Below are 63,928 nucleotides of genomic sequence, written 5' to 3'. Positions count from 1 at the left end.
AAATTCCAGGCTGGCCTGGGATACATACTGAGACCCTGTCTCAAACAAAAAGAAAGTTCACAGACATAGGGTCCTTTGGAATGTGACCTCTAGGTTCATGTCCACTTTATGACACTTTAAATTGGATGGGGACTATGATGGAAAGAATGAGACTTTGCCGGGCGGTGGTGGCGCACGCCTTTAATCCCAGCACTTGGGAGGCAGGGCCAGACAGATCTCTGTGAGTTCAAGGCCAGAACTACAGAGTGAGATCTGGTCTACAGAATGAGATCCAGGACATGCACCAAAACTACACAGAGAAACCCTGTCTCGAAAAAAACTTAAAAGAGAGAGAGAGAGAGAGAGAGAGAGAGAGAGAGAGAGAAAGAGACTTCATCTAGAGTTTCTGGCATCTCAGTGCCAAACACAGGGTCTAAGTGGGCTTGTGAATGGATGAATTCTTGCAACGTCTCAAGAAAGAGAAGCGAGTGTCCCCATTAAGCAAATTCAGAACCACCTCACTTCTTAGCACACCGCAGTGCAGATCCATTCCTAGCCGCTTCAGGCATTTTCTCTTTTCCCTTCTTTGCTAGCCACGCAGATGCTGGGTTTCTGTCTCAATGCGTTTGCTCTCTTCCCTTTATTTTCCTTCCTTCCTGACCACACCACAGGCAGAGCCATGTGCCTACTTTGTGGTGCAGGCACTGGGCAGTCAGTGGGTGTGGCTCCCAGCCCTTCATCTGAACCTTTGAATCCTCCCAAACCATGGTTTGGTTCATCCATTTCCAGAGAGAAAATGAAATACAGAGAAGAAAATGCTGAAGATACTCTAGGTTGTATTGATTATCTTTTATCAACTTGACACACAAAGTAGAGTCATTCTCAAAGAAAAGTCATTCTCAAAGAAGGAACCTTAACTGAAGAGCTGCATCCATCAGATTGGCCTGTGGGCAAATCTGTGGGGGTATTTTCTTGAATAATTACTGATGTGAGAATGCCCAGGGCACTGTGGGTGGTACCACCCTTGGACAAGTGGTTTGGGGGTGTATAAGAAAGTAAGTTGAGCAAGCATGGGAAGAGAGCACGTAAGCGGCTTCCTCTGTGGCCTCAGTTTCAGTTCAGGAGTCCAAGTTCCTGTCTGGGTTACTTCTCTGACTTCCCTCAGTGGTAGACTGTGATGTGGAAGCAAAAGTCAACAAACCCTTTCCTCTCCAAGTCAAATTTGGTCAGTGTTTTATCATAGCAACAGAAAGGAACCACTACACAGGTGTTAAGTAGCAACTTCCTTCAAGATAAAACCTTCCATCTTCAAGAGAGGCTCCTTAAGACACTGGATATTTTAAAGGTGAAACATTCCATCCTGCAGGGAAGCTAGTTAAGCTCAGGAAACAACTCAAAAGTTTCAGGAAGTCCCTGAAACTGACTAGATACATCATCTACCTCCCTTCCTAAGCAGATATAATCAGTAAAGACTGCTGAAAGACACTCTAAGACAAACTGGGCTGCCTGGAATAGGCAACAACCTGAGCCTGAAAGAGATCATCTCCAATATCTCGATCTGCCTTTAAGTTGTGCAGTGAGCTCCAGCTTTCCTGAGCTGTCACCCATGTTGGGGGCAGGCTTCTGGTGACGCAGCTGTCATTGAGTCATTTTTCCTGCAGTAAATAACCTCAATAAAACTCATTGGTGGGGCTGGAGAGATGGCTCAGAGGTTAAGAACATTGGCTGTTTTTCCAGAGGTCCTGAGTTCAATTCCCAGCACCCACATGGTGGCTCACAACCATCTGTAATGAGATCTGGCTTCCTCTACTGGCCTGCAGGGATACATGCAAATAGAACACTGTATATGTAAAATAAATAAATCTTAAAAAAAAAAAACCAACTCATTAGTTCTCCAAATTGGACTTTGGCTGTATCTTTACTACTCTGATCTGTTGTCAGTTCCCTTTCTGGAGTGAGTAAACATTTGTTCAAGAGGAGTGCCACACAACACCATGATAGGACTGGTTCCTTCCCTTAGGGTAACTTCCTCCAAATCACAGTCTCTTCTACTTTCAAGACCTACACACACACACACACACACACACACACACACACACACACACACATGCACCCACCGCACATACACACACTCACAGATACATACACATCTACACAAATATAAATTTAAGTCTAGAGCCTGCATATGAAAGAAAACATATGGTATTTCTGGCTTATTTCCTTTCCTGCAAAGTCATGATTTCAACTTTCTTTGCAGCTGAATAGAACCCTGTCATGTTTACGTGTCATATAAACTCACCCTGTTTATTGTATACAGCTGAACAGGCAGGGGGGTGTTTATTATATTCAGCTGAATGAGGAGATGGGTTTATTATATACAACTGAATATTGAGGTGGGCATATTATATACAGCTGAATAAGGAGGGAGTTTATTATACACAGTTGAATGAGGATGTGGGTTTATTATAAACAGCTGAATGAGGAGGGAGTTAGCTAATCTTGGCAGGAGGTTTCTGTAGAGACGCAATCTCAGGATGCAGTCATTTGGGATGATGAAGCTTGGTTGATACTTTCTGCACACACTGTCAACATCCATACTCAGACCAGGAGCCCTTGCCAGTCCCATGGGTCTAAAATATTGGGATCCTTGACATGGCCATGCTCATGTCAATAATACACTCACTTGTAGCTTGAGTTTTCTTGCCGGGCCTACAGTCAGGACAAATCTTTGTCACCCGCCAGTCCCACAGCCGCTCAGACCCAAGCAAGTAAACACAGAGACTTATATTGCTTACAAACTGTATGGCCGTGGCAGGCTTCTTGCTAACTGCTCTTATTGCTTAAATTAATCCATTTCCATAAATCTATACCTTGCCACGTGGCTAGTGGCTTACCGGCGTCTTCACATGCTACTGGTCATGGCGGCGGCTGCAGTGTCTCTCCGCGTCAGCCTTCCACTTCCCAGAATTCTCCTCTCTCCTTGTCCCACCTACTTCCTGCCTGGCCACTGGCCAATCAGTGTTTTATTTATTGACCAATCATAGCAATACAGACATACAGACCGTCCCACAGCACTCACTAGAGAATTGATCTGTTCCATACAATATGATATTTGTTGAAGATGCCAAAAGCATACACTGGAAAAAAAAAGATAGCATCTTCAACAAATGGTACTGGGAAACCTGGATGCCTACATGTAGAAGAATGAAATTAGACCTGTGTCTATCACCCCATAAAAAATTAACTCCAAATATATCAAATATCTCAAAGTGAATCTTGAAACTGCAAGATGAAAACATAGGCAATACCCTACAGGATATGGACATAGGAAAGGACTTTCTGAATAAGACTCCATTTGCCTAGACTTAAGGCCAACAATTGACAAATGGTTCCTGGAAAATGAAAAGCTTCTGTATATCAAGGAAATAATCAACTGAGGGAAGAGGAAACCCAGAGAGTAGGATAGAATCTTTGCCAGCTATACATCTGACAAAGTATTAATATCCAGAATTTATAAAAAAAATTTCTAAGAGTGAAGAAAACAAATGATCTAATTAAAAACAGGCTATAAATCTCAACATAGAGTCCCCAATATAAATAATAAAAATAGCTAAGCAATATCTCAAAAATGTTTACCATCCTTAGCAATTAGCACAGTGTATATTATGCCAACCAGAATGGCTAAGGTCAACAAAACAACTAACAACAGGTACTGATGAAGATGTGAGAAAAGGGGAACCCTCACTCACTCTTTGTGGGATTGCAAACTGGTACAACCACTCCAGAATTCAGTGTGGAGAACCCTTGAAAAAACTAAAACTAAACCAAACTAAACATATGACTCATCTGTACCACTTCTTGGCATATGCCCAAAGGACTCGATGTCATACTCCATAGATACCTGATCATCAATATTTATTGCCAGTCTATTCACAATAGCTAAGAAATGGAAACAACATAAATGTCATTCTGATAAATGAATAAAGAATATGACACACACACACACACACACACACACACACACACACACTGGAATACTGTTCAGCTGAAAAGAAAAATGAAATCCTGGAATTCTCAGGTAAATTGATGGGAATTAGGAAAGATTATACTGGGTGAGGTAGTCCAGAACTAGAAAGACAAATGCTACATGTTCTCTCTCATGAAGTTCTTGGCTCCAAATCCTCAGATGTGAGTATACAACATGGAGTACATGCAGAAACTGGGAAAATAAAAGGACTTTGGAAGAAGGAAAGGGGAGGAACACCAGAGAAGGGAATAGCAGGATAGAAGTGAAATGAAGAGAGAAATGGGAAAATGGAGGGGTTTTATTGTCAGAGTTTTATTGCTATGAAGAGACACTATGACCACAGCAACTCTTATAAAGGAAACCATTTAACTGGGGCTGGCTTACAGTTCAGAGTTTAGTCCATTATTGTCCATTATTGTTATAGTGGGAAGCACAGCAGCAACATGCAGGCAGTCATGGTTCTGGAGAGGTAGCTGGAAGTTCTATATCTGGATCTTCAGGCAGCAGGAAGAGAAAAGGAGACACTGGGCCTGGCTTGAGCATCTGAAACCTCAACACCCACCCTCAGTGACACACTTCCTGTAATAAGGCCACACCTCCTAATAGTGCCACTCCCTTTGGTCCTTTGGGGGCCATTTTCATTCAAACCACCACAGGGGCTTTAAATGAGGAAGGTTAAGGAGATCAGTTCCAATACAAGTCATAAGAAATCTCCTTTTGAGTTGTGGGTCAAAAGATTTCAAGAGAATCCCCAAACAATACAGGCTATTTTTGTTCCCCTTGGTCATCTCTCAGAAGTTGAAGGCAAGTTCTATTGCGAAAGGCACCACACATTTTAGACACAGGACTGTAGCTAGAGTTTTCCTGCCTTGCCCACAGTCAGGACAAATCTTAGTCACCCGCCAGTCCCATAGCTGCTCAGACCCGACCAAGTAAACACAGAGACTTATATTGCTTACAAACTGTATGGCCGTGGCAGGCTTCTTGCTAACTGTTCTTATAGCTTAAATTAATCCATTTCTATAAATCTATACCTTGCCACATGGCTTGTGGCTTACCGGAGTCTACACATGCTGCTTGTCCTGGTGGTGGCTGGCAGTGTCTCTCTGCCTCAGCCTTCCGCTTCCCAGAATTCTCCTTTCTCCTTGTCCCACCTACTTCCTGCCTGGCCACTGGCCAATCAGTGTTTTATTTATTGACCAATCAGAGCAATTTGACATACAGACCATCCCACAGCACAGGACTTGGAAGAATGAAACTGGATTTGAATCAAAGGCCTGATGACTAGCTTTTCTCGTAGCAGAAGGTGCTATGTAAGCCAAGGGAGGATAGCATTCAACAGTCTTAATGAGATGTGATGCCTATGAACCACAACAATGGTCAGCATGGCAAGTGTCTTAGTTAGGGTTTCTGTTGCTGTTCAGCAACTCTTATAAGGAAAACATTTAATTGAGGTGGTTCGCTTAAGAGTTTCAGAGGTTCAGCCCATTATCATTATGGTGGGGAGCAAGGCATTATGGTCTGTGCAGGCAGACGTAGTGCTAGAGGAATAGCTGGGAGTCCTAAATCTTGCAAGCAACAAGAAGTCAACTGAGACATTGCTGGTATTCTGAGCATAGGAAATCTCAAAGCCCATCCTCACAGTGACACAGTTCCTCCAAGAAGGCCATTCCCACTCCAACAAAGCCATACCTCCTAATAGTGCCACTCCTGATGAGATTATGGGGGCCAATTACATTCAAACTACCACAGGAAAATATCCCTAAAAGTGCAATAGTGGTACTTATGTCTGGGTGGTAACCACTGCTGCCTAATTGGACTTAAGACCTACTGAACAGGAAAGAAGTCATATCTGGTACTACTGTAAACCTTCCCAACCACTGGTAGCTAGTGAGATCACAGATCTTATAGGAGAATCTACTACTGCCACATTCCTAAACTGGTATAATTCCTAACTGCATTCTGTTTACTTACCCTTATACTCACAGATGCATGAATCTCTTATCTGTAACCAAAGAAGCTGGTTTTGCAACAGATGAAGACCATTACAGAAAGCTTTAATTAATCAAAATGCAGAGAACTGTGGGGTGATGTATCTATAATATATCCCCTCATTCTAAAGTTCAGGGAAAATTGTGGAAGAGGGGGTGGAGGATTGTAAGATACTGAGGATCAGGATTCTGCTGTAAGATTGAGTCTTCAAGATACAACCCATGAGATCTCAACAATATGGCTGCTTAAACAAGACCTGGGTGATGACAACACTGGTTGCCATGCCAACATGGATGAAAGAAATCTCCTGGGGTCTCAAACTGCTGAGAAAAGGAGGAGGAGTTTGCCCCAGAGACATCCTAAAAATGGTTTTCTAATCCCATATGGTCAGTTCTAAAAATATACAAGGGATACTAAACAGACTCCGTGGTTGAATTTATATATTTATGTGCTTATATATAATATATATGTAACAGTCATAATTAAAGAATAGGAGGCCATGTATTTGAAAGGGAGTGGTGTGGGTATGGGAGAGATTGGAGGGAGGACAGGAGGGAAAAATGATATAATTATATTTTAATTAAATTAAATTACTACTACTACTAATAATAATAATTTAAAGATAGCTTTGCTGGACGTAGCAATGTTGGTTGGCACTTACTTTCAGGCCTTGAAATATATTGTTCCATGCTTTTCTGGTTTTTAGGGCTGCTGGTGATAGATCTGTTATTATTCTGTTTGCCACTATAGGTGAATTGGTGTTTTTCCCTTATACCTATTGTTTCTTTTCTTTGTATTTTTAACATATTCATTATAATGTGCCATGGAAGGGTACTGTCAGTTTGGGTTCTAAGTGCCTCTTGCACTTATATATTATATTTATATATATTTATATATATATTTATATTATATATATTATATATATATTATATATAATTTTAACATATAATATATAATATATCATTTAACATATAATATATAAAATTATATATCATATACATAATTTTAGTAGATTTGGAAATTTTTCCATTGTAATTTCATTAAAAAGATTTCCTTTTGCTTTTAGTCACTAGCTTAATTTTTTCTTCTATCTCATGGATTCTTAAGTTTGGTCTCTTGTTCATATCCCAAAGTTATTGGATTCTGTGGTCATGATTATTTACTTACTTTATGTTATAATATTTTGTGTGTGGCATATGTGTATATGTGTGTGTGTGAGTGCACATGTGCATCTTTTTATGTGTATAACCCGATCTTGATGCTAAGTGTCTCCCTCTATTGCTCTTCACCTTAATTTTTGAGAAAAGGTCTCTCACTGAACCTGGAGCTCTCCGAGTGACTAGGCTGGCTGGATAGCAAGCTACAGGGATCCACCGATCTCTGCTCACTGACACTAGGGTTACAGATGCACACTGCTGAGCTTGACTTTTACATGGGGATCAGAAGTCAGGTCCTCATGATTGCATGGCAGTCTGTGGGTGGCTCTGTGTCTTGCTCGGGGATCATCCGTGCATTGATCTATGAGGGTAGAGGGAACAGAAGCAGGGAACAGGGTTCGAATGGCTGTGAAAATGATGGAGACAATCCTCTAGGAGATGACCTCAGTGAATCAGCTCAGCTTTATTCCAGAGTACAGGAAATACATAGGATTGGGAAGCCATGGGACAAGCCCTAATTTGCATTAAGTGGCACGCTCCTATCATGAGCCTTCATATGTGGCATCAGGATCCTATAGCAAAGCTCCTAGTACAAGTCTTAGTTAACACATGTGCAGCATGTGGAAGGCTTCTAGCAGGAAACTGTGCCCAGGGTCACCCTAGAGATACATCAGGCATTCAGGCTTAGAGACAGTTTTCAGATAAGGTCAGTCCTCTGGGCCCAGGATATTCTCCAGATAAGGGCAGGTAGAGAGCAGGAAGTCTTGCTGGAGAGGGAGTCCCTCACATTGCTGAGCTTTGGAGGGAGCTGCCAGGCCATGATAGACTGCAACCTCTGACCATCAAGGCCTCCCAAGAGCAGGCTCTTAACGCATAGAGTCATTGCCCCAGCCCCTTATTTACATATATTTCCTCATAGATGTTTGAATGTAGTGGTTCCTCACGTTTGTCCCCCATCTTTTTTTTTTTTTTTTGGTTTTTCGAGACAGGGTTTCTCTGTGTAGCTTTGCGCCTTTCCTGGGACTCACTTGGTAGCCCAGGCTGGCCTTGAACTCACAGAGATCCGCCTGGCTCTGCCTCCCAAGTGTCCCCCATCTTTGATGTTCTTTCTTCTTATTAATCAAGTCAACTGGTGACATTTTCCACTATCCTTTTATTTTAAGTTACAGACAGTCGTGAGCTGCCATATGGGAGCTGGAATCAAACCTGGGTTCTCTAAAAGAACAGGCAGCACTCTTAACCATTGAGCCAAGTCTCTGGCCCTGGGTCTTTGTTTTTAAACAACAAAAAGCTTGAGGGGAAAAGGTAAACATGGGGTACAAAAGAACAAGAAAGAAAAAAGGTAGTGCAATAATGAAAAAGATGTCTAAACAAAGTCAAAGAATATACAAAGATGAATAAAAAAGAAAAAAATTAAACTAACGCTAAAATGATAATTAAAAGAAACAAAAATGCTGAAGGGCAAGGAGGGATACATTTGGATGAAGTTTTGGTGCATTCTGGTCCTTGAAAATCGGAGACTGCATGGCTGCCTGGGGGAGGCTCAGCTGAACCCCCTGGACTCCTGTCATTCCTATGCTTTAAGCTGGCTTGAGCTTCTATTGGTCGAGACCGTGTCTGCCAGCTCTGCCTTCCTTTTAGTGGATTACCTTCCTTGTGCATCAGAGGCCACTCCAGCCCCACTTAAGCGTGGCGGTCTGTGGGCCGGGCAGGTTTGCCCTTCAGAGTCTTCGTGGCTGTTTTAGCTAGGATGTGTCCCCAGTTGCTACTGGGGGAGTAGAAGCAACCGCAGCACTGATATCTAGAGTCTGGTGACACTTTGTCCTCATACTTGTAAGATGTCCTAAGTATTAATCATCCTGCTGGAGGGATGCAGCTCAGTGTCACCTAGAGCACTGAAGAGCCAGTCATCAAGATTCACAGTAGTGAGTGGCAGATAGGCAGCGCCAGAGGTGGTCTCAGTCCTTGAGTTTCGGCTCCAGACTACAATCACCAGGCTTAATCTTAGTGGATGAGATCCGCCCCCAGAAGCCAACGGGGGGGGGGGGCGCGGGGACGACGACGACATGTCTGTCAGCACTTCATGGCCTGACTCCAGACTCCTGCCACTTGGCACTTGTCATTCTGCACAGCTGTCTCCCAGGGCTCCTCTTCCTGGGGTGGAAACAAATTCAAGTCGGGTTCCCCATCTTGTGGTTGCCCCGTTCTATTTCCCGCACTGGTAATCGGCAGCAGTGGGCTCTCATGCTGAGTTGCAGCCCTTCGCTAGTCACCCAATCCTGAGAGTGAACAGCCAGCGCTCTACAGGAGGTCCAATTGTTAAGCTTTGACTTAGGTTGGCAAGGTGGAGTAAATGCATGGCAACATCTGGCATTTTCAGTTTACATGAAGTTTAGCAGGATGTAGCCTGTTTACAGTTGCAGCTCTTGCACCCTCTCTGAAAAGCATTCACTTCTGCAGAGACCCACAGAAGTTTCCTAGTGAGAACTTACTCAGGGTCCAAGAATCTGCGCTTGCTTTACCTAGGAGGGATGGGTAAGTGGATGATTGGACCATGGGCATGGTCACCAGGGGTTTGGAAGGGTCTACACTTGGCTGTGTGGTGTGCTTTGGTCTTTTGCCCCACCCCTTGGCATTGCTATAAAAAGCCCCTTTGAAGAGGCAGAAGGGGCTGGTGGATTTTTGTTTGTTTGTTTTTCAAGACAGGGTTTTTCCATGGTAGTTCTGGTGCCTGCCATGGATCTGCAACACTCTGTAGATGTAATTCTTAACAGTTTTATTAAATAAGAAGCACAGAGCCAAATGCAGAGTTAAAAGCTCAAGAGGTCAGAGCAGCAGCCAAGAGCTAAGACCAAGACTGCCTTCTTACCCCTCACTATCGCTGTCGTTCTTCTCCTCAAAATGAGGCCTACTTCCTGTGTGTCTGTCTTTTTATTGACTTTCTGTTCTGCCTTCTCATTGGTTGTAAACCCAACCACACGAGCTCCTCGTCACTGCCTGTCTATACAGACCTCCAGGTCTCCATGGTTGTTATTGAGATTAAAGGCATGTGCTCCATGCTGGTGGTGTCCTTGAACACACAGAGATCTGCCTGTCATGTGATTGGGATTAAGGGCGTGCGCTACCACTGCCAGACTTCTGCTATGGCTTGCTATTAGCTCTGACCTCCCCAGGCACTTTTATTTATTAACATACAAATAAAATCACATTTCAGCACAAATAAAATATCGTCATAACACTCCAATCACACCTTTGTCTTCAAAGTGCCATTCACACTCTCTTCTTTCTGACCACATGTCCCTCTCCATCGATGACACCAGTCACTGGAGTCAGGCCTGCCCTAGTCCAGTACAACCTCGTTTTCATTTGCTTCCATAATATGAAGCCTCCCACTTTCAAATATTGTCAAATTCACAGTTCTGGGATGAGGACTCAAAGGCATCTTCTGAGGAATACAGTTCTACCCACTTCAGATAGCAAGCTTGCCGGTCTCTGGTACATTCAAGCACTGCTCTTTCTGCTTTAAACCTTGCTTCCTTATTGCATCTCTTCCTTGGAGTAAACATTTAACCCAGTAATAAGCATTTCAAACACCCCACGGATGTTATCTGTTCTCCAGCCTTCATCTGAAAGCGTTGGGCCTTTGACTGCAAAACATTCTTTCCTGCTCTGCGACATCAGCCCTGAAATCTCCTCAAAACCTTCTTAAAGATTTATTTTTATTTTGAGAATGGATGTTTTACCTGCATGTAATGTCTATGTGCCATGTGCATGCCTGGTGTCTGCAGAGGTTAGAAGAAGGTGCCAGATTCCCCTGGGGTTGGAGTTATGGGTGGTTTCAAACCGCCATTTGGGTACTGAGAACTGAACCAGGATCCTCTGCAAAAATTGCAAATGCTCTTAACTGCTGAGCGATAGCTCCCAGTCTTGAAATCTCAATAAGGAGAAACTTGCTCTTCAAAAGGGCCTGTGGTAGTTAAGTCCTTGTAGAGCCTCTGGGCCCTGTAGGAGGTTCCAGAGGGCTTCTTCATGCACAGGTTCTTCATGCACAGGTCGATTGACATTACTCTGTGTGGACCTTTGCTTTCTGAATCCCATGTTATGCAGATACCAGTTAAGGAGTCAAGATTCCACAGATATAGGGGGAAAGGACGGGAGCAGAACTAATTAAAAGTTCTAGTAGGTTCCACTAAACCATTACTCATGCTTGCCCAACGTGCCTTAAAAGCAGAACTAGAAAAATGATCAACCCTGCGCTTCCATCCTACGATGATTCATCTTGGCTTTCAGCTTGATTTGACCAGTGACCAACTAAGAGATAAGCTTCTGGGCAGACTCATGGGGTGCTTCCTGATGATGAGCAGAGGGGAAAGACGTTCTGCCAGAGCAGGCAGCACCTTCCCATGGTAGCAGCAGTACAGAGAGGTCTAAGGGAACATCTGGACCACTGTTACTCATCTGCCTGTGCTCCTTGGTGAGTGCATTGATCCTGCTGCCATCTGCTGACAAGGAACTCAGCTTCTTTAGGCTTTCAAAATCAAATGAAGACCAGCATCTCTCTGGGAACCCTCCAGGCCTTCAGTGTCAGATCCAGCCTCAGGGACCGAACATCTTCTGGGTTTTCAGCCTCTCCAATGTGCAGACAGCTATTGTTGGACTATACAGCCCCTACCATGTGTGGTGGTTTGAAAAAAAAAAAAAAGGCCCCCAAAGGGAGTGGCACTATTAGGAGGTGTGGCCTTGTTGAAGTAGGTGTGGCCTTGTTGGAGGAAGTGTGTCATTGTGGGGATGGGCTTTGAGGTCTCTTTTGCTCAAGCTTTCCTCAGTGTGACAGTCAGTCAACTTCTTCTTGCCTGCAAGATGTAGCACTCAGCTCCAGCACCACGTCCGCCTGCATACCGCCATGCTCCCATCATGATGATAATGGACTGAACCTCTGAAACTGTTAAATGTCTTCTTTATTAAGAGTTGCCATGGTCATTGTGTCTTTTCACAGTAATAAAAACCATAACGAAGACACCATGTAAGCCAATCTACTATCCCCTACTTTGTAATATATTTCATCACATTCTTTTTTTGTTTCTCTCGAGAACCATAATGCGTATCTTAAGGACGTCTCATGACTGGCACTTACAATACCTCCACTCCACTTGAAGAAACCAAGATAGTGGGAAGTTTTGTTTTTAAAATAATGGGTTTCATGGCTAAATTTTCATTTGTGTACATCATTGTTTTGTCTACAGCTGCCCTTCTTCGTTACACCCTTTCCTCTCCTTCCCACTCCTGGGTCCGCTAATCTGATGAGATTCGATTGCTCTCCTGCTTGTGTTACCCTTCACTACTGCAGCATGGGATCCCCTCCCTGTTGCCCCTCAGGGAAAGGAACCCGGTGACTGCCCTCCTTCACTTAGTCTACTCTCTGTCCTCACTTCCAACTATTAGATCCTCCTCCTGAGAAGTCGGACTTAAGACTTACTGGCGGATGAACCATGTTAACATTGAAGTTATCAAACGGGATATATTATAGCAATGTAAGCTCTTCTTTAGAGTACAGTCCTCCCCAGGACATGTCAGTCTCCATGTCTGATAACACATACAACTTGTCAACTAGCTAGCCCATGGTACAAACACAGAGAAGAGACAAGAAGTATGTTTCTGGAGTGTGCACATGGCTTTGGACATTCATGACTTTGTACACAGAATGCCACCAAAATGGCCACCAAGTTAACTGACTTTTACACTTCTGTTTTCCAGAGAGAGGACCATTTCAGAGGAGGGACTCTGACAAAGGGGTTACGCTGAAGTTAAAAAAAGAAAAAAAAACTGCTGCAGCAAACTATTATGCTAAACAAGGTTTACCCAAAGCTATGGCTAGAACCAAGTAACCATCAAAGGATGAACCTCTGCTGGGATTCAGTAAGACATTATAAAACACACTTTTAGATTCTTGACTCCAAGGAGGAAGACTGGGGAAATCAACTTTCTTAGATAACCTCATGTGCTCCCAAGAGCATGGCATGGTAGCACCAAATGATTTCAGGTAGGTGTTAAGTCAATTTCTCTATGAAATTCCTCACGGATTCAGCCAAATGAATTCCCATCTGTTGTGTGACACTCTTCCTGAGCAACATGAATCAATGTCTCTGCCTCCCAGATCGGGAGCCAGGATCAGACAAAAGTAGTGAAGAGCACCAGGGTCTGACTCGGAGACCCGATGGGTTTCGCTGGGTTACTTAGAGGAGCATGTCTGACTCAGAGGCAGCTGCGTTGGCAAAAGCCCACGCCAGTGTGGACAACTCACGAAAGCTGCAGCCCTGGCACTTTCTGCACAATGTGCAGACAGTTCAAAAGTTTGTTTCTTCTCCTTAGCAGCTGGGAAACAGCCTTTGCAGCTAACCGGCAATCATAGTGTGGGTGATTCCTGTAATAAACCCCAAAATGCAAACTACTACAGTACTTCCTTGAGTATTTTCTAAGAAGCCAGAATTCTTCCAACCTTAATTTTTTTTTTTAAGGCAAGATCTCCCACTGTAGTGGTGACCTTCCTGTCTAAGCCTCCCAAGTGTGGAGAGTACTACTCTTTATTTTTTGTGACCCTAGTATCTCCCCTGCTGGGTATTGTTCCTATTCTCAGAAAAGTGGGCTTCTAGAGAGTGATTTCTATCTGTAAACTGATGACACTCCTCATGCTTCAGACTGATGCTTTACCCCATGGTTTTCAGGAATTCAGGAATGTTACTCTACCAGGCCCCATGACCACAGAGTTACCAGGAAAATTCCCAAGTTCTTTAAAACTTTCTGGGGTGACCCAAGATATGGGAAAGCCACAGCCTTGATGGGAATGGAGGCCTCACAACAGGGGTATGATGCAGCACCATCCATCTACTACAATCTCTGGCTAAGGTCTCTGGCCTCATGTAGCATAAGCAGCCTTATATATTACCTAGACACGGACTAGACATTTCTAAACCTTCTAAACCCACAAAAGGATCGGAGTGCAGGTGAAGTGAAAACAGCCAATAAAAGACACAGGTGGTTCAGTCCTAAATCTGGACTAGTGATAAAGATGAAACTCTCAAAGACACGTAAAGAAACCTTAAATCTTTATTCATGAAGTTGACAGTTTGCAAGGTAAGTATCTGCATTGAAATATCAAAAATGTTTCTACCGCCCAACTGAATACTATATTTTAGCTGTAGGAGGCATGTAGATGAATTTCTGTATCTGGGCTTCAGTCGAGATCTCTCATTGGCCAGGTCTTGTAATTTAACAAGTCCCCATAGCGCCAAAAACACCTTGTCACTTGTCACAACACAATGCCACAGTCACAAGGATAAACTGATATTTTTAAATGTTTGTTTCCATAACACTGGAAGCGAATGAAGCTTACCCGATTACCCTCAAGAGTTTCACTGGCCTTGTTACAGAGCATGGCAATGTGTCCAAATTGAACCATTCCCTATATACAAAATCTGGTTTCTAATGATCTTACCCAAGATGATCCATTCTGAGTCCTAGCACCCCCGTGAAGAGGGAAGTCCTATGAAACTCAGCTAAAGGGCTACCATCAAAGAGGGACTTTCTGTGAGGGCTGGGAGATGCCACCAGACTGGCCAATCTACACACTGAGGAGGGGGCACTGAATCCTTGCTTATGTGTCTTACAGCTAGAGGGGTAAAGTCCTCAGCCTTCCAACCAGCCCTCTATAGGCTGGGGAAGCTTAATGTGCTATGTGAACATGCTTGAAGGAAGGATGGTGGCTGGCCCTCCATTCTGTCCACAGGAAATGCTCTCTATATACAGTGGGAAATATGCTTCCCCATCAATTCTTCTATATATGAAAACATTTACCTAGGACCTGCTCTTGGATATATTTAGCTAGTCCTCCACCCAAATAAGCTGGACACATGAGGAAGGGATCCTTCATGGGAGGTTGGTATGCTTTCTAGGAAAAAAAATAACATACACAGACATATGACCCTCATGGAGTTTATGCTGTTGGAAAGAAACAGTTTCCAAAATACTAATGTAAAACCTTGCCCGAGATACCTCTGAAGCTTCAGCATTAAATTTCTTTCCAGCTTTTGCGGTCCAGACTGAAGTAGGAGAAAGCAAAGGTTGGCAGGGTGGCCTGGAGTTTGACCTTGAAGGGTGAGATTGATGCTGGGTGATACATGCAAACAAAGTCTGTTGAGCACTGGAAATAACTCAGGTTCCTAGCACCCAACATGGTTACAGACGAGATTGGTGTTACTAACGAGTGTTTGCCCCAGATGAAGGAGCTGATGGGACGAAGAGCCCACATATCAAAGCTAAAACAAGCAGAAGTGGCTGGTGTGTTAGAGGTGGCTGACAGTTTTCCTTCACCATCTGTGACTTTTGTTCATGGCTATGCAGATTTTAAGTTTTAATAACTGAGGTACGATTACTGAGGTTTCAGGAAACTAGCAGTTAAAAACTCCAGAGCACAGTATCACCACTGGCCACTGCCTTGTTCTTAAGGAGGTCACCTGCAGGAAGGAAATCCTAGAATTGCAGGGTTAGGTGACTTACCACTTGACTATTGTAGGAGACAGATGAGTAACACCCTGTCCTTCATCCCTGTTGTTCTCATGCTTACCATACACACCATCGTCTTTATCTCTGTTGCTCTCCCACGGGTAAGCCAATAGATTCTGTGTGACGTTTTAATTATGTGTAGAAACTTTAAAATCAGCAACCTGATTTTTTTTTTTTTTTGCAAACAGGAAGTTAAAGAGAAAATTGACACATTTTGTGTTTCATCATTTTATTTACACAACTGAAATTTCCTTAGTCACCTTGATTACAAAAACAAATTGACACGGCATGGTTTAATAGCCTTTCTTAAATGGATCTTACAAACTTTAATAGCTGACAGATTGCTACTTAATACTCAGTAATATTTAGTATGTGGTTAATTTCTGCATATATGTAGATGAAAAATCTGTCTGATAATGCTAACAAGTATGGGTACTTGAACAAGTATGGGTACTTTTCTATCTCAGGAACAGACAAGTGGTTATTAGTGAAGTGTTAACTCCTCACAGATGGGCCAGCTATTTAGATTTGGAGCTCTCAGCCCATGAGAACCAACTTGCTGTAGCAATTTGTACTTATGGTTGTAGGCATGTTGAATAATCGGAGTTTATCCTTATTTTTGCATTTAATAAAACTATCATTAAGTACATCTGAAAAACAAAAAGAGTCCCATGACTAGAGATATTTATAAAAGAAAAAAACTTATCACAGTGTATCTGAAAAAAAGATGGCCCAAACTAAAGCCACATTACATGCCTAAATAAGCATTTTTTCATCTTTCTGTCTGGCCTGGCTGTGTGTGCACACAAAAAATACACACTCCTAAGGCCCTACTGGTATACTTATCTGAGCATTCTCAGCCACATAAAATGTCAAAATTTTACTGTGTTTGTGAAATGCCCATAAAATATAGTATTTTACTATGACTACTTAATTCCTATCACAGTGCTTTAAGTCTGAAGACCAGGCAGTGTTTTGGTAATGTGACCTTTTCCTGGGAAGTGACAGTCCAGAGAGCCAAAAGAGCTGCTGAGACTGCTAAGAGGCACCCCTGGAACCCCAGAGGGTGGAGTGTCCGTGGCTACAAACCATCAGTACAGAAAGTTAGGAACCTTACAGGTGAGTCATGGTCAGAACCAAAGAAACCAAAACACGTGCCGTAGCAGCATAAATGACAGACAGGAAGAGCTGACCCATGTCATGTGCCTTTCACACAAGCTCTATAAGAGCCAAAACCTTGTTCTCTCACCTCAGCCATTATCAGGGCAACTTCTAATACAACTAGCTGAACTGTTCTTCCCTTTGGGCGGGAGCTGACCAGACACCAATCACAATGAGACAGACCCACCTGCCCCGGATGCAGGAGACGAGTGCACTCGGTGGTGGTGGTGGGATGTACTGTAGGATGGTGTGCTGGGGGGCAGCCTTGGTGGCTCCAGGCCTCTGCTGCCAGCAATTCTGGGCCTGGAGGACACTCCACTCCAAATGCCCCCTTTCTTCATCCTGTTCTGGTGAGCTGGCGGCAGTCCCTCAGTGCTGGACGTGTGAGAAGGATGCAGAGGGGATCAATGGGAAAACTACGTCCTGTGGGGCCACTTCTTCCAAGCTGCCTTGTCCCTAGCAAGGGCAGCTCCCAATCTCTCCGTTGTGCTAAATCTAAGAGCCATTTAGCCATGACAGAAACAAAACATGTTCCTAAGAACAGGTTATATGGTTTTAAATAAAAAACACAACAAAAAAAATATATATTCAAGATGTCCTATGCTGAGCCGAGGACTGCCCTGAGGCCCCTTCTCCCCTCTGGCCCTGGTGGGCTCGGATGCTGCCACCCAGACCCTTCCTGGGCTCTCATTCTGAGCAAGGACAGGGCACTCTGGCCTTTTTTCAACCATGTTGTGTGTGTGCTTCGGGTTGAAACTTTTTTTTTTTTTTTTTTTTTTTTTTTTGCGTAGTGGGTTTATATCAACCAGGAAAATACAGTTCAGGTACAATTTCTCATACAAGTTGTGAAGGGCAGACCCCACACAGGTGAACACAGAGCTCATGGTGGCTACTGATGAACAGACCAACAGAGGTGCTACCCGATACCAAAGAGAAAGGGGCTCTAAACCAGAGACTTGAACACCCACCCAGTGGGGCAAGTGTGCCAGGAGGGAGGACCACCGGCTGGTAAAACGGAAGGAAAACCACTTTGGAAACCAGCTAAAACAACTACAGAAAACGTGTCTGCCACCGTGCGCTGGTCTTGGCCAGTGTGATGGGCGCGAAGGGGCCGGTGGACCTGGTGCTCTTGGTATGTCCCGTCCCCCTTGGGAGTCCGTTACCGTTCACAAAGGAATGTTAACTATCAAGTGTGTCCATTAATTTTGCCGCTGAGGGTGAAACCATCCAGTTAGCATATACACTATCATTTGCATATCTCGGGCACCCAGTGCTAGTGCCATCGGCTCTCGTGAGTGGTACAGGACTCTCTCCAGGCCAGTTCGGGTCTGACATGCCTAAAAATGAAAACAGATAATTTGTTCTGCACGGAAGAACTCAGACTTCACGTGCAGACAGTAAGGCCTTGGCAAAACTCCCTTTGACGGTTAAACCAACTTGCGCGCTCCGTGCCAATTACATGAATGCTTTTGCATCCCAGGTTTCCAAAACACTGTTTCACTGTGGGCAATACCACACGCTCCTGGCAAAGGTAATCTAGCAGGCTCTACCAGTCTCAACGACTATGAGTTTAGACTCTCCAATCTGGAATAGATCTGGTGAATTGCCTAGCTGTTTTCCTAGGACAGTGTCAAGCATCAGCAAATGGCTGGACCACACAGCTTCCTGTAGTGGGAACACTGTAGAAAATGTTCTAAGGTAAAGGAGGCTATTCATCTGTCATCCCAGCTAAAATGGAGGAGGACGGCTTCCTTTCCCATGGAGGGCGCATGCAGGCTGCCCTGCAGCATCGTCGGCACTCATGGCCACTACACCCAAAGCCAGCGGGGACTTGTGACTCAGGAAGCATGTGGAGAGAACCTACCTTAGCTTGAAAGTGCTCGACACACCAAGACTTCGAAAAGGAACAAGGATGAAGTTAGGAAGCAGAAAAAATTTCAAGTATTTAATCCAAGACAAAGATGGAGTTTTGGCAAGAACCGTATTTACTGTCCATTGCAAGGCCACAGCACCACAGACTACGTTCTTTCAGAAAGCACTGGCTCAGTGTTTAGCACTGGCTTCATTAAGTGACAACATTGTAACGGGGTGATAGGGTGCCAAGGATGTGACAGCAACAGTCTGGTGTCTGCCCAGGGCCCACGTGGTTTTCCCGCTGCCCCACACTGCATGGCGGTGGACGAGTAGCTGAAAGCGGGAATGTGGAAGGCTTTCGTGAGGCACCCATCAGCGCAGGAGCAGCCTGGGATTCCCCCCAGCTATGTCCCCACTGCAAGCTGGGGATGCCAGCTTCCCCTTGCTAAACTGAATCCTTCCCCAGATCAGGAAAATTAATCTAGGTAACGAAGTCAGAAGTACTCCGAGTTGCTTCCCAATGTCCCCTGAGAATTCTGCTCTAATCCTCGTCTCCTGTGTCATCTTAAGTTGCTGGGCTTGCGTGGTAATGACACTTATTTCCACATCCTTTTAGAAAGACATAGCTGCAAAATGCCTGAATGTAAACTGGATGCCAAGTCAGATATTTACAAAGAAAAGGGTGCAGAGTAGGCTTTGGTTTCGTTAGGATCAGAAACACTCTTAAAAAGCATTACAGAGAGTTGGGATGGTGCAGGAGGGACAGCGTTGCTAGAATCTAGTAAATGCATGTGAAATTCTACCATAGAGTTTGTTTTCAATCCATGTGGAAGGGAGGGAGCGCGGGAGGGGAGCGCTGTTACAGTCCACCAGGGGCGTCTCCTCTTCCGAGAGGCCGTCATCGTAAAGCAGTGAGTCAGACGGGGTGGAGGCTGCCAGGTCCAAGTAGTCCTGGAAGAGAGAAAAAGAGAGATAGCCACTCATCTTTGACCCTGGACCATTCTTAAACATACTCAGGGCCCGATAATGCTCATGGGACAGAGGCTCTGGCTGTGTCCCTACCCTGTACTTTGGCCTCTCTGTAAGACCACAGCCTTCTACCCAGGAGGGTGGCATGAGGTACAGCATTTTGGTTCCTTAATCCAGCCAAGAGCAGAGGACTGGGGAAGTGGCTTCTTTTTGTACTCTTGGGTCTGAAAGCAACTGCTGTGGTCACATTATTCCTGCAAAATCACAGTGTGCCAAGTGGTGGATTCAATCCAATGGATCCTCCTTTCCAGCTTCCCTCCCAGGACCCCTGCATTCTACAGAGTATTATGCCAGGGCACAGATACAGGCTTCAGCTCCCATGAACAAAGGGTGTCAGGCACTTGCTACTTATGTTGCACTGCTTAACAATGTAGACAGTTCCGATGTTGTCCTGGCGGTTTCTCAACACTGTAGTTTGGGTATCTATTTTTACTCATGCTTAGAACCACCCTGTACCTACAGATCTGGAAGATTTTCTCAAGAAACAACAAAACTGTGTGAATGAGTTCAAGGCTGTTTCCCACTTTCTCTTCTATCTTTTTTTTTATGCTGAGGTCTCTGATCCATTTGGAGTTTTGTGCAGGGTGGTAAACATGGATCTGTTTGGATTCTTCTATATGCAGCCATCCAGTTTGACCAGCACCACTTGTTGAAGATGTTGCTTTTTCCTGGTGTGTATTTCCGGTTTCTTTATAAAAAAAAATCAGGTGTCCACAGATGTGTGGACTTACGTCTGCATCTTCAACTTGATGCCACTGATCAACCTGTCTGTTTTTGTGCCGATACCATTCTGTTTTCATTACTATAGCTCTCTAGTACAACTTGAAATAGGGGATATCGTGATACCTCTCGCAGTTCTTTTATTGATCAGGATTAACCATCATGGATTTTTATGTTTCCATATGAAGCTGAAAGTTATCCTTTCAAGGTCTGTGAAGATCTGTTGGAATTTTGGCGGAGATTGCATTGAATCTGTAGATTGATTTTGGTAGCACGGCCATTTTTACTATATTAATCCTACCAATTCATGAGTATGGGAGCTCTTTCCATCTTCTAATATCTTCTTCAATTTCTTTCTTTCCTTCCTTCTTTTCTTTTTCTTTCTTTTTCCAGACAGGGTTTCTCTGTGTAGTTTTGGTGCCTGTTCTGGATCTTGCTCTGTAGACCAGGCTGGCCTCAAACTCACAGAGATCTGCCTGGCTCTGCCTCCCGAGTGCTGGGATTAAAGGCATGCACTGCCATCACCACCCGGCTTCAATTTCTTTTTTTTTTTTTCTTGAAGTTTTTTTATCATACAAGTTTTTCACTTGCTTGGCTAAAGTTACCCCAAGATATTTTATATTATTTGAGGCTATTATGAAAAGTGTTTTTCCCGCTGATTGATTTCTCAGTCTGTTTGTCATTTGTATATAGGAGAGCTACTGATTTCTGTGAGTTAATTTTGTGTCCAGCCACTTCACTGAAAGTGTTTATCAGCTGTAATAGTTTCTCAGCAGAATTTTTCAGGTCCCTTATGTATACTATTGTATAATCTGCAAATAAAGATACTTTGACTTCTTCCTTTCCCATTTGTATCATTCTGATTTCCTTCAGTTGTCTTATTTATTGCTGTAGCTAAGACTTCAAGTACTATACTGAACAGATAGGGAGAATGGAGAACTTTTGTTCCTGACTTTAGTGAAATGCTTTGAGTTTCTATTTAGGTTGATGCTGGCAATAGGCACGCTCTACACTCCCTTCATTATGCTGAGGTATGTGCTTTGTATCTCTCCTCCCTGCAGGGCTCGTCATGAAGAGATGTTAGATTTTTGTCAAAAGTCTTTTCTGTGTCTAATGAGATGATCATGTGGTTTTCGTCTTTCAGTTTGTTATATGGTGGATTACACATTTATTGATTTACCCATGTTGAACCATCCCTGGATTTCAGGGTTGAAACCTACTTGATCATGGTGGGTATTCTTTTTGATGTGCTTTTGGATTCAGTTTGCAAGTATTTTATTGAGAATTTTTACACTTATATTCATAAGGGAAACTGGCCTGTAATTCTCTCTCCTTGTTGGGTCTTTCTGTGGTTTAGGTATCAGGGTGACTGTGGCCTCATAAAATGAATTGGGCAATTTTCATTCTTTTTCTATTTCATGAAATAATTTGAAGAGTATTGGCATTAACTCTTCTTTGAAAGTCTGGTAGAATTACATGCTAAAATCATCAGGCCCTGGATATTTTTTTGGTTGGGAGACTTTTACTGACTGATTCTATTTCATTAGGGGTTATAGGTCTGTTTAAATTGCTTATCTGATCTTGGTTTAACTTTGGCAGTGATATATATTGAGAAAATTATCTGTTTATTTTAGATTTTCCATACTGATTGAGTACAAGTTTTTAAATTTGTCCTTATAACTCTCTAGTTTCCTCAGTGTCTGTTGTTACACTCCCCTTTTCATCCCTAATTTTGTTAATCTGGATATTCTCTCTCTCTTTTTAGTTAATTTGGCAAATAATTCCTGAACAGAACACTGTTAGCACAGGTTTTGAGATCAACAATTAATAAATGGAACTTCATGAACCTGAGAAGCTTCTGTATAGCAAAGGACACCATCATTCAGACAAAGCGACAGATTATAGAATGGGGAAAGCTTTTTACACCCCTATATCTCATAAAGAGCAAAGGTAAACATAAAATATAAATAACTAAAAATACCCTGTATATGAAGAAAACAAAATAACCCAATTTGAAAAAGGGATACAGATCTAAACAGACAATTTTCAAAAGAGGACACTCAAATGGCCGAGAAGCACTTAGAGAAATGTTCGACATCCTTAGTGAACAAGGAAGTGCAAATCAAAACTACTTTGAGATGTCATCTTATACCTGTCAGAACGGCTAAGATGACAAATGAGAACTCATGTTGGTCAGGATGTAGAGGAAGGGAACACTTACCCATGGCTGGTGGGGGTGCAAACTTGAACAGCCACTATAGAAATCAGTGCGGCAGTTTCCTCAAGAAGCTGGGAACTGATCCACCCCAAGATCCAGCTCTATCTACCTGGGCCATTCACCCAAAGGATGTTTCGTCCTACCTCAGAAACACTTGCTTAACCTTGTTCATTGCTGCTCTATTCATAATAGCCAGAAATCTTTAAACAACCCAGATGTCCCTCGCAGATAGATGCATAAAGAAAATGTGGTATATTTGCACAATGAAATATTACTCAGCCATTAAAAAATTAAACCATGAAATTTGCAGGTAAACTGATTGAACTAGAAAAAAAAATCATCCTGAGTTAGGTAACCTAGACCCAGAAAGACAAATATGGTACATATTGCTTATATGTGGATGTTAGCTGTTAAGTCAATGATAACCAAGCTATGATCCATAGAACCACAGAGCTTTGGTATCGAGAAGTGGCCTGGGGGAGGGAAGGATCTCCCTAGGACAAAAAATACAATAGTTATAGATAGACAGGGGTGGGGGCTGGAATGGGATGGTCAAACAGGGAGTGGGAGGGAAGAGGAGATGGGGGAGAGAATACAGGAGGAGATAGATAAAATTAAGGACCAGTAGAGGGCTAAGTATGGAAACCTAATACAGTAGAAGCTTCCTAAAACACATGTATATATATGTGTGTATATATATGTGTATATATATGTGTGTGAATATATTTTATATATATATGTATATATATATATGTATATATATAAAGGCAATATAAATGAAATTGCCAAATAATAGAGGAGAAAGAACCCCATTTGGCTATCTCTTGTCACCAAATGAAGCCTCCAGTACCAGGAATGGGTTACATCTAATTGAGTTGTTGGCCAAAGGGGTCCAACAGGAACCCCCAAACAACCCAGGTTGTTGCCAAAGCTATAGTATAGTCTCCCCAAAGAGTCAGCAGGGTTCTGTTGTTGAAGACAATACCTGTACAACTCACTGAACATGGAGACCTTGAGCTGGTGCCTGCCTAAGCCTTTAACCTGTGGTACTGGAAAGTACTCTGCTCACTACCAATGAAGTGTAAACACCAACCCAGCTACAAATCCTTCCATCGACAATGGTGTCCTCCCAACAAGCTATGCTAGGGCAACGGTGGCACAAAGCTTGTGGGCGCAACCAACCAATGAGTGATTTGACTTAATGCCCGCTCCACGAGATGGAACCCATGCCGAACACTGCTTGGGTGACCGAGAACCTGAGACCAGACAGCCCAGGGATCTAAGAGAAAACTAAATACTACTATTCCACTAAAGGTCTACAAATGACCTCTAATGACATTGTGCTATACTCATAGATGAGTGCTTTGCTCAATCATCACCAGAGGAGGTTCCTCCTGCAGTCGATGGGAATAAATACAGAGACCCACAGCCAGACAATACGCAGAGCATGAGAGACCTGAACGCACTCAGCCCTAAGTGGGATGTCTCCACCAAATCCCTTCCTCCCAACAGGGGCTTTCACTGAATCTGGAGCTGGTTCTCAGCAAGTCCCAGAAATCCACCTGTTTCTGTCCTTGTCCTTCATAGCACTGGCCACACTTGGCTCTTTTTTTTTTTTTAATAGATGCTGGGATTTGAACTCAGGTCCTCCCAATTGTGCAGCTGCTCCTCCCAGCTAAGCCGTCTCTCCAGCAACCCAAACTGCTCAATTTTATTCCTTGGAGCCTAGATTGTGCACTTCTGCTTTCGGAATTTGAAGAAGTGTAACTTTCAGTACAGATGATGACAAGGTCTATGGAAGCAGTGTGAGCAGGACAGCTGTTTGCTCTTGTTTCCCTGTCTCCCTAGCATCCAGTACAAAACAGTACAAACAGTTGCTCAAGAAACATTAGGCAAAAACCAATCAACCTTCTCACCACAGCACAGAGACTGACTACTCCCACATGTTGTGTTTGGCTCATAACCAGGCTTTGGAAACCTAAATGACCAGTTAATAAAATCTGGGGGACAACATAAACTTCTTCAAATCCAGAAGACCTGACATGCCCGGATTCCTATTCCTGTAGGTCACATGTGGTGACAAGAAGATGCCCTTGAGGGGACATTCACATTCCCGGGTGCCAGAATTCTGAAATAGTCTCCAGTACTTGCCTGTGAAGAGCTCTTGCCCGAAGACAAGCTAGAAATCAAGATGTTATCATTACTGGAAGGCCCAAGAGGACTGGCCTGAAGGGCAGGTTTTCACCCGCTGCCTGCCCTCTGGGATAGCACAGCCATCTTCCTCTGGCCCTAGAGTGGGGACTGAGAGCCTCAAACTACCATCCCGCCGTGAGCCTATGGCAGTGACTCTGGGACTCACTCTGCTCTTGACCATCATCTTCTCCAGATCCTTGCTGATGTCAGCAAATACTGGCCTCTTGTCTGGCTCCTGTTTCCAGCACTGCAGCATCAGGCGGTACCTGGAGGGAAGCACAGGCAGGTGGTGACACCCAGGCGAGTCTCCACTCTCTAGGCTCTTTCCACACCATTTGCGACTCTGAGCTTCACTGGGCCCAAGGTCATGGCACTGATAATGTGGCACGGCCCTCTGGTGGCCTTCTCTCCAGAGGGGTTCATCGTACTTTCCTTACATCAACAGGAGTAAACAGGGTTTGAACCTGTACTCACTATGGTGACTGAGTAGAAAGCCAAGTCTTTAAAACCTGTACAAAGAGCCGGGAGGTGGTTGTAAACTCTGTGATTTCGAGGCCAGCCTGGTCTACAGAGGGAGATCCAGGACAGGCACCAAACTACATGAAGAAACCCTGTCTTGAAAAAAAAAATCCCCAAAACCAAGAAGAACAAAACCCTGTACTTGAAGACTCTTAGGGGTGGAAATAAACAATATCAGGCCATCACAACTTTCTGACTAGGTTTGAGGTTTGCTCCCCAGGTGGGAATTTCAAGCCTGGTTCTGTAATCCTCATCAAAAGCCCATGACTGGAGAGGTCCTGGGCCCTAAGGTAGAACCTGGTGCTGTTATTTTGCTAAATGGTAATGTTGTCAAATTGCTTTCAAAAAATTCATATTTATCCCCATAGACCTGGGCTCAGCCTTGGTCAGGGAAGCTTCTTCTTTTTTCTTTTGCAGTGAGCAGCAGTCAACAGAGGGAAGCATGCATTCTTAGTCAGGGTGCCAAGAATAAGAAACTCTGCTCCGTTAGTGCTCAGTCCTAATCAAGACATTACTTATCAATGTCCACTCTTCCCAAGCAAGGCTCAGGGAACATCACAGAAGAGGAGACAGAAAGGATGTAAGGCCCAGAGAAGAGGGAGGAGCGCTACGGAATGCTGTCTTCCGGACATGGAATGACTGTCGCTCTCATGAACTCAGTGGCTGTGAGGACCTGCAGACGACCAGTGTAAGATCAAGCCAGTCAAAATTCTGACATCGAGGGGGTGGATGATCTCTAGGCCCTCTCCCTTACTGGGGGGTGACTGGCAGTGGAGAATCTCTTTGAGAGGCAGAATCTTTCTCCTCGGAGGGTGTGGCCATGGGTAAGATTCCCATGTTCCAGTGGAGGCCCCATACCCGTGCACATATGGGCTGCACTAATTGGTCTTCATGATTTATCCAAAAAATAAGACATGAAATTGGAAAGGGGATATGTTGCAGAGATGTGGGGGAGCTGGAGGAGGGGGACAGGGGTAGGTGTGATTATACTGCATTACATACCACTATGGAATCTCAAGAACTTAAAGATTTAAAAACCCAGTTTCTGGCTATCAGTTTTGGCTCTGTCCCACAGCTCTGCTTCCTGAGGAGCTGGGCGTGGCTGAGCTCTCTGGAGCTGTGATGTAGGTGTTACGCTGGGTGACAAGCCATCAGCCCGGGTGCTCAACGAGGCATCTTCCCGCCCTGGTGTGCCTAACCTTGCTCTCAGCTGGGCACTGGTTTTGGCATGAATGTACCAGAATATCTTCTCCAGTTAATGCCCCTCTTCCCACTGGACTTAACTGCCTGGTATAAAGCATAATGGCTCTGGGATTCTTGGGCTGAGGCTGGCTCTGCCCACCTCTGTACCTTACCTCCCTAACACACGCCCTCCCACACATTTTTCAGGAGACCTTTGGCTCTTGCCTGTTCCACCAGCCCTCATGTGGTTGTGGTCAGGGGCCCCAACTTCTATCTCATAACCGCTGATGGCTGTCTGACCTCTGCCCCACATCACCCACCTTATTCAGGGTTAGTGGCTTTGGGCTTCGTGGGAAGGAGAAGAGAATGAACGCTTGTTTTACATTCCAGGGCCCAGGGCAGGAGTATCAGAGAGGGGCTGGCAATGAAAGTCTACTCACATTTCCTCACTGCAGTTGTCCGGCCTCTCCATCCTGTGGCCCGTCTTCAGAAGGTTGAAGAGTCGTTCAGGAGGAATTCCAGGGTAGGGGTTGCCCCCCAGGGTCACAATCTCCCATAGGAGTACCCCAAAGGACCACCTGCGGGAGCAAGGGAACCAGTAAGCAGTTTCCTGGCCCCTGAAGCCTCCTTGGTGAACCCTAGATGTTTGTGTCTCTAGCCTCCAATGCCTAAGTGGATGATACACAGGGATTTTAGCCTAGTTCTGGCTGCACACGCAGGTGCGTAACAAGAGCTGGGCAAGGTCCACCTGCCTACCTAGACCAGCCCCTGGGATGCTCAAACCACCCCCCCACTGTTGCCATTGGAGCAATGATACTTAAAGGGGCTTGAGATCCCAGCAACAGAACTCGAGGTTTGATGTGAAATTTTTATAATCTTGGAAGAACTTTTATAGAAAATATTTAGTAGTAAGGAAACACTATGGGGTGGGAATAAAGATATCACAAAACACGTATCACCTGGCAATAAAGTATATATGTGCACACCATAGAAGCTATCCAAGGGGCATCATGAGGGAGGGGCCTACTGTGACTCAAGGCTACTAGTCTCCTATTGTATTTTCTTTGGATTTTCCAGTTCTTCTAAGTCAACATTATGTTATCAGAAAACTACTGATAAAAACTACAGAAAACTACTAAAATTGCTTAAGAAAGATCTCTACTTTCATAGCTCACTCTATTCAAGACCTGCATGTCTGCAGATTGCAGAACACTACAGAATCAAGATTTGGGGGTTTTGTTTGTCTTTTACAAACAAGTATTTTGTCTTTAGAAAAACAAATCATGTCTTGTCATCTGATGCAAGAGTAAGTATGGGCTCCCATTCTTAACCAGTTCGGGATACACCAGTCCACAAACTCATAAAAGACTACCTGCAGTGGACTCCCCAACCCTTGCCTGGGGGCAGTGAACATCACAGGATGCCCTGTCCAAGTCACATTCCTTCCAGCACTATGGGAGGAGCTGTTTGCAGGCCCTACCCAGAGGAGAGGAAGAAGGGGTGGAGGAAGTCACAGGAGGGAAGTGGGCTATGACTTCCCCACCCCACCCCACTCCCACGCATTCCACTGTGGTTGGCAGAACTGCTGCCTGGGCCCAGCTATTTGCTGATGACCTCTTAGCCTGGGCCAACACTGCAGATGAGTTTTTGGAACTAGCAGAATCCCATAGCCAAGCTGCAGAGACAGGCATCATGGACTGAAACCCCCACCCCCCAGAACGGCAACTTCCACACTTACACATCACTTTGGGTGGTATAGATATGATCAAAAAGGGACTCGATTGCCATCCATTTGACAGGAATCCGGCCCTAGAGGTAGTGGAAGAAGGCATCAGCATAGTCTGAGCTCTGTAACCAAGATAGTCAGCCATGTTCCTTTAGCCCAGCTCTGGAGGGAGCATGGGGTACCAGTTCCTGAGGACAGACCAAGTATGCACAATCTTGAAGGGGCCATGGCTCCAGCCTGAACCTTTGGCTTTATTGAAATGCTACTGGGAGTGAAGGCAACCATCCACAGTCCCAGAGGACAAGTTTTCACATGCCACAGCCCTGTGAAGAAGCAGCCCAAGAAATCCACCCATAGCAGAGCTGCAAGAGCTCTGGGGAACCCTGAGTGGGGCAGAACAGTGCTCCCCAGCACAGAGCCAAGAGCTTGTCTTGCAAGATAAATTCCTTTCTAGTATTCCAAGAGCACATGCATTTGGGAAACCAACTTCCAGTTTCCATCTGTAGACTTGGTATGCCATCACCAAGGCTCATCTGAGAAACCTTGAGGGAAGAAACTGTTTGTGTACCAAAGCTGGATTTTTCTTCTCTTAGGGACCTTCCTGCATCTCAGAATGAGCATTCCCTACCCCCACCCCCAGCAGCAGTGTGGGCATCTGACCGAATAAATCCTTTTCAAAAACACAATCAACAGCTTTAATGGACACACCTTGTCCTTTATCCTCACCATTTGCCCAGGCCGGCTCCATAAGGAAGTCTTAGGAACTTTTTAAAAAGCATACATCCTCCGTTATTTCTATTGCTCAAACATGTCTGTGATTATGCCCTCAATGAAGTATGACTGCATCTGACAGTGCTGACTGTGGAGTCTGCAGCCTGGGCTCTCAGGGGCTGCTAAAGCCCCTGGATGCCACATCTGTGCACCTCCACTGTGACCGCAGTCCTCCCTGGAAGATACGTATGTGTGCGTGCATGTACGTGTGCATGTGTGTGTATGTACAGGAAGCCTCCATCACACCCTCTGCTGGGTGGCACAGCGGCCCCTTCTACTTCCTCTCTGCAGTTTTGAGATCTCTCGTCACCACAGAAACCCCGTAACAAACAAACACAGCTCTCCTAACCCGTGGTAACAGAAAGAACCCATGACGCTTCCAGCAAGGCAGCAGCAGATAAAGCTGTGTGTGTGCTACCTCGAACGCCTGCTCATCAGGACCCTGAGCACTCCCATGAACTTTTCATGCCTGTGTTGTCACACGGGAACTTTGGGAGAGCAGATGCCCGGTGACAAGGCAAGGCAGTTACCATGGGAACATGATGATGTCAGTGAACAGATGTCCACACACTGCCTGGATTTGGAGGAATTTCTCAAGACTCCAGAGGTGCATTTCTGGACCCAGTTTTACACAGAGATCCCAGTGAGACGCCTATATAAACCAACAAAACAAGGCTGGTCATGGGCCTGTCTGTTCCACTTCACTCTACTAGGAGCAAAAGAGCAGTTATACAGCCAACAGTGGCCTTCTTCCATAGAACAGAGAGGACTGCAGAGACGAGACTAGTTCTATAGTATTGGGAAGTCTTGGGAACTGACTAAAAGCACTAGGGACGGGATAGATTTCCACTTCCCCAGCCATTCTAAGGGTGCCACCCAACCCTGTCAGTACAGCTGTGAGCCCACTGACCCCCCCCCCCGGGAAACTTGCTAGCACACGCATGGCCAGGTACCTTGCTTTTCTTCACATAGGAATCTTCTTCGTAAACATCTCGGGACAGCCCAAAATCAGAAATCTTCATCTTCCGTCCTTCAGCCACCAAGATGTTCCTGGCAGCTAAGTCCCGATGTACGAGCTGCAGAAGAAAACAAACAAAAACAAAAACAGCAGGACCCCTCAGGTTGGCCAGGGTAGGCAGGGGCTGGGATGGGCACCAAGAGTGGCACCATGTCTGCGGCACTCACCTTCATCTCAGCCAAGTACTGCATACCCCTTGAGATCTGCCAGGCAAAGGAGATGAGGTCGCCCATGGTCAGTACCCGTTCATCCGGGTGGTCTAGGGAGCTGGAATTGCGGCTGCCTCCACTGCCCACGTAGCCAGGCCCAATCTTGCGGCTGTCACGGAGGAATCCCCGCAGGGAGCCATACTTGGCATACTCCACAATGAGAAGAAGTGGCCCTGGGGAAGGAGAAAGGCAGCCCTGGGCATGGGGTCAGGTCAGCCTCAGGCTTCAAGGGAGTCTGGTGGGAAAGGCGGCAGGCTGTTACCCTACCAGCAAGTGGGCAGGCCCAGACCGATGGCTTTATGGATCATAAATCTATGGAAGGCCAACTCACTCCGGGCCCACACTGACCGTGTAGACATCAGCTCCTTTCAAGGTACAGTTAAGTCCGTCCCCATGGTGCCTGAGTGGGTGGGTACTGTTCTTAACCCTATCCTGGGAGCTACCATGCCCTGCTATTAGAACTTCATTCCTTTTTTCCATCCTCCGTCCTGTAGGCTCAAGAGGGAAAATCAATGGAGGCAGGAAGGCTTGTGCAAATCTGTCAGCTCAGTCTAGGCCCCAGCTAGCTCTGCACCAGTCTGTCTCCCTGTTCCTGCCTAAACTCAACAACTAGAGGTGCAGTCAGGCCTAGGTCTGGTTCTTTGCCCCCTCCTCACACTCAGTGTGTGCACGTGCACACACCTGCACCAAAAGTCTTCTGGCAAAAGAATGGGCGTGAAAAACTAACAGACGGTGCAGACTTGTCCTTGTCTGAGGAGGTGACAATGATCCTTCCCTGCAGGGCTGGGGTTAAGGTCACCTGTGGGGGAACAGCACACGCTGGTTACTCTGTAGGCCACCAGGATGCACTGCTCACTCTTGGCGCTCCCTAGAATGGGTGCCAATGCTGGAGAAGTGCCCTCAGCAGGTCCAAAGAGTGCTCCAGTAGGAACTCTGGGAGAGGTGCCTGCTCAGCTAGCAGACACAGATCCTCTCCAGACCAGGAGTGGAGCCAGATGCCCAGCCCTCCGGAAAGCAGAGTTAAGTAGTGGGTAAAGTATAGCATGAGGCAGAAGAGGGGGTCCCAGCCCCGTTGGCGGCTGCCCACTCCCCCATCATCCGACCAGCCTTACCGTCCTGGCTGCAGGCTCCATACAGCTTGATGACATGTGGATGGTTGACCTGCTTCAAGAGGTTGAACTCAGACAGCAGGTCTCGGAGCTCACTCTGGGAGGCGTTTTCTGAAACACAGCATACAGAAACTGGGCTTGCTACAGCCCTTGGGATCCCCCTGTGACCACGCGGAGTATGGAACAGACACTGTCCACTCCCTCACAGACACACGGCCTGGATTTACATGGAGGCCCTCAGCACCCAGCTGGTTAGGGCCCCTCCCAGTTCTCAGTGTCAGACCACAGCAGCTTCATATACCCCTGAGAAAAGAGCCCAGAGAGCTAAACATCCACATAAGCAGGCCTTCCCACCCAAGTCTCCAGGGCCACTGCCTATGTGTATGGCACATGTCTCTCTGGCTGCCAGCTTCAGCAGAGAGAATCCTACAGAGAACACTCCCCTTCCTTTTTTTTTTTAATTTTAAAAACTTTTTTATTTTATTTATTTTTTTTGGTTTTTCGAGACAGGGTTTCTCTGTGTAGCTTTGCGCCTTTCCTGGAGCTCACTTGGTAGCCCAGGCTGGCCTCGAACTCACAGAGATCCGCCTGGCTCTGCCTCCCGAGTGCTGGGATTAAAGGCGTGCGCCACCAACGCCCGGCAAACTTTTTTATTTTTCAAGACTGGGTTTCTCTATGTAGTTTTGGTGCCTGTCCTGGATCTTGATCTGTAGTTCAGGCTGGCCTTGAACTCACAGAGATCTGCTTGACTCTGCCTCCCTAGTGCTGGGATCCCCTTCCTTTTTTCAGTCTTCCCAGGAGGAGAGACATCTTGCCTATGTCCCCACACACCTGCTGGAGAAAGGGGGGACCCTGCACGGAGCCCCGATCTCCTATGATCCGTCCAACATTGGCTTGGGAGTCCCTCCGCCCTCTCTAAAGCTTCTACTGTATGCTTGGAGCTTATGCTCCGTTACTGTGCAATCCTGCACGAATGCACCAGAGTGAAGGCAGCATTAGCATTTTGTGGCACACCACACGTCAGGCCTTGCATTTTCCAAATGAGCTCGAGTGCCATACTTCTTTTGAGTGCCTAACTGTATCTGGCACACTGTGAAGATGATCAGGTTTCACCAAAATCGTATGAAACACAGGGCAGCCAGGGTTGGTTCTGATTCTCACTAGGCATTTGCATACGGAGGTAAACAGTGTCGGACACGTGGTTACATGAACTCTTCCTGGTTGGCTAGCCAGCAACACACAGGTGCCTATGGCATTTAGAATGGTCTGGGATGAAGGACAGACACAGCTGGGAGACGGTGCCAGCAGCCCCTGAGCCAGGCCTGGGAGGCCAGGAATCTGAGGGTTGAACCTGGTGTGAGTGTCCGGGGAAATGACCATAGCACTGGAACTCAGCTATGAACCAGCTACATGAGTTCTTCCCCACACAGTCTGGCTGCCACAGGGCCCTCCTCCACAAGGCTGGAGACCTGACCACGGTGAGGGCTACCCACCCATGCAGCCACAGCCTCTGGTCAGAGTCACACCCCCTGTCTAAGAAAGGTACGTGTGCACACTGAGAGCCAGGCCCAGGGCATGACTGGTTACAGGAACAGAGAAGACCCATAGGGTTGCTGGAAGGGGGGTTGGTTATTACAGAGAGGGTCTCTTCACTGAGACCCCAGTGGCCTTGGATGAGAAGAATAAATGGGGCAGATTGGGGTGCTGGCAACTCTCAGTTTAATCCCAGAGGGCCTTAAAACGTTGTCAGCGCTGGTCTCGTCCCTGACATGGTGCAGATCAGTACCACAGCATCCTCCATGAGAGCAAGGTCCGCACCTTGCCTCTTCCGAACACTGGCTACGTGCCCATGGGGCGCTCAGACTGCAGCTGCCACAGAACGGCAATGGGGGCCCCGCAGAGGCTCTCAGGAAGGAGGGCCACAGCCACCCCACAGATGCGGCTCCCGGATAGGTACCTTTCAGCATTTTCACGGCCACTGTGGTGTATCCTGCTCGGCCTTTTAGACGGAAGGCTGTCGCCTTGACCACCTTTCCAAACTCTCCTTCTCCTAGGGTTTTGCCAAGAACCAAGTTCTTCCGAGGAAATTCCCACTTTGGATCCTCCTACGTTGGGGTAGAGACGGGCCATTAGCAGAGAAGGGAGAAAAGTGTGCTGGGCAAAGTTGAGCAAGAAGTCAAGGCCATTAAATACTAACTAACCCCTAACCCTGCCTGGACAAGGGTCAGCATGCAGAGAGCTGGTCATCACCTGAGCCACACCCACAACTTCACAACTCATCTACCGAGGACACCATGGCCAGGCCAGGGAGGCCACAAGTGAGTCTCCAAGGGAAGGCTGGATTCAATATCTTAACTCACCCTGCCCCGACTCCATCAAATACCCCAGGACCAGTTAGTCTCAAGTTCTCATCCTCAAGGCCAGGTGGGTCCAGAGGTGCTTGTGGCTGACTAGACAGCAGCCCAGACCCAAGTTTTCCCTGACACTGCCCCCACCCAAAGCCCCTAGAGGACTGAATAGACAGCCATGGCTCAGGGCACGGCTCAGCCCAGAATCTCCCCACAGTGGAAACATTCAGAGCAACCTCCTTGTGGCTGCCTGAGAAAGAAAGGCACCACTGAGCCCCTGGGGAAACTCCCACCCTGAAATGTGAGGCAGCTGCTCCTCCCATGGCCTGTCCCATGCACCCCACTTTGCTATATCCCCGCTTTAGGTGACAGGCAAGGCCCCTGAGGGCTTGGACTCCTGAAAGTCTCTTCCTACTGCTGTGCCTTCACATGTTTGCTGCTGCCATTTTCCTCTGGTATCTGGCATGGTATGAATGGGTGTGTGTGTGGGGGGGAGCCCCACTGTCTTTAATGTAGTATGATTATCTCATGGAAATATCCTGTTCTACTGGTCATTTTAACCTGGGGATTATTATGAAGATAACTTCCTCTTAAGCTGTACTGCTTAAATGAAGCAATGATTTTATACAATAATAGTGTTAGTTTAAATAGAACTTTGATTATTAAGGGTTCTTAATAAATACATTAAGGGATTATGACAGAGGTTAGTTTCGTGGAAAATATAGGTAAAGGTAGTATATAGTGTTGCCCCCACCCCGATAAAGCAGGAGCTGAAGAGGATAGAAAATAAGAACAAGGGAAGTGTCATGCAGCCGAGACTAAGGAGTTTCTCTTGAGGAGCCATATAGACGTGGCTTAGGTTTAATGATTAAGAAAAACAAGTGAGTCCCAGAAGCTAGGACAGCTCAAATTCTTTTCATCTTAACGTTGGGAGATGTCTTCATAGGTTTTGGTGTGCATCATAGCTAAAATAAACCTTTAGCTATGACTTGTTAGGGTAAATAATGACTTAAGGTTAGGTTAAGATGTTTTTGTTAAAGGTTTTGAGGTTAAAAAAAAAAACTTAAACAATTTAAGGAATACGGGAAACACGCTGTTATTTTTTTTTAACTTTTATTCATTGTAATCATTCACTTAAAAAATGTAACCACATTGCAATTTTTATACTGCTTGGAAGGTTTTACTGGGGTATATAAGCTGTAAGGGAAAAAAATAAGAATACACAAAAGGGATACATCTGGATAGAAGAAAAGAAAGGAGAGATGATTGAAAGACCCTAAAGATGTGTGTGTGTGTTTGTGTGTGTGTGTGTGTGTGTGTGTGTCTGTCTGTCTGTCTGTCTGTCTGTCTATGTGAGCACAGGACTCATTGCTCTCATCCCTTGGGGCTTCTGCTCACACCTCTCCTGCTAGGTAGGACCAAGCCCACACTCCCTGGGACCTCACGGCCCACATCTCAGGTCCCAGCCAGGCCCATCTCAATCAGTACCTGTCATATCCTTCCTAGACAAGCCTGCCTTCACAGCCTAGCTTCCCACTGGAAGGTGATTGTATGAGGACAGGGATCTCCCTGCTGTTAGCCCTATGTGGCAGGAGATATAGGCAAGGCCACATCAACCATTTGTGGGTGCCCCAAGTAGTAAAGAAAGCTCATGTGGCTGTATATCCTCCAACACTGTCCACCTACCTCTTGGGGCCCCTTACCGGGATCTTGAAAGAGTCCACAGACACCTGGTTCTCCATGGAATCCAGGGAGGGCCGGCGGGTCCCCGAGGAGGAATAGCTGATTGGGAAGCCCTGGGCTGGCCGGCAGAAGGTCATTTCCGCGGAAGCAATGGGCGGCTTGTGCGCGTGCTTGTGGTAGCGGTGGATGCAGAACGTGGACAGCAGGACCGAGATGATGAAGGAGAAGAGGACGGCAGCTGTGATCACGGTGCGGCACAGCTCGTCACACAGCGGACCTGTGGCAGGGCACAGCGGCGGGTTTCAGCAGCCTGGCGGGGCCTGCGCTGTGGTAGAGGTACTGCCCTGTTGGCTATCCCAGACCACTGTTCACCCTCTCGTGGCAACCCCGGGGCCAGAGCACACTGCCCGGGTCGGACAGCAGAGGCAGTGTGCCAGCCACACCAGCTGTACCGCCTTCCTGTCACGAATATCTGGATGGCCATCGCAAGATGATAGGAAGAGAGGAAGAAATATCAAAGGCTCTGGACAGAGAGCCCGAGAGTGACTCAAATACCAGCAGAGTGTCACAGTGCCAGAAGCCGAGACCCTGTACCAGGAGGGTGACCAAGTCACTGTGAAGAACTGCTTTTCCGGTCATCCTTCATTGAGAACTTGTGGCTAGAAGATGCTATAGGGCCTCTGACCCCTATTCATGGTTGCACAGAAGGGTAACTGAGGCCCAGAGGGGAGGAGGGAGCCTCCTGGGTCTAAGGGCCTCCCCACAATCTCTTCCCTTGGTGGACCTCACCAACGTTTGCTCACAACTCTCTTTGGGGTTTGGAGAGGTCCAGGGAGTCCTGTGTGGGGCATTCCTTACCCTGGCTGTCCTCTGGCTCGCAGAAGCACTTCTTCTCGTCAGGTAAGCAGTAGCAGGTACCATAGCCAGCTTTAATCCCCCGGCGCTCCCCGGGCTCGTGTCCTCCAACAATGCTGCCACCTGAGGACAGACGCAGCCTCTTCAGTCTCCTGGTGTGGCCTGACACTTCAGGGTCCCCAGATTGTGACAGCTTTCTCAACTTAGAGTCAGCAGCTCAGGCCCAGCGAAAAGCTCAGAAACTCCTTCACCTGGGCAGGGGGTTCAACACAGTGCCCCCCTACACTGGCTATGGAAGTGGGGGAACCAAGACTGTTTAGAGTCACTGTTGAGGTCCCAGAAGGCATCATCCGTGGCTATCCTCCAGTAACGGTAAAGATGTAGGAAATAGATCAAAGGGAGAAGGTGGGCCCTGAGCTAGCAGAATGTGGACCACAGCTCATGAGTCAGCCGAGGATAGATAGGTCAGGCTACAGAGGCCCAGTCTTGGGGAACACAGCAGCAATCAATCAAATGAAATGGTAGGAGGCCTGGCTTGACACATCCTGCCTGGTTGAACCTACTATTTTTTTTTGGGGGGGGGAGTTTTTTTCGAGACAGGGTTTCTCTGCATAGTTTTGGTGCCTGCCCTGGATCTCGCTCTGTACAACCAGGCGACCTCGAACTCACAGAGATCCTCCTGGCTCTGCCTCCCGAGTGCTGGGATTAAAGGCGTGTGCCGCCCAGCAAACCTATCATTACACACTTCTGTTCTTTGGTGCTGAGGATGAGCCCAGGGCCTTACATAAGCTGAGCTGGTACACAGCCACGGTGCTATACCCCAGTCTAGCTTGATGCATCAAACAGACAAATGTGGCTTCAGACTGTGTGCGGGCGGGGGCTGGAGCTGCCAAGCTCTCCGCTGCTGGCTCTCCTGCCTCTGTCCTTCCCTGTACACTGATGAAATGCATCACCACGGGCCTAGCGTAGGCTTACGGAGACAGTCCTGGGGGCAAATGTTGTCGATATCCCGGCTCTCCACAGCATCACAGTGGCCATCGGGGCAGGTCCTGATGCTGGGGGAGCAGGTAGAGAAGTTCCTGGTGATTCCTGTCATGGAACACAGAGCAGGCTGTCACCCCACACGGGCATATCCTATCATGGTCTAACTCTGTCATAGTCCCGACTAACCCTGCTGCCTCTCTAGGGAGACAGAGGAACACACAGAGTGAGAACTACATACATGTCAGGTATCAGCTGAGGAATGATGGGACAGAGGGGTCTCCCAAGGACTGAAATCCTGGGGAGTTCCAGGACTGCAGACAGCCTTCCTTTAAGGAGGCCACTTAAAGGCAAAGACCTGTCAAAGGTATACTGCCAGTGGGAGCCTTATAGTGCTAGGCACACTCACAGTGAGGCAGGTAACACCGCCTGGCTGGGACCTTCTGGAAGAACCACTCTGTCCCCTGTGTATCCCAGCTTTGGTCTAGACCCTTCTAATCCCAGACTGAATCCAATTGAGGAACTTCTAGTTTCAAGGTGGCAAAGCCCTCGAGACCCCATACCCTGCCATCTCTGTTGGCACTGGTTCCATAGGAGGGACAAGGCTCAGAAGACAAGGGCTGGGCAAGTTCATTGCAGGGACTGGCCGACCCTGCAGGAGCCCTTATCAAGCGGCCATCCTCACTCCTGGTGACCGCCAGTACAGACCCTCCCGCCCTCCCCCGCCTCTCAGGCCTACCTTTGCCGTCTCCCTGACGCCACTCGCATCTGCCCGTGGGAGAGCCTAGGCCACCACACTCCTCACAGTCAGGCCGTCTCTTGTTGCCTGCACAGGATTTGGGGCAGTCCTCTTCTTCAGCAACGTCTGGGAGTGACAGACAAGCCAGGGTCACAGGGGCTGATGTGGGCCCAGTCTCTAGACCTCCCCCATGGACAGAGTGCAGCCTCTGCAGTAAGGCTCCATGGGTTCCGGGGTAAATAGTGTCAGATGAACAGGGCTGGGGCGCCAGAGGCAGAGGCAGGTACGTGTTATCCTCCGGTCTGGGGAGTAGATAAGGGCAGGGAGGATGTGAGGGTGACCAGGCTCAGCAAAGGACACACAGGATGACTGGTTACACCCGAGTTTCAGAGAAACTACAAACACCGGCTCTCTGCGATCGTCCCCAATGCCCCACCCTCCACGGAGCACTCACATGTCCCCTCCACTGTGATGAGCAGTGAAGCCTGGGCCTGCTGGCGGGTCTGCTTGTCAGTGGCTACCACCATGTACTGATGCTCGGCACATTCAGGTCGCTGCAGGGCCTCTGTGTCATTTACGAAGAGGGTCCCCGAGGTGTCCTCAGCCGAGGTGACCACACCTAGAACACTGCAGTTGGTGCTGGAGGGCTGTAGCTTGTACTGGACGGAGATGCCGCTGAACTCCTGGCAGTTTTCCACACAGACTTTCCCAATCTGGGGGAGAGAAGGGGGGTGGGGTGGCACCAGTACCCCTTAGCCAGTAGCTGGAGAGGTTCTTGGGTAGACTGAGTCCCAGGATGGTCCCCAACTTAGCCTGGACGGCGACCTTCTTCAATGTGCAGTATTCTACATCCTCAGAAGCCACAGGCCCACCTACCTGGCCAGCTTTCTGCTTAAGAACACCGACTCCCCAGACACCCACACCACTGGGAATCAGATGAGAGGGTCACGATCCTTGTCTGGTTCTCCCAACTGGTAGAGCACTGCTCCCTAGTCACGTGACTGTAATGCTGTCACCTGTCCCACTTGAGGTCAAGAGGCCTCGTTAGGGATTCTGGAAAGAGACCCCTTTCTGAGGATGTCTGGCTCCGGAGCCAGCCACTGAGCCTTTACCTCTTAGCCACTCCAGTGAGCCATGGTTGCTAGGAGCTGCAGCACTGGTCCTGGATGTGGGGCCCGATCTACAGGTGCAGAACAGGCCCACAACAGACCAGCATCGGAAGGCCAGGAGCAGGGGCAGGGGCCCTCCAAGCCCCACTTACAACACAGTAACAAACCAGCCTCCCGGTCGATTCAGTTTCCCCTACGAAGAATGCTCACTTCCATCAGACTGTCCTTAAAACCATCCAAGGTCCCCGACCTCAGTGGGGTTTTAAAAACGATGGAGACAGTAAGTCACAAGGACAATGCCTAGGGCTTCGGAGTCTGTTAAACGTAGGTGGATCTCCCTCCGACTGATGCCTCTAACTCCTCCTCAGGCCCCGAGATTTGTCTTCCCCACCCCTGGCCTGATGTTAACACCCTGAAGAATGGGCCAAGGGATGCGTCTACAGATGAGTCCCTTGCTGGTGACAGGAGCAGGCCTGGAGCTGACTGTCGGAACTGGGAAGACGGGGGACACCTGCAGACGGTCCTAAGCACACGCTGAAGACAACTCAACCTGCTGCAGTTGGCTAAGCCATACACCCCCGAACTGCAAAGAAACCCAGAGTGTGCTTGAGAAAAAGCAAGCTAGGACAGAAATGCTTGTCACTGGCAGCTATGGGCAGAGGGACAAGCCCACCTCCTTCCCCATCTTCCTTAATGAACATTCATGGCTGATTTTCCACTCTTTTAGTTTTTGTTTATTTTAGGGGTGCTCAGGATAGAACCTTGTGTGTGCTAGGAAAGCTCTATACCACTGAATCGTGGCCCTGGTCTTTTACTTTCCCATGTCAATTACTAATTTTCCAAAGACAAATACAAACATCTCATTGTAATTGCTCTAGCACACAAACTTATAAAAGAAGACGTGACCTTTGCCTTCTCTCCGTAGGGCGTTACTGCTCTGATCCATGCTCCAATTCTCCCCAATAAAAATTTGCTTTTGCACCGACGGTGTGACCAGAGGCCAGTGGTTCCTCAAACCACTTTTCCCACTGGTCAGAACACCAGGAACATCTTTCCAAGTAGGCTTATGTAGGGTTACGCTTTTGTATTAGTGAAAATAAGTTTTAAAGACACCAAGAAGTGAGATGGTAAGAATGGAGGGGCTCGCTCCAGGAGCCAAGGAGCTAGGAGCCCTCTCCGGGGAAAAGGTACAAACGGGCTCACGGATCTACCTTGGAGCCTTCCATGGTTCCACCTGTGCTGACTCTGCACTGGCGGGCTAGGGAAGAGGAGCCATCCACCCACAGTCCTGCCTGCAGCCTTAGGACCCCAATCTCAAGTCACGCGGTGGACCATGGGCTCACCTGGGCATAAAGGTGAGCTCCTCTGTTCACTGGGAACGAGTAGGCACTGGGTAGGTTCAGGGTGACAGGCAGCACAGACACGTTGAAGTGGAGGAAGAGGACACCTGTCCCAGGCCCCTGGAAGTCTGAGTCATTGACCAGGACCACCAGCTGCAGGACTCGGCTCTCTGAGATGGGGAGGCTCCGGTTGAGAACCAGCTCTGTAGGGGAGGACACAGCAGGACAAACCCAGTTACTATGCTTCAAAGATCATGTCACACACTACACTCCCACTTCAACACACAACCCTGCACACACACACTTATGTGCCCAGGGAATAGGCCTGGTGGGCAGCCTGGCAATAGCAGTGGCATTTATAAGCTTGACATTCTACTGATTCTACACGCATTCTCTGGTGTGCATGCGTGTGTGCGTGCATGTGTGTGTACATACCATGTGCATGTGTGCATGTGTTTCAGAGATAGAAAGTACACATAGCATGTGTGTGGTGTGTGTTTACATATAGGGTATATTACATCCTGTGTTTTGATATGTATATAGAGTAAGTATATTTTTGTGGGTGTAGTGTGTTATGTGGATATGGAATGTGAGTGACATGTTTATTTAACGGTGGGTGTGTGCAAAAGTAGCATGTATTAATGGGTTTGTGTATAGGGTGTTTGTGTACACAGAACATGTGCTGTGTTTACATACGAGGTGTGTGCTCTGTTGTTGTGGTGTGTATGGTATGTGTGTACAGTGTATGCGGTTTTCATGGGATGTGTACAGAGTGTCCTGAAGTTCTGCAAAGACATCACACCATTGGCTCCTTACTGTAATCGTGCATGGTTGCCCGCACGGAGTTGTTGTTGGCCTGGGCCAAGGTCTCGTTGGGTGAGTGCTCCACCCGGAAGTTCTGCTGGGCCCAGGAGTCCCCTGAGAGTAGTGTGCTTGTGTACCGTCTCACCAGCTCCCCAGATGCTGGCACCACATCTGCATCAAACACATGCAGCGTGGCCACCACAGTGCCCTGAAGGAGCAGAGAGTGCCAGTCAGAGCAAGTACAGCCAGAAGACCACATGACCTAGCACACCCCAGAATTGACTAAGTATGTTTAGCAGAACTAGTCCCAGGGGCAGATGGTCAGAACTGAATGTTTTGTCCCCAGGGCCTCAGTAAGAGTTGTGAGGAAAGCCACAGGACCGCTGGAGTCACCCTAAGGTTGTCCAATAGACACTCTCTCCCATCCTCAAACCTACTCTCACTCCCTAGGAAACCTACACCTGGTTTTGGGAGAAGCAACTTCTCCCCCTTGCTACTGGGCCCAGGAGCAGCTGCAGAGTGGCATGATGCCCAGCAGGTGGCAGCAGTACACCACCTAGGCTGGTCAGCGCAGCATGTGCAAGACATTGTCTCAGAATCACCCCTTGGCTCCTGCCTGCCTCCGACAGGTTGCCCAGCTGCTAGAAGGGAGCAGCCTCCCCTTCTCGCCAGGTCGGACAAGCCAGAATGTTCTCTCTGATGCTCTCCCTGGGGCCTTCCCAGTTAGAGTCCAGTTTACTGCTGACTATCTGGATGGCAGTCAGCCCAACAGACAAGACAAAGCGGACAAGTCGAGGGCCACATGACTGGATGGCTGATGGGACAGCTAACCAGATCAAGGTTCAAACGGCCAACGGAGGCACAGGACAGACCGACAAGCAAACGCGACTGTGGACAAACCTCCTTCCGCTTAAACTCCACCACAGCACTGGCAGTGTCCACACCTCCGGAGAAGGTGGGTGCCGAGTCGTCCTCATCGTACACGGTCACCGGGAGGGACACGGTCACCTTCTCTTCGCTGGCACCGGTGCCCACGCTGCACTCGGCCTCCAGCACATACTTCTCCTGAAGCTCCCGGTCCAGGGCCCAGCGGGTGCTCACCTCCAAGGTGTCTGGGTTGCAACGGAAGGGCAGACTCTCCTCTGTCACCAAGCAGAAGGGAATCCCGCGTGACCACGGGGGATGGGGTGTGCACCGGGATGGGGTGTGCACTGGGACTGGGGTGTCAACTGCCTTCCTTATGGTTCTCTGTTGCGGATGACAACAGAGAAGGACTCTGGCACCCTAGTGGCCGGCCGTCTGTCCCTCTCCAGCTCAACACCCCATATCTAGGTTGCGAAGAACCCACCTGGGTCTCTGTAAGAGCATGCCAGGAAGCTCCCTAGTTATCATGCTAATTCCAGGCTCATGCCAGCCCATCCTTCCAACTCAGGGGGTCTGTCCTGGTACCTCTTCTCTCCATAATCCACCATACACCACTCTGACCTTGAACCATACCCAATGTAGAAGTCAGACTAAACCTTTCAAATGTAAGTGGAGGCTTCTCATCCTCCCCCCCACCCCTACCCCTGCCCCACAGCTCCCCATGCTCCAGGGAAACAAACCCTGAAATGTTCCCTGATAGAACTAACCTGTCCCTGTTGGTCTCTGCTCCTCTCGTGGCTAACTGAACTCCAGGCACAAAAGATCCCACTTTAGCACCCTCTGGTGCCCGAGTTGTCCATCTGGCACCAACCCACCTTGTTCAGTGGCCCCTGCCCTGATCACACAGTTAAGAGTAGTCTTTATCACTCCCGGTCCTCTCTGCTTTTCTTTCCTCCTCACTCCTTCCAGAAACCATCCAATTTCCTGGGCACAGCATGGGCTCTAGCCCTCTCTGGAGCCTGCAGGCAGGCAAAATGCCAGCCTGTTTGTTTCCAGGTGTAGCCTAGCCTCCTTCAACAGTATTTGGCCCATGACAGACACTTGTGAGATATTGCTGGAACATTCGAACAGTGGCCAAAATGACAGGTGGTTCACCCCAAGGGTGTAGAGCACCATGCCTGCTGTGCGGCAGGACCAAGGGACAGCCCCAAGGCTGGCACTCACCTTCCAGGAGCCTGTAGGTCACACTGATGTTGGGGCACAGGAACTGCACAGGCAACAGGTGTAATTGGTAGAAGGTGCCCGGGGGCCTGTTCTCCCTGATGCGGAAGGACAGGCCCGTCTCCCGGACACAGAGGTCCTGAGGTTTGAGGGAGCTACAGGCTGGGAAGGAGTCATTGATGAAGGAGAAGTACACCCGGGCACAGCCTGGCCAATGACATTCGCCCTCCCGCTGGGTTGAGGACCCCAGGAAGACCTGGAGGAAGATGGTGAGCAAGGGGAAGCCACCGTCTGCAGGGAGAAAAGAAGACAGCCCCTTGTCAGGTGAGGGATGGAGGGGAGGCGCAGGGATGCTAGGGTTCGATGTGGTCCACAAGCCTCAGCTGCTACCTCCCCGGATCTGCTGCAGGGTGCTGAGGCCTGAAGCATCACTAGCTCTCTTATCTGCCTCTCTTGTCATTCAGGTTTCTGTTGAAACGGCCCCTCCTGAGAGATGCGCTCAAGCCCTGGGGCTAATGTCTCCTGGTCCCTTCAGGTGAGTGACCTCACAGCACAGGCTTCGGTAGTGTGTACTGGCCAGCTGCACTACCTGGCCACTAACATCGAGTACTTTTTCCACAGATACATCCCATGGACATACTTCATCAACACCTAGAGGAAGAATTTCCAGTTAAGCTCTACCTCTGAGGCACCACATCCCAGTTTAGTGAGGTCTAGGCCTTGGCTGAGGCACGCATTTCCCGGTGTCTGGACCTTCCACCTGGCTAGTGGCTCCAGGGTTCTCTTTGCTTGCTCTTAGCCTACATTGCATCATTATGATCCCACAAATGGTCCAGATTGCTGAGTGCTTCATTCCTGACTGGACAAGGTAGTTGTCAAGGATGATTGGCGTAGGTCCTCAGGGAATTGCAGGCTCACGGCACATTCCACCTTGGCCTCCACCAAGAGGTTCTCATTCTCCAATTTGCCACTATGGCTCAGAAGGAAGACAGGAAACTAGGGTATATGAAAACCAAGGCAGACCTCAGAGCACTTCCTCCAGGAATTGTCCTAACCCAGTGGTTCTCAACCTTCCTAATGCTGCGACCCTTTAATACAATTCCTCATGTTGTGGTGACCCCAACCATAACATTGTTTTGTTGCTACTTAATGCAGTGTTGCTACTGTTATGAATCGTAATGTAAATATCTCTACGCAGTCCTGGTTGCGACCTCCAGGTTGAGACGCAGTTGTATAGATTGTGCTGGCAGGGACCTGCCCATGCTGGGTGCCCTCCCAGCTTACAATACTGGGTGTGCTTGTCAAATAGGTCAGTTATTCTACACCCCCTGGGTGATGCAGCTCACTCTGTATTCACAGTATTCTACCCTGCCTCTTACTTGCGGACAGGTGCTTAAAGATGAGGGAGGCCATGTCTCAGAGGAAGTGCCGGGAGGTGTGAGCTACCCAGTTCATACTATCACCACCTCATGCCACACAAGCCACTCAGATCCCTCACTCTCCCCTCCAGGGCTAGCATCCTATGCAGCCCTGACTGCAGCTCCAGCCTCAGTTTTTTTGTTCTGTCTGGGCTTCCATCTGCTCTGCTTCTGTCCTGGACACCTCTGCCAGCCAGCCTGTTGCAGCTGGGGAGGCATGTTTCCTGGGACCTGGTATTCTTCAGCAAGTTCCAGGTCCCCCACTAAATGAACCCCCTGGGGTTTTCCCAGCTCCTTAGGATCTCTCTCACAACCTGAACACCCTTAGCAGCCCACTGCAAACAGCTTCTGTTCCACATGGAGAGAACGCCAAGTCCTTCGAATGGTTCTCCCAACTCCCAATAGCCTCAGGAGGCCCAGGAGTAATTAGTGCTCCCCAAAGTCATGTGGGCCCCTCATTAGACTGGATACAAAGCAGCTGCCTTCACCCCACACCTTACACCCTTCCCCACAGAAGCCACCTTAGGGAAGCCATCCCTAGCCACAGACTGGCAGCTGAGAGCTGGTAGCTTGAGGCCTAGGCCACAGTGGAGTGGGGATGGGGTGCCAGGCCATTCCCTTACTGCGAATGCTGAGCTGTTCCCAGGAACTGTGGTCCAGGCTCTGGTTGAGGTAGAGAAGGCCAGTGTCCTCATGGATGCGGATCCAATCATTCTCATGCAGCCGTGTGCGGAAGGCGCTAGAGAGATGCTGGCCCAGGCGGAAGCTGGGGACTTCTTCAGGGGCATCCCGGAGGGCATGGACATAGAGCAGGGGTGTGCCAGGTGGCTGGTCCACATACAGCCTCTCCCAGTAAGTATCCTTTGAGAAGTAGAGGCCCAGCGGGGCTGCAGGAGACACCAGAGTGTGAGTGGGGGTGGGAGAAACAGCTTCTTCATGACCCCCCCCAAAATTAATTTTAAATTCGAACCTTAGCAAGAATTTCTCACCTCCAGTCCAAAGATCACGAACATAGGCAAACGTGACTGAAAATTACACCACGTTAAAGCAAAGAAAGAAAAAGGAAAAGCGGGGAGAAAGTACAAACCAGTTGCAAAATAGTCCTCAGCTACCCCAGTGTGATGAGCCCCAGATCACACACATGATCCAGGAGTTCAATAAGCTTCTCAACAAGCCATCTGGAGCCAGAGGACGTTTCAATGATACGAGACACTGCCAGACAAGCAGGGCAGGCATCAGTCACCAGAAACAAAGAGGGCACTGTATAGGAAAGCGATTGATCTTTATTGAAATATGCTCTTAAATATGACCCAGCCAAGTCCACTCCATTTATCCAGCAGAACTTAAACCACCCATCCATCAAGCACCCTAATACTACACGGCAAAATGACTTAAGGCAAGCAAGAGCTGGAAACACAGATGCCCTTCAGTGGGTATCCAGAAAGGCAAACCGGTACATCCATGCCATAGAATCCCAGGGCAGTAATGAAAAGGGATGGACCAATGCTACACGTGTTCATGTGGGTGGGTCTCACAGACATCCCGTCCAGCTGAGGCAGCCAGGCAGAATGAACACACATGGCTGGGATCTCAACAGGTTTCACATGATTATTAGGGCTGTTAGGTGGGTATAGATAGGGTTGACAGCCTGGGAGTGGCAGATGGGGAATTTTGGGGGAAATGTAAGTATCTTATGTCCTGATGAGGAGACAGGTCATGTGGGCATAATCTAGTTCCTAAGCCTGCATAGCTAAGATTCATGCCTTTCAATCTGTGATGGCTAATCTTGACCACTTGATTGGATTAACCAGCACCTCAGAGCTCAGTGAAGCATACATAGACTCTGGGTGTGTCTGTGAGGGCATCTCCGGAAAGGATCAACTAGGGAGGGGATCGGCCCTGAAAGCGGGCTCCACTGTTCCAACAGCTGGGGGCCTGGGTGGTATAATAGGAAAAAGAGAGAGCCAGGAATCTGTTTCTGCTTCCTGCTCACCAGGATGGGCACTGCACTGCCAAGATGGACTTAAACTGTTAGACCTGAGGGGCGGGGGGACGGATTCCATGACTGTCTGACTAAAGCAAACTGTATTTAGAACTGGCCAGCTGGCAGCCTCTCCCAAAGTCGGGATTTCAGAGAGCAGCCCCTCACTAGCTTTTGAGGTCCCTTTTAAGGGGACTGGTTAGGGTTGATAGAAAAGAGCTGTCGAGATAATTAGCTCTTAGCACCTGGACAGAAAAGTGAGGGACTCAGGGCTCAAGGTTGCCTGTGGGGTAGGTCTGGGCAAGAATACACCACGCAGAAAGGGAATCAAGGTATTCTGGAAGATACATTTTTTTTTTTTTTTTTTTTTTTTTTTTTTTTTTTTTTTTTTTTTTTTTTTTTTTTTTTTTTTTTTTTTTGGCGAAAAGGGCAATGGTCTATCACAGGATTAGGAGTTTAGCAAGGCAACGGGGTGGGCACACATCAGTGGCTCCAGGGGGCGACAAGTTCAGAGCTGAGTGAAAAACATGGTTTGCAGGATACATCAGGCTTAGGAAAACAAACACTCTAGTAAATTACAGGGACTTAGTAACAATGTGTAACAACGTAGCTCCCTAACAACATAGCTCCTGTTTTGGTTTTGCAAAACCTGGGCCCAAACATGTTTCTCTCCTAAGTTGTTTCTGTGTACTGTTTTGGTCACAGCTATGGAAACTTACAAGGCGAAGCAAGATTCACTGAAGTACTAATCAGAGAGAGAGCTGTGGATGTTGGCCTTGGCTATAGCTCGGGCTGTTCTGCTGATTTTGTTTACGTCCAATAACTTTCAGGATAGTGTTTTCAAATAGCGAGAGCTCCTTAGAAGCCTTGTGCCCGCTGATGGTCAGAATTTGAAATGGTGTGGGTGCTATAGAAAACACAGGAGGGTCCCCCAAACTACTTAACATAGACTCCCCGTAGTACCCAGCAATTCCATCTGAGTATCATTCCAAAGAACTTAAATCCCAGAGAGTTACACATCCATCTCCTGGCAGCATTAATCACAACAGCCAAAGGCAGATGCGCCTATGGATGGGTACAGAGAATGTGCAATGTACAGCACACACATCATTCAGCCTTAATTCTAAATGGAAGGTATTCTGACACTGCGCTGGCTAGTTTTATGTCAATTGGAATAAGCTAGAGTCATCTGAGAGGAGGACATCTCAATTGAGAAAATGCCTCTGAAAGATCCAGCTGTAGGGCAAGCCTGTAGAGCCTTTTCTTAATTAGTGGCTGATGGGGGAGGACCCAGCCCACTGTGCATGGTGCCACCCCTGGGCTGGTGGTCCTGGGTTCTATAAGAAAGCAGGCTGAGCAAGTCATGGGGAGTGAACCAGTAAGCAGCACCCCTCCATGGCCTCTTCATCATAACCCGCCTTCACCAGGTTCCTGCCCTGTTTGAGTTCCTGTCCTGACTTCCTTCGATGATGGACTATGATGTGGAAGGGTCGGCCAAATAAACCTTCTTCCCCAACTTGTTTGTGAGCTGTGTTTAATCACAGCAATAATACCCCTAACTAGGACAAATGCCATTTGCAAAATCCAACCAAGGGGCTGCAGACATGGCTCAGGAGTTAAGAGTTGTTTCTTGTCAGGCACTTAGAGCAACAAGAAAATAACTATCCAGACCTAAGCTGCTGCTTCTGAATCACTTGGCTGGAGCCACAGATAGAGGCCAGGGAGGTGGGACTCTGCTAGGAAGCATGGGACAGGAGACAGTGTCAGCCAGGACAGTGGTGGCCTGGATTGGAGGGGGGAAAGGACTAGAGAAGATGTAAGTTCAGGAAAGACAGAGCTCCAAGTGGCAGGTATTAACAGGAAGTCTAGCTTCTCAGGGCTAAGAGATCATGACCTCAGGAGCCCTGTCAGAAATGACAGGTTGAATCAGCTTGTGGATTCCAGGCAAGACTGTGGACTAGATTTGGGGTGACAAAGTGCACCATGTCTGGTAGAGTTGGGGCACTGTCTTGGGCAAGGGCTATACATTCTGTAGTATTATTAGTTTCCTCTCTGCTCTCCAGGAGATTAAGCCCTTCCTCTTCACTGAGTAGCTGGGAGCAACACTGAGTTGATGGACGTGGTGTTCTAAGAACAGCGGCTGCTGCCTGCTGCCATTACAATCATCTCCATCCCCACACCTCTCTCTCCATTACCCACCATCAGCACCATAAACACCTGCACGATCATAACCATCATTCCCATCTTCTCTACAACTATCAGCATCCCTTCCGGACCTGTCTGCAGAGTCCACACCCAGTACATCTCCCAAAGCTCTCCCCACATCGTCCCTTTAAGTCTGCAACCCCCACCAGTACAGAGCGGAGGACGTGCTGTATCCCTGTCAACACTTGTCTTACTAGGCTTCCTGAGGAGGGTGGCTGGTAGCAGCTGGACAGAAGATACCTGGTATGGGGGTGGGGCTGCTCCTGGCTTGGGAGTCCCTGCTCTCCCTGCACGCCCAGGTATGGTCCTCACATGTCCCATCCCCTGAGCTGGTGCTGTAGGATATCATCTCTCCCGATCATGTTGGTACTGCTCCCCCAGGGCTCAGCCCTCCGAAGCTTCACATTGTCAGGGTTCCCTACTGCAGGTGGGGCAGGGGTCTACTACATTGCTGAGGTTAGGGATTACTTGGTTACTGGGATAGCCAGACCCCAGAGCTGTCCTCTATACACAGACCCAGCCTTCTTCTTCAAGGAACATGAGCACCAGGCTTTATCCAGTAGGCACTGCGGCTACCACCTGCATTTCCATACCCACCCAGACCAGCTGCAGCGGCCTCACTGAGATGAAGGATGCTCCCACCCAAATGTGATTTCCCAGCTGCTACTGACTTAATCGTGGGTCTTGCTGGCAGTTTCTTCCGGCTTCTATACAAAGGAAACTGCCAATTAGCTTACAATTAATTTCTTTCCTAGGGCAAGGCCTGGCCACCCAAGTGGTCTAGAGATGGCCGTGTGTGGGAGACCAGACCCCTTTAGCTCCAGGGCTCCCTAGTACTTTGTGGCCTTAACTAGTGCTGGCACAACCAGGCCAAGGCATGACCAGCTTTGACCCTGGGGCCTCTGGGCTGTGCAGCTGTCCTCCACATACCCAGCAGAACAGCATGACTCAGAACATGTCCACATGCTGAGTGGCCACCCCACATACACCTCAAGCTCCTTTTCAACACTCCATCCCAACAGCCTTTGTGCTACCTTCAATATTCACCAGTGAGATGTCCACAGTGCCGTTTTAAGCACATCAAAACACCTAATGACATTAGGATTCCCATCTCACCGAGCAATAAACCAAGACAGAGGATGGCCCCAGGTCACACAGAGTGATTTAGGACTTAGCCAGTCTGGCCCAGGCTCCTTTGTTCAGTGACAGCTGTTCATATAGGGCTTTAGAGAAACCGGGTCACAGAGATCCAGGACCAGGGGCCATCCATTCACATGCCTGCAAAGGGGACAGAAAATGCCACTGTGGAGATTCATCCATGTCTTCCCAGGTTCTCCTCACCAAGGCTGATGCCCCTTGAGGTTTCTTTGGTGCTTATAAACTGGCTCCTGTAGTACTTCAGTGAGATGGAGTCACAGCAGGAGCCCCCCAACAAAGTGAGGGCTCAGGAATGTGAGACCAAGTCGAGTTTTCTCAGGGGTGCCATCCCACCAGACTTTCCTCCACGGAAGGAGCCCCCACGGGTATGGAACCCAATGTTAGGCTTTCATATGCCCACCTCACTAGACACAGGAGAACTGACTGAATATTGTGGAGTCCTAGCCTTTAATGGGCAAATGGTCCCTGAACATGTCAGAGGGTGGATGCTGCAGTCAATACAGAGCGATTCCTGCTTCCGTGGGGGTATCAGGCCTGCAATCTACCATGTGTACAGAGGCACAGCTCCTAAGGAAGATGTACCCACATGTGACAATCCTGCACTGTGGCCCCATGTGCCTACGCTGCAGGGATCTGCTCTGGGTGAGGGGGAAGCTGGAAAGTTGGGCAGGTCATTGTGTCCTGACGGAGAAGGAGGCCGCTTCAGTCTCTGGAGCAGAAGCAGTGGGCCTCTTCTTGGGAAGGGAGTGGCAAAGAAGTCCCAAGCTTCTGCTCTGGAAGAGAGTGGAGGATAAAAGCCAGGGACCTCACAGGACAGGTTTCTTGCTTCGCAAGGACCTAAGGCCAAACAAAGACACTGGAATCCTGGGGTCCCTGGCATGGCAGGGCAGGCCATTCCTGAAGGCCCATCATGGCTATCTGTAGCTTGTGGTTGCAAACCCTGAGCAGGAATGCAGAGGAGAGGCAGTGGCCGACGCACAGGCTACTGTCCCTGCAACCCAGCTCTGGCCGGCAGCATGACATCACAGCAGCAATTGGCGTAATCAACTTAGAGCAATCTGCCCAGTTATTTTTAGTCTAGATAGAGGCAGAGCGAGAGGGCAGCCCTGGCTTCCCAGGCTGCCAGTTCTCTTATTGGATGTGGGGCAGGTCTCTGGTTCCCAGCATCCTCCCCTGCCGCAGGGAGGTTCCAGGGCATCTGCTTCTCCTGCACTAGCTGCAATGCCATTGTTTCTGGAACAGTTGTGCTCAACGTGGCGCAAGAGTCCTGGTCTCCTGAGGAACACAGACACTCAGTGGGCAGGGGAGACTCAACGTCCATCCAAGGGCATCAATGTCTTCTCAAGAGGATTCTCATAACTGACTGAGATGCTACTGGATGAGGTGGCTTCTCAGCCATGCCTGGCAGAGATGACAGGTCAAAGGCACTCAAATAAAAAATGGCCAAAAGTGTTCGACCCTGAATAAAGTATTTTGTATACCATGAGCTCTAAGGCTCAGGGGACACTGAGGAAGAGTGAACAGAAAGGGTGTAAGGGCTGTAAGATAGGGACAATGACCCCAAAATACTCTTCTTAGGGCATGACATTGCCATTGTAAACACAATGCAGCTGCACATGCCTATGTGTCAACAGTCAATCATGGAGCAGGCACATGGGGCCTTAGATCTCCCTGTTGAATTACTGACTACTGGTAAGATTCTTCTTCTCTTTTTTGGGGGCGGGGGTGGAGGGAGGTGGGGTTTGAGACAGGGTTTCTCTGTGTAGCTTTGGAGCCTGTCCTGGATCTCGCTCTGTAGCCCAGGCTGGCCTCAAACTCACAGAGATCCGCTTGCTTCTGCCTCCTGAGTGCTGGGATTAAAGGCGTGTACCACCACCGCCCGGCCTATAAGATTCTTAGGGAGGGAAAGTTCCTGTGGTAAGTCCACAGACTCTAATGGATAGTTCTAAACCCACGGCATCACAGGAGGTCCTGGTTAAAATCAGCGCACCACAAACACAACAAGAATATGGTAAAGGGGCCTGTGGAGGGTTGTGATGGCAGAGGTGGGTGGGAGACAAGAGAGGGGGCTGGGTTAGTAAACAGAATGCACTACATACATGTATAAAACTGTCAGAAAATTTTAACAAAAACAATGGCCAAAGGACAATATGCACAACCAGCCAGTGAGTGTGTAAACAGAGGTCCATCTAGTCTTAGGACTAGATCACTCACCTTTAGGGAAACTCACACCAAAAGCACAATCAAACACCCCTGAGCCCATGGGAAGGCTGGAGTGTCTGAACAACAGCAGGAACTAGTAGGTGTCGGAGAGGATGTGGGTGAAGTGTAAGCTTTGCTGAAAATGATGCTCCCTCCGGGGGGAAGAGCAGGTCAGCAGCTGCTCCAAGACCAAACACCAAAGCCTTAAGCAATTTCACTCGTGGGAAAACGGAAAACAAGTCTTAAACAACAGAGGGTCCAGAGGATGTTCACAATAGAATCCACACCTCCCCGGACCAAGAGATACATAAGTGGATACATAGATGGATACATCAGCTGGCCGTATCCAAACAAAAGGAGTATTAAGTCACCCTTCAAGGACGGCAAACTGATGCGTGCTACAGTGAAGGTTAAACACTAATAAAAACTACCCTAAACACTGTACCATTTACCCAACATGCCCGGAACAGCAAATCTAGAGACAGAAGTAGCCAAATGGGGACAGCTGTTTAATGCATATACGGCATCCTTCGGGGATGAGGGTGTGATGGAACTACGAGGGGACACTGGAAACTGGGACAGCCTAAATGCCATTGCACTAGTATCTTAAAAATGGCTACCCTTATGCTACGTTCGTTTCATTTAAAAGGTTGTTTTAAAAGACAATTCCAACAAACTGTCTCCCCCCTCACCCACAGAGGTTGGGCCCAGCATAGGCCCCTGCTGTGCCACCCAGGAAAATGGGCAGAGGGGCCCACTTGGAGAAGGCCAGTGAACCGGCTAGGGGCTTGTTTGGTTGGCTTATCAACTTGGCACAAGTTAGAGTCATCTGGGAAGAGAAAAACCCAACTAAGAAAATGCCACCATCGGACTGGCCTGTAGACAAGTGTGTGAGGGAATTTTCTTGACATAAGAGGGTCCATTCCACCATTCCACTGTAGGTAGTAGTGCTATCTCTGGAGAAATGGTCCTGGTGTGTGTGTGCGTGTGCGCGTAGGCAGAGCCACAGGAGAGCAAGGCAGTGAGCAGCATTTTTCCATGGTCTCTGCTTTAGTTCCTGCCTTGACTTCCCTTCAGGATGGACTGTAAGCTATAAGATAAAATTGCTTACCACATTGCTTTTAGTCATGGTGTTTATCACAACAGAAACAAAACTAAAAAGGGTCCCAAGTCCGGAGACCCCCCTCATCTCCAGAATTTGTACAGTGACACCCCATCCTGGGGCCCCACTCACTCTTCTCTGAACCCCGCCCCCCCCCCAGTCCACCCTGAACCGAGATGGGGCTCTGTGGCGTGATTCTGACCTTCACATCACAGGCAAGGTGACATGAGGCCCTTCTAAGCCCGGCTCCACAAAGCTCTGGGTCTTTCTGTGCAGATGGCCAGGTGCACAGGCCCTGGGGTGCGGCTCTCATGGAAGAGGCCATTCCTGGCTGTAGAGGGCATGCTGGCTGTCACACAGGTAGGGCCACCTATGCACAGAGACTAGGTGGGGTGCCTGTTACCTAGTACTGTAGATACAGGCTGGAGTGGCTAGGGAACCTCAATCTAGACTTTCCAGGGCTCAGCAGATGTGGACTTGCTCCATCAATCTTCTGCAAAGGTGACCTCCAGCTGACCACCTGTGCTGAGTCACAGCCAGGCAGAGCACTCGCGGGGGCAAAGCGAAGCACATTAAGCCCATCTTGCCTGGGAGGAGGGTGGCTCCTAGAACCATTTGCTGCTTGGATTGCTGGTGAGCAGAAATGGATTCCTGACTTCCCCGGTGCAGTCGATGTCCCAGGTAAGAGTAGAGGGCCGCAAAGGGAGAAGACAAAGCCCCCAAGTCACCCAGAATCAGGCCCCATCTCTTCCTGTCACACTGGCAAAAATGTCTAAGAAATTCATTCACTCACTGTGCGCCCCACAACTGGACTCTCACCCACTCACAGCATGGCACTTGGAGCATTTCAGGTTTCTTAAATTTCAAGATGTTAAAAGCCCCACCCCCCACCCCCACCCCTTTTCCTTCCTGGAATTCAAGTGTGAAGAAGTTAAGGACCGTCTGAGGGAGTGGAGTCAATTTCAATAAACACTGACCAGCATCCCTTGTCTCCTGCCCCAGGGTCACGCTGCCCCTCAGACAGCCCTGAAGAATTCAGACACCAGCACCCCAGGTCACAGAGGGAAGGCCTGGGACCACAATGAGGGGCGCCTGATGCTCCCGAGTTTTGAAGAAGGGGCTCCCATCTGCTAAGATCTGGGCCTCAGGGCCACTGGCACCTCCTGCTTCAGAGGAGAGACCACGCTGTCAGCTCCCTGGGCAGGAGCACACCTGTCCAGGTGCACAGTTAACCTGAAGTAGCATCTGGGCGGCTCGGCTTAGCGGAGCTACCTATGAGGCGAAAGCAAACAGAAGTGTTTGCTTGCGGCTGGCCACCTGCTCTCCTCAGAGCCCAGGTGGTGCCTCAGAAGCAGCCCTCAGGGTCTCACCAGACAGCCTTCTAAGGGGCACCGGTGTGCCCGAGAAGGAGCTGCCACAATACAACAGCCTCTTCCCCTCTCTTCTCCTCTCACCCCGAGAAGGTCAGGCTTTCACAGTAGATGGCTCAGGGATCTCCCGACTCAGGACAGAGTCCAGTCTCAGGCGGAGGGGGATGGTCCCTGAAGCCCCCTACAATAAATCACACTGCTGTGAGGCCTGCTCAGGGCTTCTCCATGGCTGTAGAGAACAGGGAGATGGGTGATGGGGGAGGGAGCAGCTGGGGAAAGAAAGGAGGAGGACGAAGAGGCACAGGCCACAAGAGCCCTTCAGGGTCCTGGAGCCTCAGTGTGGAAAGGCTCTATGTCCTAAATCCCAGGACATAAAGCCCTGGTTGCTGTTATGAACGGGTGTGTGTGTGTGTGTGTGTGTGTGTGTGTGTGTGTGTGCAGCTCAGAGGCAGCTGTTCCAACCCCACAACTTCCTAGGGTGAAACACCCCGTAAGATTACAGAGGACAGTCTTCACAGACCAGAGAGATGGGACCCCGCTGCCATCACCTCCTCCGCGGCCCATGCCTAGAGCTCCCTGCTCTTCTGGTAGCTGCTCACCTCTATCTGAACTATACATATTCCCTCTCCACCTCTCCCAAACTACCAGGTGTGTCTTTTGCTGTTAGTTCCTCCTTGCAAAACACCACTCAGGGCTCTTTTCGATTAGCACCATCAAGTCATTCGCACAGAAAAATAATGGGGAAGGAAGAAAGTATAGCATTGATGGGAGAAGATTGAGCTAAGAGATCAGCAGCCAGGCAGGCCCCAGCCCTTCCCCCAGAAGCAACCCCCTCCCCCGACAACACACCCTCCACAGTACAATTCCAGCCACTCATCTGGAAGGAAAGAACTACTGAGCGAGCGGGGGCTGGACTCCTGGCCAACTCTGCCCTTGTTTCCTGGGCATGCGATGGGTGTTTTCCTCTATCAATCTTTCCCAGGGCCCTAGGGAGGTGGATTCCACCTGGATGACGGCACACGGCTGCATTCCTCCCCAGCACAGCTCCACGGTTAAGGCCCCAGGTGCCTCAGCAGACACTACTGTGCAAAAGACAGGCCTTGAATGGCTTGTCCCCACCAGCCCTCTGGCTACATACACATGCACCTTCTAGCCATGCCTGGAGCACAGAGGGAACCTTTCCAGGACAGCTCTGACAGAGCCAGGCCTAGTGTTCATTCCTAGCCTATGGGACGCCCACAGTCAGCCAGCCAGTTAAGAGCAGCCAACATCTTACTCAGAACTCTGCTCAGACCCAGAGAGGCCGGGCCTCATGTCTGTGGGGGTTGCCGTACGTCACATGTCACTCCTAGATCTGGTCTAGTCTTTCTCTACAGCACCTTCTGACAAACCTGAGTGACTTGCCAAGGTGTGAAAGGCAGGGACGCTTCCTTCTCCCAGGTCTCTCTCCATCTCCACTCCTGGACCCAAGCTCTATTGGCCTAGAGATAGGACTTGCTAAAAACTAGAGACCAGGAGCTGGGGAGTCCTTAGCTTTCCATGGACTCTAGAGTCTAGAGATTGGGAGATCCTCAGTTTGTTCACCTGTAAAATGGGAAAAGAAGGCAAACCTCATAGAGTTGCCAATGGGATGATGGGGGTAGTAGTTGTTGCTGGTGTTAGCAGGAAATAGGACCAATAAGAGTCCTTTGCCAGGCTGCAGAGGAGAAGATCCCAAGGGAGGTAGCAGCTTCCAGCTCCCCTTCCCTTCCTATCCCAGGCTCCATTTCAACAGATACCATAATTTTTAATTAGTTTTCCCCTCCCCTGGCTAAAAGGCCATTAGTACCCCATTAGGTGAATGCATCCCATTTTCTTCGCACCCCCAAGGAAACAGTGATTTACTTAAGCCCATTCCTAAAGCAATTCTACAAAATAAAGGCAATTTAGTGAATGGGCTCAGTAACTTCCCCACTCGCTGTGTGCTCTCAGGCCCCACCCTCAGGAGCTCCCTGGCTGGCCCAGCCCAGAGAATAGACACTGCAGCAGCTGGAGGCAGGAGACGAGGAAGGGCCCAGGTGAGCCTGGACCCGGGACAATCAGGACAAATCCCCCGGATCCCATGGGCTCAGGAAGGGAAGGGAGGAAAAAGGAAACAGAGTGACCCTGTGTGCCCCAGCCCCCAGCCCCTTACTCACAAGGTTGTTGGTGTATACAGAGATGGGTCCCTCACACTTAAAGAAGGCTGTCCGGAAAGGGACCCTCCCATGACATGGGGCCAGAGCCTTTCGTTATGACAGCTAGAGGTGTTAAGAAAGATGCCTGGCCAGGAAAAGGAGGGACAAGAGTCTTGCCAAGTAGCTGGGGCGGGGTGGGGGTGGGGAACAAGGTGCCCTGGGACATGTATGGGAGCCTGAGAAGCTGTGATCTAGGGTCCTTGTCCATACAGTCAAGTTGTAGCTGTACTGGGAAGTGGGAAAAAAAAATCCAGAAACTTCCAACAACTTAGAGAAGGAGGCTGCCATCTCTCTAGTTCCAGGCAGGACACTGGGCCCAATAATGAGAAGATGGGGCGGGGCTCGGTACTGTATAGGGGGTGGGGTGGTGGTGGATGGTGGCGGTGGGTGTCTTTGGAGGATGATGGGAAGGGAACCAGGCCATGCTGTGGGAGTACGTATGTGCCCACCGGTCTCTTAAGCGCGAGTTCATGGGAATGGTGGGAGGGAGCATGTCTTGATGACCTGACATGAGGGTGCCTGTGGGCTGAGCCCTGAGCAAGGCTCCCTTTCCTCTACAGACCCAGTCCAAACCCTGGGGGACAGGCCCAGCAACTAGAACACTGTGTCCACTAGAGGGCGCAGGAGGCCAAGCTGCTCCCTATAATAACGGTGAGGAACCGCACCCGAGCTCTACTAGTGGCAGTCTGGAGCAGATCATTGAGTATCACACCCGCTGTTCCAGAGTCGAGGCTATAGGGATTCTCAAAAAGCCCAATTATTTCTGCCTGGGTATGAGGCCGCTCATCCCCTTTGTACCACTATCATGGGTTCTTGGCCATCCAGAAAGGGGTAGGTATAGGACAGGGATCATAGTCCCCGGCTTCTATATACTGTCTGTGGCCACCTGATTCTATGGGCCAGGGGTCTCAAATAGAAAGCCCCCAATCTCTCTGCTGAATGCCAGAGGCTGGGTCACTGCAACTGCTGGAGACCTTGCTAAATTCAGGGCTAGGCGGGTTTGGGGAAGCTGCCCCGCACGTCTGTCTCCCTACTTTACTCCTGACTACACACCTGAAGCTGTTAAGTTTAAACCCAAAGACAAGGACGCTCCACACTGTTAACTTGCGTGTTTGCTACGCAGTCTCCTGCCTACACACCCGCTGCAGCACTGTGCCCCCACACCCCAAGATCCAGCATCAGACGCTCCAATCTATTTCTTTCACAGGAAAGATCAAGTCTTTATCCTACCCCCCTCTCTGCATCGGACTCTGTGGTGCCGGGAGGCCCCACAAAATCAGCCTTGAGCTGGCCTGTGAACCCAGTCTCGGCAAGACACGGGGCTAGAGGCAAGGTGATCAAGGCCTTTTCTGTTTTCAAAGGCTGCAAAGAGAAAATGCCCTTTGTAAGGAAGGGGAGGAGGGTGGTCTGGGCTCTGTTCTAATATCAGAGAGAAACTTGGAATGTATATTTTCCAGGGGGGGGAACCAAGTTAGGGTAGGTTGGAAGGACTCTTAACAGGTGCAGCCACGGGGGTCAACATCTTGCATCCTTAGGGTTTATTTGGTCAGGGTATAGGGATGAGGGCAGTGACCAGCCTTTGAAAGCCACACCTAATAAAGGATTCCTATGTGCGTTTGATGCCGAGCACATCACCACACTCGACTCCCGAGTGGCCAGGCCCAAAGCGCTGGGTAAATGTCCGTCCTGGACCCTATTACACCTTCAAACGCCACACTTTCAGGTGCTCCAGCTGAATACCGGGCAGGGCTTAGACCGTGTCATACTCATAGGGGAAGACACGCCAGAAATCACAGGCTTTTAGGTTTTATTAAGACCAGGGCGGCAAAAACACACAAGGGAAAAATAACCTTTACTAAAGAGCCTCAGCACCCTTCAGCCAGAAGAGCACAGCTACAGAAAGTGCGGGAGTGAAATGCGCAAAGAAAACCTGGACGCAGCAGTCTTCAAGCGCTGGCGCAAGTCGCGGGCTTCCCAGGGTTGCCGACTAGTCCGCTCGCAGCTGCTCCCCAACCGCGACAAGCTCTGTCCGCTTCCCCGGGCACGGCGGCGGGACCAGCCTAGGGTGCGCAGCTGCGGCTTTGGCGAAGCACCCACTACGCCGTCCGGCCAGCGACCCGCACCGACCCGAGCCGCGCCCAGTCGGGGCCCGAGCGCTCCGGGCGCAGCCGCCAGCCGCAGGGACCCGGTTCCCAGGCCGGGAGGCCGCCAGCCGCGCAGCCGGCCGATGCCAGCCAATGTCAGCGCGCTTGTGCGCGCGTCAGCTCCCCGGCTCGGTGCGCAGCGCTAACTTCGCCCCGGTAGCTACCGTCCCAGCCGCCGGTAGGACTCACCTTCGCCCAGCAGCGGCAGCAGCAAAAACAGCTTCAGCCCCAGCCCCGGGGCGCCGGACGTCGCTTTCGCCATCGGCTGTGCGCGCGCGAGAGCCGCGGTGGAAGAGCGGGCGGGTCTCGGCGGTGGGGTGCGGCGCTCAGCCGGGCCTCCCCATGCCAGCCCGGGCGCAGCGAGCACTGCGGGCGCGTTGCGTCCGGGCGCGACTCCCAGGTGCGGACTCGGAGCCGCTCTCCGCTGCTGCGTGCACGGTCTCAGTTGCAGACCTGCGCTGCCTGCGCCCTGGGAGCGGACTGGGGCAGGGCAGGGCGCAGAGGGAGGGGCAGCGGGAGGGGCGGGACCAGGGGGGTGCGGGTGTGTGTGTAGGGGCGGGGCTCCAGGTACTACGTGGGGCAAGGTGGGGCGGCACCCGACTGCTGCGGGAACTGTGATTTCCTTCCTAGCGGAAGGCCAGTTGGAACTGGGTGCATTTGGGCTGTGGTGCTGCTGCAGGTCGACTAAAGGTAGCCTGGATCCATGATCATCTGCTGGCACAGCCACTTTCTTCACCCTGTGCGCCTGCTTGCTGTTTCTGCGTTTGTCCTTTCCCGCCTCCCAGAAAGAGCAACACAGAAGATTCAGAGTCTGGGCCGACTGGTTACCTATACTCTCAAAAAGACCCAGACACTAGACGGATGTCCCTCTAGTCTCTGGACTCGGAGAGCATCCTCCGCCATTTATCAGGGGGGCGGGAGTGGGAAGTGCATTTGGAGCCTGCTGCCTCTTCTGGGGCTAGAGGCGGGAAGAGGGGAGGAGCCTTGACCAAGAGAAAGAGGACCAGAGAGCCTGCTCCCAGTGGCCAATATATCCAGTGGTGGAGAGGGTGGGGGTCCTCTTGGGATTGTTTGTGATTCCCCGGACCAGTACAACCAATAGGGTCAAGAAACTGGCTAACAGCACACCTTTCAAAGAGACCGGCTGCTGTAGTCTAAGGCAGTGCTTGGAATTGTTTGCTCTTACCCCACCACATAGAAGAGCTCTTAGGATGTGATCTGACAGACTGTGGCAGCTGGTACAGGGGTGCGTGTTGGGGGGGGGGGTGAAAACAGAATTTTGCCAGAAGAATCTATTCTCCCCTCCCCACACACTAAGAAATTATGCTTAAATGTATTTACCCTTGATAGGGGCGCTTTCTAGACAGGAGATGGAAGGTGAGATATGGGCTCTAGACCTCTGTGGGGAAAGCCCCCATCTCCCAACTCCCAGCTGCTTTTTGAAGCCTGGCTTGAACCTAGTAGTGGATGGAAAGGAAAACAGATTCCTGTAGGATCTTGGAGTGAGCGAACAGGTCCCCGGAACCTGAGCCTGGGGAGGGGCTCAGCTGATCCTCTCCTGCAGTATGCAGAGCCCCACACCCTCCTGCCTGGCTGAGCTCAGGGCTGAATAAGCAATCTCTACATCACTCTGCAGATATGAAGTCAAAGTGAAGTCACCCTCACAGGCAGGAGCAGAAGCTGCCAAGACATAGGCTGACTTGGGACCAGGCCAGCTGAGATGTTATTCAGAGCTTGTGTGCTCAAGGGTGGGTGTCCAGAGCACCAGACTTCTAGCCCGGGAGAGGCACCCTGAGATCCCTGGCCCTTGGGTTTAAGGAGCTGGTGTTAGTCACAGGGTGCCAATACACCTGATCTCTGGAGTTATCACTGGGGCCTGAGCCTAAGGAAGGTACCTGAATAGGAGGATGGAAGAGAGGTACCTTTCGACTATGAACAGGTTCCTGTGGCTGTTTTCCAATAGAATGCAGAGAAAAAAGGGAGGTCTGGTCCACTTTTCCAAGCAGCCTCACCCTCATCCCTCCATTACTGACACAGGTGAACTCTGGCCATTTTAAAGACCCATGTAAAAATACAGTCCTGTCTGTTCCTCAAGCCTTTGCATCCTTGAGTGTCCAGATACCATGGTGGGGACATTTCTTTCTTCTCAGAAGATCTTGTGTGAACTCCAAACACACAAATGCATGCACGCGTGCACATGTGTTGGGCTAGATGGACACCTACATACTTGAGTGTGTATCTTACCCTCCCTTGTGCATGACCGGGGAGCTGAACAGAGGCAACAGCATCTAGATCAGAGGGAAGTCCTGGACCTCTGGCATTGAGAGCCACATGGAAGGGGCAGCTTAGCTCTGTCTGGCTTCAAGACATTAACTCAGCACTGAGAATCTGAGCGCAGTAGAAGGGACCGCCTGAACTTCACCTAGGAAGCCCCAACCTTGCTCCCTTCCCGTTACTTTTGGGGAAAGGGAGGGTTTGCAGGAGGCTCTACTTTCCTTTTTTAAAAAATTCTTCCTAATTTATTTACTCTGAGCCTCAGTTTCCCCACTGTAAACATTTTCCTCTCAGAGAAGGGACTTACTATTGTAAAAAGGGAGTACGTATGTGGGTGGAACTCAGGGTCAACACTGAGTACGTGCTCAGCAAATCATAACCGTTGTCTTGCCTAGAAGAACCTGGCCTTGGCATTGCCCTTCCCCCACTGAAGGTCACAGTGCTCTAGGGGCTAGAATTGGGCATGGCTTGGTAGGTGCTAAACTTTACCCACAGAGACGCTTTTCTTTCTTTCCTTCTTTCCCTCCCTCCCTCCCTCCCTCCCTCCTTCCTTCCTTCCAAAACAAAAAGACACTGGGGATTGAACCCAGGGCCTCAAGTATGCTAGGCAAGTGCTCTACCTCTGAGCCACCCCTCACACACACTCTAAAGTGAAGTCTCCCTCAGAGGTTGTAGTGCAGGCTGCTGCTTTGGAGTGACTTGATTTGAGTTTGGATCTTGGCACTTGTGCAGCTCTGCCGCTCTGAGTCCATTGTGTCATCCGCCCAGCGGGAGCTGACTGACGGACGGTCCCTCTCTTGGTGTCCTTGCAGAAACTGGCAGTGTACGGTTCATACATGGCTTCTGAGTATGTGAGGCCCACTCGGAGCCCCTTAATCTGTCTCTAAAACACAACCCAACCACAAGAGGGTGGAGGCCAGGTTCAGCATGGACAGAGATCCTAGCTGACCCAGGGATCGCTCCAGTCGGAAAGAGCTACTTCTTGGATGGGAGAGTGGATGGGGTGCTTTAGGAATATGGAGGCATAGGTGTAGGGAGGTGCAGGATCCAGAGCTATCAAGAAAGCTCAAGGCAGGGACAGGAATGTGGCCCTCAGGGTCCCAAATCCACAAGTACAGCCCGGGCTGGAAGGCCAGGTCCCTCAGAGTGGATGTGGACACTTCCCCTGCGGGCTGTGTGACATACGAGTTGGCAGCTCTGATTCTGTGACCCTGTTGGGGGGACTACTTGGCATCTTTTCTCCACCTGCCTACCAGGGTGCTCTGCTACCTCAGCAGGGTGTCGAGGTGGGTGGGGGTGGGCCTATGGCTTCTCCATAGTTTACCTCCCTGCCTGCTGTTGGCTGCCCTCCAGAGAGCTGCAGGAAGAAAGGCATGCCCAGCAGCTACTTACTCTGAGGGCACCACAGTGGAGGCAGGTAGGTGCACCTCATCAGATGTGCTGTATCATCAACATAGTCACAGGATAGCTGCCTTGGCTGGCATAGCGTAGCCAGAGGGTGTACTTTGCCTGGCCCCTGGAGGTCCTGCCTGGCTGTCTGCCTTGGTGCCCACCGAAGACACTCATAGATGGGACTTCGGTCTGTGAGAAGACATTCCTCTTATACCTTCTTGGAGCCGGACTAGACATTTGAGGCCTGAGCCCCTACCTCATGGAGGCAAGCAACAGGGCCTAGTGGAGGCCCTTGGGGACTGGATAGAGTCTACCTCCACATGACTTGTCCCCAGCATTCCATATGTTCATCCTGCTGGGTCTTCCAAGTTTCTTCCTTTCCCCTCGGCCTCTCCCATCTTCCCTCAGCCCCTCTCCATTTCCCTGGAGGAATTACATCCCATTCTTTTCACCCAGTATAAGAATCAGGTTGACTGCATCGCTCAGCATCTTCCAGAGTTGTTCTTCAACACCGGTCTGACAAGACAGCCGCCTACCAGTGTTATTTTGAGCTTAAGCAATGGTATATGGATGGGTTCAGTGGACAGCGGTGCTTTTCTCCATCTTTAAGGCTTTTCTCTGTCTCAAGTCTGGGGCCTCACATGAAGCAGTCCCTTCTCCCCAGGTTGCCTGAGAGAGAGCCCTCAGTCGGAGCCCACCAGAGTCCCGATGAGTAACCCTTGTTATTATGAGTGTTCCCATCAGCTATACAAGTAAAAAGCCACAGATATCAGAGGCTATTCCTAAGGTAGCATATGAAGCCTGGTGGTCCCTCCTCCAAACTGCCTGCTTCCCTCTGCTCCAGGTTCCCCACCTGCCAGGGTAAGAACCCATTGTGTCCAGTGCAAGCCTTGCCTGCCTGAGCTAACTCCTGTCCTCCCCCCTCATGCTTGGTCATTGGCTCCGGGCCTTCCGACCCACAGGTGTGTTGGAAGGAAAGAGCCCCCAGAACCCCAGAGCCTACTCCTTGCCACTTCAGACTCTAGCTGAGTTTCAAGAATGGTAGGTGGCGTCATGACTGCACCTACCTGGACTCCTGGGGCGTTTGCTCATTCTGTGT

The 63,928-nt window shown here is 49.1% G+C and overlaps 1 protein-coding gene across 1 annotated transcript; it reads right to left on the bottom strand.

The window, feature by feature from the left end:
* Positions 1–15,926: 15,926 nt before the first annotated feature.
* Ret (ret proto-oncogene) lies at positions 15,927–60,047 on the bottom strand. Its single transcript, XM_028864068.2, has 20 exons — positions 59,353–60,047; positions 45,409–45,672; positions 43,371–43,658; positions 42,183–42,424; positions 41,295–41,490; positions 40,482–40,681; positions 38,484–38,742; positions 38,030–38,155; positions 37,285–37,398; positions 36,313–36,432; positions 35,475–35,731; positions 33,381–33,528; positions 31,427–31,534; positions 30,273–30,487; positions 30,041–30,163; positions 28,329–28,399; positions 27,031–27,168; positions 25,056–25,155; positions 19,533–19,680; positions 15,927–18,212 (listed from the first exon to the last, which is right to left on the bottom strand). Exons 1-20 carry the CDS (start codon positions 59,423–59,425, stop codon positions 18,055–18,057), a joined length of 3,348 nt encoding a protein of 1,115 aa, XP_028719901.1. The 5' UTR covers positions 59,426–60,047; the 3' UTR covers positions 15,927–18,054.
* Between the last annotated feature and the right edge of the window lie 3,881 nt (positions 60,048–63,928).

This window comes from Peromyscus leucopus, chromosome 3, assembly GCF_004664715.2.
Source record: "Peromyscus leucopus breed LL Stock chromosome 3, UCI_PerLeu_2.1, whole genome shotgun sequence".
NCBI classification, from domain to species: domain Eukaryota; kingdom Metazoa; phylum Chordata; class Mammalia; order Rodentia; family Cricetidae; genus Peromyscus; species Peromyscus leucopus.
Note: the sequence above shows the minus strand (reverse complement) of the source record. Positions and strands in the feature narration are given on the sequence as shown.

Excerpts from the sequence above, each read along its gene's own strand:
- Ret (XM_028864068.2), bottom strand. The coding sequence starts at position 59,425 with ATGGCGAAAGCGACGTCCGGCGCCCCGGGGCTGGGGCTGAAGCTGTTT. Across the intron at positions 45,673-59,352 it reads GCTGCCGCTGCTGGGCGAAG|CCCCGCTGGGCCTCTACTTC; the intron begins GTGAGTCCTACC and ends TGTCTCCTGCAG. Across the intron at positions 33,529-35,474 it reads TGGACTCTTTCAAGATCCCG|GAGGATCCAAAGTGGGAATT; the intron begins GTAAGGGGCCCC and ends ACCCCAACGTAG.